Source organism: Beta vulgaris, chromosome 2 (genome assembly GCF_026745355.1).
Source record: "Beta vulgaris subsp. vulgaris cultivar EL10 chromosome 2, EL10.2, whole genome shotgun sequence".
Taxonomy (NCBI): domain Eukaryota; kingdom Viridiplantae; phylum Streptophyta; class Magnoliopsida; order Caryophyllales; family Amaranthaceae; genus Beta; species Beta vulgaris.
Window position 1 is genome coordinate 20,321,489 of NC_079203.1, and position 72,089 is coordinate 20,393,577.

Sequence of the window (72,089 nt, forward strand, 5' to 3'; positions counted from 1 at the left end):
CACTGAGTTTGTAGGCCAAAGAAAGCCATTTGAAATCAATATTAAAGGAAAGAACAGAGGACCACTAAACTGAAGCCAAGTGAAGTTTAAGCTAAAGAAAGCGATGAAATATGTATGAATGCTTGTTCCTCTCACTTGTCGGATTCATGAGCTCAGACCTATTAGGACAACCCACACCTGCAAATAATGACATTCAATAATTTGTATCAATGGTTAATGGAGATCATATATATACAGTTGTATCTATTCGACTAATAGCAGAGTTTGTCGTCTTTTTACAACCACTTCACCTAATTCAGTCGAGCTTTAATCAAAAGAAACCAGAGACTACTTTAAATGTCACGATAACGATGATAACAAAGAAGAGCATATGTTATTATTATTATCTTTCTAATTTTCATTACTGTTATTATTATCACCGTTCTGAAAAGGCAAAATGCAAAATTTCATAGAGATGGCATAAATCAGCTTACAAGTTACCAATCAAGTCACCAAGTCCCCATCATAAAGTTCACAAAAAGTGACCTGGACCCTGAAAACCCCTAACAAATAACAGCACTATGGAGCATGTTGACTGACTGATTTAAGTGGAAAGTGAAGGGCCATTACATATAGATTTGAACTTCTAGGTAAAACACAATAGACGCAGTTGCAAGCATTGTGATACATTCCAAACCCATCAGCATAGAAACATAATTGCAAACATTTGATACCCTCTAAAGTCACCCAGCTGCCCAGCATCACGCTGATATCAAAAAAATAAAAGAAAAAGAGCCACAGAATCTGCTGCGCTAGTCAGGTCACTGCTTGGTATGCCATGAATTGGTAAAAATGCATAAGATGTACGGACTATACTTGATCAACTTACTAATGCAGGAATTCAGACTTTAAAAACCCTACAGATAAGCACCCCATTAAGATCGGACCGAGATATCAATGAAACATGATCCGAAACTTTGTGACTGACAACTGTCTACACGTGAAGCTAAGAAACTAAGCCACTCATTAAGCCAAACTCTGAAATTTCAATTTCATGGGCACTCGAAGAATAGAATCTTAGTATAATTGACCCATTTTCTTAAATTCCTTGCAGCAAGTACAATAGCTAATATATGTAAAATACTTCCCTCAACCTCCTAGAAACCGATGAAAAGATACAGTCTATCTACTAGCAGCTGTTGAGCAAGGACCACTTATTGTACACAAAACAATCAATGAATTCAAAATTAAATTGAGCTCATGGCTGCCATCATCAGAAAACTTACTTATTATCTGTTAAATTATACTTCCTCTATTTTTAGTTGCAACAAATGACTTTTTGGTGAGCTATGTAGCATGGGTACTTCTTCTAGGTCACGTACTCGTACCCGCACCCGTACCCAATACGATACGTATCCTGTATGGGTACGCGTACCCTTTCCTAAAATTTCAAAATCTTGCCGTTTTCTGTCCCCGTACCCGAATCCGCACCCGTATCCGTACCCGTCTATGTGCAACCTAGTTGGTGAGTGTATTAAAATAATCAAATGTTGCAACTAAAAAGAACAGAGGTAGTATTTATAAGCAATTGTTCACATACTATCTAACTGTGTGCTTCAACAGCTGCGTATTCCAGTGTAGCACTTTATTATAAAACAGATAAAACTACCATTTAATTTAATTTAATTTAAGTGCAATCCAAAAGGCACTTACATACTGGCCTATAATCTTGCTTTAAGCTCTGCAGCGACAGCATCTATAAACTCTTCTGTGTTGAGATATTGGTCCCTTGTAAGCCTGCAATTCCCAGATTACATTAGACAAGAATTGCTCAATAGAAGCAACATTAAAACATTGACTAAGAAAGCCACCCACTTTGATCCATGGGTGATGAGAGCAAGATCCTTGGTCATTTTCCCAGATTCAACAGTGTCGACACAAGCTGCTTCCAATGTTTGTGTGAACCCCAAGAGTCTTTCATTATTGTCCAATTTAGCCCTGTTGACCAAGGAACGAAATCAATAAGACTTTTTTTAATGCCATATGGACCAAAACAAGGCAGAATTATGTAGTAAAAGCTTGTTGGGTTATACCTGTGAGCAAGTCCCCTAGTCCAAGCAAAGATTGAGGCAATGCTGTTGGTGCTGGTTTCACCACCCTTCTGGTGAACTCTGAAATGACGTGTTACTGTACCATGAGCGGCTTCAGCTTCAATAGTTTTTCCATCAGGGCATATCTGAAGAGAGTCCACGTTTTAGCATATACTCTAATCATCCTTCCTCTGTCTCCCCCCCCCCTTCTCTATTCCATTGATATTCATTAGTATGAACCACTCATGGTATAGCAGTGTAAAATTGGAAAATTTTAGATTATAGAGAACAAGGAGTTTATGGGTATCAATTAATAGTTTATTCAACCCAAGCAAAGAGAGCTGAGAATTCAGGGAGATGAAGCAATGGAAATGCTACCCACAAACCCTAATCGATGAGGTCACACATTTACACATGTAAAACTTCAAGAGTGTGCAAACTTAAGTAGGTGTGTGAATGGGCGTAGATCTGTGTCCTTTTGCATTAGTTAGAATAGAGACATTTCAAGTAAGTGGCAATTACATTACAATCTCGTGTAAGAATTTGGAAATCAAAGATAGAATGCATACCAATACAGAAGTCATCAATCCCAAAGATCCGAACCCTACAATAATTTGAAGAGTAACACTGGGTTAAAAAGATAGAAACTAGAGCAAAAAAACATCCATAAAAGTGGGAGCTATTTACTCAAAGAAAAAGAAGCATTTTCACGCATCAATGACACTAATTGTTAAACCCAAATGGCCAACACAAACCTTGAGCAAGGAAATCACTCTGTACATCTCCGTCATAGTTCTTGCATGCCCACACATAAGCTCCTTCACTCTTGAGAGCATAAGCAACCATATCATCAATGAGACGATGCTCATACCTAACAGATCGGTCATAAGTTATTAGCAAATATAAAAATTCAATTCGCTGCTGAAAAGACAGGGACAATGAAAAGAGAACAGATCCAATGCGCACCATATTCCAGCTTCTTCAAATTTTGACTTCCATTTGCTTTCATAAACTTCTTGAAATATGTCCTTGAATCTTTGCAAAATTCAATGAAAAGAAAAAATAAGGATAATGTTTATCAAAAGACAGGTACAAATAACCCAATGCGAAGTAGAAAAGAAAAACTTCTCTTACCTCCCATCATATTTCTTAAGTATAGTGTTCTTAGTGCTAAGATAGAGTGGCCACTTTTTCTCATAGGCCATGCTCATTGAAGCCTCCGCAAATGATGTGATGGACTGCAGTGCACGTAAGCAAGCAAAACACAAATTAAAAGGTGAACATAATAGCAAAGGATGCGTATGGAATTTAAGAACACATTGTAACAGCCAAACCTCATCAGTGTTGTACATGGACAAAGCTACACCTCCATCTCCAGTAAACTTGAAAACCTCCATTTCTGATTTTTCATCTTTTCCTTCAGGTACTGTAACAAATCTGAGAATCAGTATATAATCTAGTACAAGCAACTTGCACTGATCAGATGTTAAGGCAATGCCAAAAAAAATCTGATCCACATGTCAGCAGTCAATAACCACATAACTAGTGTACGATAGAGAAGCAGACAAAACCTAGACATCTCTTGCATTCAAGAGTTATAAAAGAAAGGTAACAAACACCTTCAGCAGACAGGACAATGATTTGCAGGAAAACAAGTAATCCGTAATCAAGAAGAAAGACATACCAAATACTAGCTTGAGTGTCCCAGCACCCTTAATGACAGTATCAGTTGCTCTGTACTGATCTCCAAATGCATGTCTTCCAATACATATAGGCTTTGTCCAACCTGGGACAAGCCTAGGAACATTTTTACAAAGGATGGGTTCTCTGAAGACAGTGCCTGCAAAATACCAGAAAAAAAATGACAAAAAAGGCAACCAAAAATGCTCCTAAAAAGCATTACAAGGACAATGTCTTTAAAATCAGGTGTTCAAATTCATATTAACTGACCATTCAGAATGTTTCTGATTGTCCCATTTGGGCTTCTCCACATACTTTTCAAGTTGAATTCTTTCACGCGTGCTTCATCTGTTAAGATAAAAAGAACCATTTTATTAACGGATGGTAGAATGGGGAGATGTGAAGTTTATACAAAAAAAGTAATAAAAACATAGGAACATCACAGAGACCTGGAGTAATAGTTGCACACTTGATTGCCACATTGTACCTGCAACGGCATGATTGTAGTTCTTTAATTCTCATTGACAAAGATTAAATATGCCAATAAAAAAAAGCTTTATTTCTTTTCCTCTCAGCTTACTCTTTGTACACCTAGCAATCAAGTATAGAAACAAGAGAAGCTAATATTCATGCTTCATAGCAGAATTCCTCTAAAAACCAAAGAAGCCTAAAAAAACTTACTTCAGAGTTGCTTCAGCACTTTCAACAGTAACTTTGTCATCAGTAGCATCACGGTGGGGAAGACCAAGATCAAAATATTTTATGTCCAACTCCAGAAATGGAAATATCAGCTGTAATAAATATCAAACACCACGGAAAAGCATAAGCACAACATATAATTCTGAAGTGACATAGATACATTGAGGAGCGGTATAACATTAAAGCACCTTGTCCTTTATCATCTGCCAGATAACACGAGTCATTTCATCACCTGCAAAACAGATATAAATACATTTAAGGAGCAAGCGAAAACAGTTCATATTGATCTCCAAATGATGTAAAATGCAGTCAAGCAAACCACACGAACACACAAAAGAGATAAAATAAAATAAAATGGAGCTAAACAGGTGAGCACTTTGGGGCAAGGAAAAGAAAAATTGGGGTGGATAAACAATGCAACAATTTTTTTTAAAAAAGGAGGTGCATTTGACAATCAATGTAAATCGACCTGCAGACAGTGACTAATGTGAATCTGCATCTGCGTGCTTGAGTACAGTAGTTCAATACTCTCACTAAATAACCTATATAACATGAAATGTGGCCTAGAATAATTCTTGTGTCTTAAATTTACACAGCATGATTAGTTAATTAATCTCAAATAACCACAATCATGAAAACTTGCACTTGTTCTTAGAAAGCATAGCAGGGAGTTTCTCCCTTCAGACAGCTTTTTATATGGTTCTTCTAATTTCAGCTTGTGAAACTACTTTCCAGCTTTTAGCTTTGTTCTGTCCAGCTCGTTTGTGTGCTACTTCAAATGGAGTTCTATGTATGATTAAGAAAATAAGAGTATCCAAGGACATACAAATATCACTCAACAAAACTTTTCTGAGCATTATGTTATAGATCTTTAATTAGATGTGATGACTTCGCAACCCTTCAATTTTGCTTAGCCAAAATGGTAGCGCCATCATCGTAGAGAAAATCAATCCTTAACCAAGCTAAGGTGGTGGCAACTATATCTTAAGAGTGATTGGTCATATCCTCTTTAATTTGTCTAGTTCAATTTGAATGGACTGTTAAACTTGTACTATTTAGGAAAGATAATATTTAAGAAAGTACTGTATTGAGCTAAAGAGTGTTTCTTTATCCTTACAAAGATGTACAAACTCCCTAACTTCGCAGCAAGATATTGGCATTTTTCACCGGATATGTTAAAAATCGAGGTGAGATACTCAAGATCACAGCAATCAAATAAAACAGCAGGTCTCATATACACCAAAATAAAATTACTTTTTGAGAATCAAGAAATAAAATAAAAAGCATTTAACAAAGGTCAGCAAGACAGCAACAATTAGTAGAATTGATTTAGCTTAGAGTTTAGTACAATTCACACTACTAAATACAATAAAATCCAATAAATGTAACGCAGACATATGAAGGTCATCTCGTACATTACCGAGATCTACGTGTCAATTAAATCCAGTACTACTTACTTCCTTCATCCCAAATTAGTTGCTACATTTTGATCGTAGGCACTATTCACGTCATAACTTTGACTATCTTTTACTCTATATACATAAGAAAAAACATAGTCATGTTGGATCTTGTTTGATTCGTCCCAATTTGTATTTTCCAAATATATAATTTTTATAATTTTTTCATATATGTAACTCAAGATATTGGTATTTGAAGTTGCATCTCATAAGCTGTGAAAGAACAAATGTAGCAACTAATTTGGCACGGAGGAACTACTAGAGGTCAAATAGAGGTCAAATATTTATTATTTAATCGACAATTTATTTACAAGAGTGCCCCTAATTGGAAAAATATGTAAATCTCCGATAGTATAGTGATCGTCGTAACCGATCACAGCACAAAAATGATCCAGATATTGATAGATCTATATCAACACAGTAAACAATAAATTTCACACAAACCTATAAAGCAAAATAGTATCCTGCTAACAGAGGAAAAGAAAAAAGAAAAAGAAAAGAGATCGTATCAGAAGACAGAAATTACCATCCATCTCAACAATGGGGTTGGTAACGTTGATCTTATCGAAAGCCATGGCAGATCAAGAGAAGCAAGGTGATGGGATGTGGATGGGTCAATGGGTTGGTGTAGTATTACAAATTTACAATACGCCGCTTCTTAATGAAGTGAGAAATATGTGAGAGCTTTATATATAGCAGAAGAATGGGGTGGTAAGTGGTTGGATTGGCTGATGGAAGTCGAAGAAAGTGAGCCCAAAACTATTGATTGAATTTGGGATCTTTTAAAAGTAGTGTACCACCTACTAAAATTGATGTGAAATGAGAGTTGATAAGTATAAAATTTAATTATTCAAAGCCTACCATTATTAAGTCTATGACTGCTATGATGATATTTTAAGTGGGGGACCAATTTTTATTTCTAATTTTCGAATGCCTATGAATATTTCTGATTGGCAACAAAAAGGAACAGATAATTCTGTAAATTCTTTTAAATTTTTTTAGAAAAAGATACTAATAAGACTTTGGTCCACTAATTAAGGGTGAGGTGCTTGAAGGTAACGGGGAAAGATAAGATGACCCTTATAACGAGAAATAAGTATTAATTTATATTCGGTAAATATAAAATTTGAATATCTCGGTGGAATTATTGTATATAATGAGTTTTTTTGCGGGTGGCAGAAATTGTATCAACTATCATCTTGACCTTTTGGTGTAAGAATGAAGGGATTGCACCAAACTCGTGAAGCAAAGACCGTCTTAAGGATAAGCTGAATGACGTCTTTAAGACAATCATTTGAAAGATTATACATCTTTCTAGTACCCCAATTGATTTTGAGCGACGTGGTCCCTAAAGATTGGTGATGAGAGTTTCATAGGCTTGAATACCTTCGAGAGAAGGCGTAAAGTTTTGATATTTAAGACCTATACGCCTTGTGGTGTGTAATGTACACACATTATTGATTGCGGATCCAATATCAACCAAAGTCATTAGGATATTCATGCTCATACATAGTACAATAAGACGCAATACCCTTATTATGTTTTCCCTCTTCAAACTGAAGGTCCTTATAGAAATAGGAAATGACTCTGTCTTGAGTTGGTTTATCAGTAATAAGAAAGTTAACCAAACCCTTAGGAGATATGTTAAATGACATGTTCAGCTTGGTAAGCACATCCACCATTGTCATGTGATGCTCATAAGAAGGTGTAATCAGTTGCCGAACATTTATTTGTTATTATTTCAGCTTTTGTATTCTTGAGTTACTTGATGTTGGCATTACTTCTTGAGGAGACATTGAAAGAGGCGCTTGTGGGCTTTGGCATGGCTCATAAACAGGATGAGCTATCCTCCCACTACGAGTGAGTACTTGTACATCTTCTTTTTAGAGTATCAATCTTCCCCCAATAACATGGGATCTACATACATGTTGACCATCTCATGGGCATACAACCAGAAGGAGGATGCAATTCCCCATAATTTTATGAATTTTATAAATATATTTTAATATATATTTATATATTATTTAAATATTTATTTCTTAGAAGGTTGACTACTTGGAAGTCAAAATAATTATTTAATGATTTTAAATAATCAAATATTTTATTTAGTCATACTTTGAAAATTATTTAAATAGTTTAAACATCTTTGAGTTGTAGTAAAAAGGATTTTAAAATACATTAGAGGAACTCATATATACTTAAGAACTCAATCATTAAATGATTATTGAAACCCAAATAGAATTCCCTAATCCCACAAGGATTAACTATATAAAACCCACAAAATCCAAAATCCCCACACTTTAAACACTCACCCTCAAATTTCTCTCCTGTCTTTTTTTCTCTCTTTTCTCCCCACGGTTCTCTCTTTCTCTCCTCCTCCTTCGGTCCTCCTTAGCGCCAGCAACAACCACCACCGGACAATCACCACCGTTCACCGGCAGTGCCGCCCCCTTTTCGTCTTATCGTGTCTTTCTTCCCTCCTATCTTCTTTTTGGTTTATTTCTTCCTCCTCTATTTCATTTAATGTTAAATTTATGTTTTTAAGGATTGATTTAATGTTTTCATGACTAAAGTTTATAGTTTAATGATTTAAATATAAATTTCAAATTATGTAATATGTATAGTGAAGTAATTATATTTCAGATTTAGTTATTAAGTTTAAACCAAGGTTTTAAGTATCAAAGTATGAATTTTTAGGGTTTTATGAGTTGGAAAATCATAGTACTCCCTCCGTCCCATATTATAGTGCCTGATTCCGTTTTTACACGGTTCTTAAGATGAATAGAATCTAAGTAATGAGTACTATAGTTAATTGCAACTGTATTAATGCATTTCTTCAAAAAAAAAAAAAGGAAAAAGATTGGATATTGCTGATTTACAATTTTCAGCCAAGAAGTTGAAGAGTTTTTCTTCTTTTTGTCAGCTGGTCTACATTAATACAGCTCAACCAATCCAAATAAACATAACTAAACAATGATATTGCTTCAAGTTTTTTTCAACCAATAGGATTACAAATAATGAGAGTACATGGATTAATCCTTTAATCCAAATAAACATAAACTGACCAATGGTATTGCTTTATTTTTTTTCTTCAACCAATAGAATAACAAGAATTGAGAGTACATGGATTACTCCCTTAATCCAAAAACAAGGCAGAAAAAAATTCGCAGAACTTCTTAGCATCGAAAAATTGAGAATTCTTCATACCTTACCCTAATTTAATTGATTGAAACAGATCTGAACAAGAAATGAAAAAATTTTGCACCGAAAACTAGAGCCAAATTTAAGACATGCGTGGATTTTTATAGAGAGAAAACACAAAAAAATATAGGGTTTTCATATGAACAGAGAGAATTTGGGGATGTTTTTAGTATGTGAACAAAGAAAATGAAGAGAGGAGAGAGGAAGTAACGGTAAAATGGGGTAAATGCAGTGGGGTATGGGTGTGTGAACATGGGTTTAGATGGGTAATATTGCCTGGGTAAGAGAGTTAATAGATTCCAAATCATTAATGTGTGGTTGATATGCCAAGGAATCAATGAGGATATAATGGGGAAAAAAAATTTGCCAATGAGGTTATTTTGGGCATAAATATTGTATTTAAGTAGAAACAAGCATTATATTTTGGGACACCCTATAAGGAAAGAGGCACTATAATATGGGACGGAGGGAGTATTATATTAGAGTTTATGAAATTGAATACTCTTATGATTATGATTATGTTTAAGCATGTTTTGAAGGGTTGTAAATACATAAGGGATTAATAATTATGTTGTTTGGATCATGAATCAGATCATGTTGTTCCCTCTGGATTATTTTATTTACTTTATGAGGAACGAGGGCCTTATTTGGTAAGTTGGTTATTCACCTATAAAAGGTTGGTTGATTATTGACTTGGATCAACAAATGAATAATGGTGATGGGATTAATGATGGAATTATTCTTGGACTGCTAAGTTGATGATCACCTTATCTAATTCTAAGATAAAAATGGAAGATTCTCTATCCTTGATGATCATATTATTTGTCTTACTTTTGTGAGTCATAACAAATAAATAATTTATTAATCACTTAAAGTGGAAAGTGAATAGCAATAAGTTTTAGACTTATACTGTAATATCCCGTATCTAAGTAAAACTAATTGTCGGATTAATTATAAATTAAATCTTTTGAAACTAACAAAAATAAGAATTATAGATATTAGAAAGTATAAAATGTTATTTCAAGTTCCTTTTGTTATAACCTAACTATTGGACTATAGAACAAGTGTATACTTAAGCAAAAATAGAAATCACAACAAGTGCCCCTATAAGTCTAGAACTCTAGCCCATCTTCTTCCTTCCTCCAATTTTCTTCTTCTTCGACACATTTTAATATTTCACCACTCCATTTTGACACCCATATCAGTAGCCATGTTCATATAGCCAATAAAGCTGTAACACCCTAAAACTTTGGTCAGGTATTTTAATGAAAAGTGAATGTTTTATAACCAAAGTTTTGGGGTGTTACAAATTGGTATTCAGAGCTTAGGTTATAATAAATTAATATAAATTAGGAGTGAATAAAATGTGTTAAATAATTACGAGTCCAAGGTTAAATAATATAGGTATTAATAAATTAAATAATAAACATTAAAATAAATGGTGAGAATGGGATCGAAAAGAGTTTATGTGCCTTAATGTGAAAGCACTTATTTCAAGTGCTTATCAATTTCTTCTTTTTGTTCTTATATGTTAAGATGCCGAGAAAAAAATGTAACTACAAGAAAATATTGCGCGAGGAAGATCGTTTCAGCATAGGATGTAGAAATTTATATTTATAGTAAGGTTTGTAGACTAAGTTCTTTAGTAGTATTGGAAATTCTCTAAGTTCCTATATGTGTTTTTTTAGAAAAAATATTAGGAATTTTATTACTTGACTATTTTATTTTGAGTTGAATAGAGTTTAAGTTCTTGTTATAATTGTTGTACTTGTCAAATTGATGTTATGTGGAAGCATGAAAAGATTGTCTTGCAATGTTATGATGAAATATATTTTGTTGAGGTATGTAGTTTTCTTATGATTAAAGTTAGTATTGAATAAATAAAACGATGTGCAAGACCATGTATGAGTGAATAGATGTAGTAATACCAATGCTAATGTGCAGGAATTGTATGCAAACCTATCAAGTATACACTAGATCTCGTAGGAGAACTTTTGAACAAATGGCTGAAACCCCTGAACAACTGCTCGAGAGACTGAGATCTCTTGAACAACTTTCGCAACGTATAGGTTTAGTGTTGCAAAACCAATTAGGGAATAGTGGTGGAGAGGACACACAAGCTGCTACAGCAAAGAAGTTAGCAACCCTTAAACCTCCAATTTTTGTAAAAAAAGGAAAGACCCATTACTCTTAGAGAACTGGCTAAGAGACTTTGATAAGTTATTGTTAGAGCTCAAAATGTAGACCAAGCTACATTTTATTTGAGGGAGGATGCAGACACTTGGTGGGAGAGTCAAGGACCTATTGTTAGAGCTCAGAAAAACTTTAATTGGGATGCTTTTAAGGTTTCTATTAAGGATAGATTTTTTTCCCAAACATATTAGGAGGCATAAATACAAAGAGTAACCAGGGAGATACTATGTCTGTGCAAGAGTATGCCCAAAAGCTCAATGAGTTGCCATATTTTGTCCGACTGTTGTGCCAGATGAGAGAGCCAAGGCTCAAAAGTTTGAGGATGGGTCGTTAGCATTTAGAATCCAGGCCAAACTTGGGGGAGTAACTTCTGCAACTTTTCAGGAGGCTTATGAGAAAGCTTCTAATATTGAGAGGATTTTGAGGCATGAAGAGGAAGTTATGGGGAGGAATGAGAGAAAAGACCCACCTAACAACCAAAATTACCATGGGAATGACAAGAAACCTCGATATGGGGGTAGCAATAATAATGGGGGCAATAATCACACTAATGGTTGTCGTAATTATCAAGGAAATTGTAGCAACTACCAAGGTTAGGGGAGATCAAACCAGCAGGGATCCCGTACCCATAACCCTACTTGTAGGAAGTGTAATAAAAGCCACCCAGGATTTACCTGTGAAAGAGACCCAAAAACATGTCATGCTTGTGGAGTGAAAGGACATAAGGCTAATCGGTGACCCAAGCGTCAGAATGACGGACAAAATCGGAACAATGGGGGGAATATGAATTGTCATGGGCCTAATTAGAACCAGAACAACAACAACCGCCCCTATAACAATAACAACTCCCAGGGTTAGGCTTCGAATGCTCAAGGAGGGAGAAATACTCAGCATAATGGTCAGAATAACAATTGAGCAAACGGAGGAAATAACAATCAAAATAACAATGGAAATGGCGCTCGAGGCAACAACGGAAGAATCTATGTTATGAACCAGAATGAAGCAGACATCAACGCCAATGTTGTGACAGGTACTTTCCTCGTAAACTCTAACCTTGCTTACTTGCCTTTTGATTCGGGGCATCTCATTCTTTCATAGCTAGTTCATTTGTTGAAATGTTAGGTCTAAAACCCTCCTTGTATCAAACTTTAATAACAATACCTTCAGGAGAAGTAGTTCCTTATCTCTATTATATAAGGGAAGGGGGGAGCAATGGTGTCCTCTTTTGAAATGCCTATTTTGCCCCCTTCCCTTTCTAAATTACAAAAGTATTGTCAAAATCAAATATGACACTAAAAGAAAACTACCGCATATTAATTTACAACACTCATTCACAAATCACTTAAAAGAAAAAACTTTACAAATCACTCAAACAATTGAGAAAATCACATTATAAAAATCACGCAAATCACTCAAATAATCAGGAAACTTTATTAAAAGTTAAAATTAACATATAAACTAAAACTAATAACCTAGAACGTGAATACATACAAAAACATTTACAAAAATTTACTTACAAATCACTATTCTCAAGAACCATTCACAATTAATGGTGGGCCATGATAAAAAATAGAGGTGTATTTATAGTGAAATCAGAATTTAGAAGTTAGACAAGGAAAAAAATTATTACTTTTTTTATAGTGTTTCCAATATATAATAAAACTTTACATATATTTGGACGTATCTTTTTCTATTATATAATAGCGATTAATTATCAAGGTAAAAAGGTTTATGTAAAATATCATTCAAGAATTAGAGTACAACATATCTCTATTATATAAGGGAAGGGGGAGAGCTTATGGTGTCCCCGAATGAAGAGACTATGTTACACCCATTCCATTCTAAATTACAAATTTACTTACAAATCAAAGGTGACTTCAAACAAAAATACCAAAAATATAATTATAACAATCATTCATAAACTACAACCTATGAAAAAATTGACTTGAAATCAAAGTGTCCACTTTCTTTACAATTTATGAAGTACTATACTTAATTCAAAAATCAACTAAAAAATTATAATATTAGAAATCATAAATAAATTCAAAAAAATGTCTATTTTGTCATAGAGTTTAACTTTGAAAAGTAAAAAAAAAAAAAAAAAAAAGAATGGTGAAAGACTTAAGTGACCGAAACTAAACCAATCAAATTTTACAACTAAAAACAATTATACTTCGTATGTCTAATTTTTAAATTTTTTTGACTCTTACGTCGAAAAAAATCGAGTTTCTGTTTCGAAAAAAAATTCAAGCACGCATCGCGTGCAAAAAATTCTAGTAGTTCCCTATACCAAGACATACCCCATTACCATATTAAGATCTGATTTGCCCGCTGATGATATTCAGTTTGACCTGTCCGACTTTGATGTAATGTTGGGGATAGATTGGCTTGCTAAGTATAGAGCTAGGATAAAGTGTCATACCCAAAAGGTGTCTCTTAGGGGGCCAAAGGGAAATAAAATAAATCAAGGAATTGTTTCTAAACCTGGAGTCAGCATTGTGTCAGCCATGTCATTTAAAACCTATATTAGGAAGGGCTACCCCATCCATTCATGTGATGATGTGAGTGTGGATGATGGAGAGATATCTCAAATACCTGTGGTGAGTGAGTTCCAAGATGTTTTTCTAGAAGAAATTCCAGGGATGTCACCAGTGAGAGAAATGGACTTTAAAATTAACCTAGTGCCTGGGACTGGAGCTATTTCTAAGGAACCATATAGGATGGCACCTGCAGAGATGCAAGAGTTGAAATTACAATTGGAGGAATTGTTGGAAGAAGGATAATTAGGCCAAGTGTTTCACCTTGGGGAGCACAAGTGTTATTTGTTCGAAAGAAGGATGGAACCTTGAGGTTGTGTATTGATTACAGTGAGTTGAATAATGTCATGATAAAGAATAAGTACTCATTGCCTAGGATTGAGGATTTATTTGATCAACTTAAGGGTGCTGGAATTTTCTCTAAGATTAATTTGAGGTCTGGGTGTAACACCCCCAAATTACTTGCTTTTAAATAAATAATTTAGTAAATAATATTTGAGTAATTTGGGAGTATTACCGCCACGTGACTATCACGCTTTCGGCAACCAACTACTAACTAACAAAATAACTTGCAGCGGAAGACTTTAACCAAAAATAATAATACTTCTTTATTAATAAAAGTAAATATTGTCTCAAAACTTAATATAAATGAAACACTCTAATCTAGGCTAAGATCCCCTTCCTAGTATGCTCCCATGCACATCCAAAATTCACCTGCAAAACTGCTTACCAAAAAGGTAAACAGGGCAAAGCCAAATAGGAAAAAGGAAATACGCGTCAGTATAAAACTGAGTACGAAATGTACTAGATAAGTAACACATTTGTTAGTTCGTAATAATTTTCATTTCGAAAACTCCATCACCAATAATTCAAGAATAGCTCTTTAAGAATAAACTATTTTCAAATACTTAATAATAATTCAAGAATAACCTTTTAAGAATAAACTCTTTCCAAACACTTGAATAATAATTGAAGAATGACCTTTTAAGAATAAATTCTTTCCAAACATTTGAATAATAATTCAAGAATAACCTTTTAAGAACAAACTCTTTCCAAAAACTTGAATAATAATTCAAGAATAACCTTTTAAGAACAAACTATTTCCAAATAACTTGGATTAAAAATAATCCTGAAAACAATTCCTCTTCTTATCACCCCTTCTATTTTGCTAAGTGTGCACACCCCCCAAGCTAGTCATCCCATCACGGAGCTATATCAAGGGTAACTATAATTGCCAACAAGTGGACTTCGAATCTCTTGATATTAATCAAGCGGAAATAATAATAATATGACTTGTAAGTCATGAATAAACCTCCTTTCCTCATAAACAACTTTTTGGAACATTCAAAGTTCATAAAAACCAATCAACCTTTTCTTGTAAAAATAATTTAATTTTCCAAAAAGGATAACAAAACTTCTATATAAAAATGATTGATGAAATCATTCCTTCTTTTCACTTCCAAGAGTGAATAATAAAATATTATAACCATTTCAAACCAAATTTCTAAACCAATCCAACTATTAAATCAATAAATAACTTTATCACATAAAATTATATTTCAAAAGATCTAGCTACATAACGTACCTTGATCTTGCACAAAAAGTATACAAGTATCTTCACTTATTCTTATACTTGAGTTTTCTCATAACCAACCAATAAATAATTTACCACATACATGAACTTAATCATGAATTTAAACATGAATGACCTATCATGAGCATAATATTTTTGAGTAAGAAATATGAAAATATTTTTCTTAAACCAAAGAAAATTTAAATTTGAATAAGAAATATAAGACTAGAATAGATAGGAAGAGAAAGAAGCACTTTGAAGTAAGAGATTATGGATTCTTCAAAGTTTTTGTGTGGAAAAGATGGCTTAAGGTATGGGGTATTTATAGGAGTAGAATAGGTAGTACTTAATTTCAAAAATTAAATAGTTTGTAACCTTCACCATAAATTAGGGGGGGGTATTTGTAACATCCATCATAAATTTGGAAGTTATAGGAAAACAAAACTCCCTCCAATCACCATAAATCCCGTAGGGATATATGGCCCCTATAATTTTATTTTTTTTTATTTTCTGAATTTTTTTGACTAGGATTTAATACCAAAAGCTTAACAAATCCAATTTTGGCGCCATATTCCCGCCAAAAGAATTTAAAACCAATAAAAATACTAAAATACCCTTTGCTTAAAATATTTATTTTGGAAAATAAATATTTAATTATTTAAATAAATACTAAAAATATGGGGTATTACAGTCTACCCCCTTAATAGAAGTTTCGACCTTGAAACTTGAGACAAAAAGTCGTAATCATTTTCCAAAAAGGAATAAAATCCGAAATTGCAGTTTCTGACTCAAAATGCTCATGTCTAAAATGCATATAATGACTCATAAATATCCTAAAATTCAATAAGTATAGTAAAGCGCAAAACTCTATCACATTCTACCCCCTTAAAAGGAGTTACGACCCCGTAACTCGACAACTAACCTCGGAAAACAACGCCGAATATTTCTTGCGCATATCCGCTTTAACTTCCCATGTTGCTTCCTCAATCTGATGGTTTGACCATAATACGTTGACTAATATTAAATCCTTAGTCCGAGTACTTCTAACTTTACTATCAAGGATCTTACAGGTCTTTCCTCGTAAGTTAAACTATTATCTAATTCAATGGTCTCGGTTGCAGCACATGAGACACATACATCCGGAATATACTTCCTTGACTGAGATATATGGATAACATCATGGACTCGACTTAAATCATTTGACAAATCTAACTTATATGCCACTTTCCCGATCTTCTTTAACACCTATATGCCGATCTCTAACACCTCATATGGCCTGATTACTTGGGCTTAACTTTCCCTTTTTTCCAAAATCGCATCACCCCTTTCATTGGAGATATTTTCAACAATGCATTCTTCCCAAACCGAAACTCTTCACCCCTTCGCTTCAAATCAGCATAACTCTTGTGCCGATCTTGAGCTGCTTGATCTTTTCTTGAATCACTTTCACCTCTTTCGCCGTCTCTTCGAAGAACTCGGGTCTAAGCACCACGATTCACTAATATCATTCCAGCATGGACTTCTACAATTTCAACCATATAAAGCCTCAAACAGAGTCATACCAACACTTACATGATGATTATTGTTGTAGGAAAATTCTATCAAATCCAAGAAATCCTCCCACGAACTTTGATACTCCATAACACAAGATCGCAATATATCTTCTAAAGTATGAATTGTTCGTTATGTTTTCCCATCTGTAGTCGGATGAAAAATTGTACTCATTAACAAATTAGTACCCAAAGCCTTCTACAAACTCTGCCAAAAGTTGGACAAGAACCGTGAATCACGATCGGACACAATGTTCTTAGGCACACCATGATATTTCACCACCCACTTCACATATGCTCTAACCAATTGATCCATCGACCAAGTATTCTTCATAGAATGAAAGTTGCAGATTTAGTTAAACGATCAACCACTACCCAAATTGTGTCATTTCCAGCCTTAGTTCTTGGTAATGAGACACAAAATCCATTGATATAGAATCTCATTTCCAACTCAGAATATCTAGAGACTGAACCTTCCCTTGCGGCCTCTTGTGCTCAAACTTGACCTTTTGGCATGTGAGACACTTAGCCACGAACTCTGCTACCTCTCGCTTCATGTTTGGCCACCAGAACATTTTCTTCATGTCCTTATACAACTTATCACCACCTGGTGTACTGAATAAGGTGAGCTATGAGCTTCTTCCATTAATTTCCGCTTCACCTCTTCTCTATTACTTGGTATACACCACCTCTCATTGAACCGAATACTTCCATCATTGGCTATCTGGAAATTTCACACCTAACTACCCTGGATATTCTCTCGAATCTTTTCTAACTTTTTATCCTTTGGTTGACCTTCCCTAATCTCATCAAAGATTGAGGGTTGAATCGACAAAGAACCCAATAGTTCTTCAACACCTCCTTCTTCTAGTACCTCCAATGACATTTTCTAGAAACTCGACACATAACTGACTTGGCAGACATTGCATTAACTGAATGATCGACTTTCACTCAATGCATCAGAACAAATTAGCTTTCCCTTCATGATACTGGATCTCCAATCATAATCCTTGATCAACTCCAATCACCTCCTCTGCCTCATGTTCAACTCCTTTTGAGTGAAAATATACTTTAAGCTCTTATGACCCGTGTACAACTTACACGTTGCCCCATACAAGTAGTGTCACTATATCTTCAAAGCAAATACTATTGCAGCTAATTTAAGATCATGGGTTGGATAATTCACCTCATATGATTTTAATTGCCTAGAAGCATAAGCGATGACCCTCTGGTTCTGCATCAATACACACCCTAACCCAAATTTCAAAGCATCACTATACACATCATACTGCTAACTTTCATCAGGTAGAGCCAAAACAGGTGGTGTAGTCAACCTTTCCTTCAACGTCGAAAAAACATCCTCGCACTCTAGAGTCGAGACAAAATTACATTCTTTCTTCATAAGGCTAGTCATTGGTTTCGATATCCTTGAGAAATCCTTTACAAATATTCGATAGTAACCAGCTAACCCAAGGAAACTCCTTATATCAGACACCGTCTTCGGAGTTGGCCACTCGCGCACTGCTTGAATCTTAGTAGGATCCACCGAAACTCCTTCCTTTGAGATAACATGTCCTAAAAATGCAACCTCATCTAAACAAAACTCACACTTAGAGAGCTTGGAGTATAACTTATGCTCTCTTGGGGTGGACAAAACTTCCCTCAAATGCAGCTCATGACTGCTCCTATCTTTCGAATATATCAAAATATCATCTATAAACACAATCACATATTTATCCAAGTATGGCTTGAAAATCCTATGCATCAAATCCATGAACACTACAGGTGTGTTAGTAAGACCTAACGGCATCACTGTGAACTCATAATGACCATAACGCGTCCTGAATGCAGTCTTCGGAACATCACCCTCAGCAATCCTTAATTGGTGATAACCTGACCTCAAATCAATCTTCGAGAAAATCTCCGCTCCTTTCAACTGATCAAATAAATCATCTATTCTTGGAAGCAGATACTTATTCTTGATCGTCACATTGTTCAACTCCCAGTAATCAATACACAACCTCAATTAAACTACCGTCTTTATTTTTCACGAACAATACAGGTGCACCTCAAGGAGACGAACTAGGTCTTATACACCCTTTTTCCAACAACTCCTCCAAATGAGCTTTTAACTCTTTCATCTTAACTGGAGCCATTATATACGGAGCCTTTGAAATAGGTCCGGTTCCTGGCATCAAGTCTACGGTTAACTCAAGATCCCTAACAGGTGGCACACCTGGTATCTCTTTAGGAAACACATTAGGAAGCTTGGATACGATCGACATCTCCCTATTCTCATCATCCTTTTCAATCCTTTGAATTCCACATAAGAATAACGGACACCACTTCTTCACTTAAGATTGAATTCTCATCACAGACACTATCTTCATTCTTTTCTCCTTCCCAAGCTTCGTATAAGTCACTCTTTCTTTCTTAGGACCGATTAAGGACACCTTCTGGCCCTCACAATCAATCTGAGCCTTGAATCTTCCCACCAATCCATCCCCAAGAGTATATCGAGGTCTGGTAAGTCAAAGTCAACTAAGTCAGATGGAAAGTTCACCCCAACTATCATTAAAGGTACTTGACTATGCAACCTAGTACAATTAAACATCTCCCCTGATGGCAATGCAATTTCTAATGAAATAAACATTGAACTGCTTAACTAGAGCTTTTCTACTATGTTATTTCACTATTTTGATATTAAAGTTTACGTATTGTTAGTTTATTAATTTATTTTTTAGTTTTCTTGTTAGAAGTAATTTATTTATGTCTTAGATCTATTTCTCCAGTTTATTTTGTTTCGTTTATTTTATTTTTCTAGTTTTAAAATTAGTGTAATTATCTTTTGGTTTCACAAATAAAATAATAAATACTTTATGAAGATTTGATTAGGTGTTTAATCAAGTTTAAAGTTATTTATAATTTATTTGTGTTATCCGATTAATATTATGGATGTAACAAATGAAATTTATTAAGATTCCATAATATTGTTTTTAGTTAAGTGTTTGTGCAGCATCTATGGTTACCTAAAATCTAGGAGCCGCAAAAACACTAACCTAAGGAGGCGCTAACAAGGTGAACGTTGAGGTAGTTCCTATAATGTAGGAACCGCAACAAACTAGCTATTTGTGAGGCGTGTGAACATGGAGAAGTGGCTGAGATCGTGGCAAAGATCGTGGAAGCCAAACTGAACAAATTATCAACGGTAAAACTGCAACGGAAAGATCATGGAGAAGTAGCTGAAGCTACGTGTGATCATGGAGAAGTTTTTGAAGAAAATCGTGGAGAAGTGCTTGAGAAATTAGTTCTCTACAAATAGGCATTTGTAACGGATCTTTTAGTAATACTTTCAGAATTTTTATGTAATATTCTTAGAGAAAGTACATTCGATTTTCTTCTTCTTAGAAATTGATGTATTATAGATTGGGTTGAGTGAATCAAAGTCTGTAATCAATTTGAGAGAAAAAGAGAAAGAGAAGAGAGAAAGAGAAAAGGCTTTGAGTGAAGTCAAGGGAGAAGTCAACTGTTCAGGGGGAACAGGCTGACAGGGAACCATTTCCTAGAGGAACAGAGTTGGTCCTAGTTTAGGTTGTACAAAAGAGAGTCTTTTGGCCTAAAAATTATTAAAGAGAATTGAGTCAAAATCCCTCGTGGTCAAGGTTTTTCTTCCTATTGGGCCTAGGAAGTTTTCCTTGTAAGTTCATGCAATTATTTCTTTCTTACTTATTCATTCTTCTATTTCCGCAAAAAGTTTAAAAATCTCTCCAACTACAATTCACCCCCCCTCTTGTAGTTGCTCAAGTGTTCGTCCAAGACTAACATACTAAAGTGCTAGAAACAAATGAATGAGATGCTCCGGAATCAAATAACAGTTTGACAAACAGGATATTAATGAAAAAGGTTCCAACTACTACCTCAGAAACATTATGCGCCTCACGACGGTTCATGATGAAAACTCTACCTTTAGACTAATTCCTCATCCCTGGTTTAACACCAGCATTGAAAGAAGCTAACTTTTGTTGATCATTCTGAGGGGCCTTACTACTCAGGTCAGGTTTGATTGCAGGTTCTCCACCAGCTTTTCTAAAGCACTCCTATTCACGGTGTCCCAATTTCTGACAATAATGGCATGTCACCAAGTTGCCTTAACAATCCTTTTCAGGGTATTTCATATCACACCTTTTGTAGACAAAAAAAGGTTCTCTTAGCTTTCTTCCCATTACTTGGTTCCCATTAGGCTTCTGACTAGGGTACCTATTGTCTTTCTCAGTTTAGTTAAATCTACCATTGGGCTTAGGCTTCTTATCTCCACTTTGTTGGTTCCCATTGTTGATTCCCATTGTTGATATACTTCGTTCCTCTTTTCCCCATAGGAGGTCCCTTCAAGCTCTCTTCCTTTAATCCCATATAAGTGAGCAGCTCTACCATAAATTTCATCAAGAGTCTCAAAAGTTACTCCTCCCAGCTTACTTTGGAGAGTTAAGGTTAACCCTTGCTCAAACCTTTGGGCCTTCAAAGTCTCAGATGATACTATCTCAAGTACGAACCTCATTAACTCCAAAAATTTGCTATAATACTCATTAACAGACATAATCCCCATCTTCAGATTGGTGAACTCCATAGCCTTTTGCTTCTTTAAGTACGGAGGATAAAACTTAGTCCTGGCCTCAAGGTATCTTTAAACTCGTTCCACCCAAAGTCCGGATCCTCTAAAAGATCATCTTTCCTTTGTTTCCACCATAAGCCTGCCTAAGGTTTTCAGGACACACTATGGCATCAAAAAGCATATCAAATTCTCAGATATAGTTCTCTAAGCTAGCTAGGTCCTCTTTTCCATGGTAAGTCGGAGGTTTGACAACTACTACCCTCTTGAGGACCTCACCAAAATTATCAGTCTCATTCTGCTTGGTTTCTTAATTAGCTATCACTTCAGTGATGTTTTCAGTTATCTTTGCTTGCCTTCTAACCATAGAACTCATACTCTTTCTCCTTTTTTTCTGCCATTCTGCTAGATATAAGGGTATTTGAGGATAAATATCAACTAACATTCATAGAATAGTTGTGTAACTACCAAACAATTCAATAACCATGTAAGTATAGCTAGTTCAGAACATAGCAATCACATACTTCATATATCATGGCCAAATATTACACCTTATGCATAACTACTAAAATATTTGAGTGTATCAAAATATTCTTAAGACAATTTGGTCGCTTCATGGCCAAAACAAAACTATATATGTCTAGTTTACTGAAGACTTCAAACTCTGGTATGTAGACTATCGTAATAACATTATCCAGCTCATCAATGGCCATATAATCAGACTGGCCTGAGTATTTTTGAGAAGTAAAAAAAATACACATAATACTACTATTTGCTTGCCAATGCAGCATGACTCCTTGCTTATCCCATACATAGGGAATAACGTAAACTTTTTCCTCAACTTCCAACAACAATCATATAAAAGCAAAAAGAATTGAAATATTACAAGAACAACATCACAAAATTAATATTAATATATGTTAACAAAAAAAAAATATGGTCCAAGATTTGTACTATATGCGCCGATATGGCTTAAAATATCTATTTTAAAAATTTTAAAGTGTACTTGATTTCAAGATATAGAATAGCCAAGGTGATTATAGCTACCAGGTAAGGAAGTTACCTATAGCGTCGGGGAGAGCCTTCCTAATCCTAGACAGAGCTTGTCACCCCAACATATCTACACCCTTCATTTTTCCAAAAATATATATATATAAATATATATATACCTTTTTGTGGCACTTAGCAAGATGCATCTGTACAAATCGTCAAAAAGAATAAAAAAAATTAAACTTAACAAAAACAATTTAGAATGCAAGTGCGAAACTCTATATGTCCATCTTATGTCTATCCATCAATTTTAATATTCAACTTTTATCTTTTCAAGACCTGAAAAACTGATACCACTTTGTAACACCCCCAAATTACTTGCTTTTAAATAAATAATTTAGTAAATAATATTTGAGTAATTTGGGAGTATTACCTCCACCTGACTAACACGCTTTCGGCAACCAACTACTAACTACCAAAATAACTTGCAGCGGAAGACTTTAACCAAAAATAATAATACTTCTTTATTAATAAAAGTAAATATTGTCTCAAAACTCAATATAAATGAAACACTCTAATCTAAGTGAAGATCCCCTTCCTAGTATGCTCCCATGCACATCCAAAATTCACCTGCAAAACTGCTTACCAAAAAGGTAAACAGGGCACACAACAAGAATACGCCTTTTTAGTGTCTGAATTTAACGTCCGACAATATAAGCGGACGGTAAATTTAATATTAGCGTCCGATAAACGACAAATGCTAATTAGCGTCCGCTTTCTGAAATTTAGCGTCCGTTCATTAAAGCTGACGCTAATTAGCGTCCGTTTACTTAATATACCATTCGAATGGCGGACGCTAAATAAGAGGTATAAATTAAAAAAAAATACCTCCAGTCGACCAAAACCCACGCCTCTCTCTTCCTCACTCTCATCTCACGTTTCTCTCTCTTCCTCACTCTCATCTCACATTTTGGTGCCTCTCTTTCTTTCAGATCTCACGAAATCAGGTATTTCTACTCAGATTTAACTAATAAATTTGTTTTTTTTAGTTTTGATTGTTGATTATGTAGTGTATTTTCTCGATTTTCTTTGTTTTTTAATTTGTTTTGCGTTTTCTTGTTCTTGGTTTTTCGGTTTTTCCTAGATCTGAATTCCCTAAGATTTTTTAATTTTTTTGTTTTTCGATTTTTCTTTATATTTTTGAGTCTTCGGTTTTGAGATTTTGATTTTGTGTGTTTTTATTTTCGATTTGGTTATTTAATTTTTCAATTTCGCGATTTTGGGTTTTTTGTCTTTGTTTTTTCGGTTTTCATCTTTTGATTTTTCTGAGATTTTGAGTTGTTTCTTATTTTATGAATGTTGTTTCCAGATCTGGTTTTTGGGCATGAATTTTCTTTTTTTTGGGCATGAATTTTCGTCTTTTTTGGAATTTTCGTTTTTTGGGATGCTCTTCAAGATGAACACTCTTCTCTCCTCAATCGCATCAACCACGTCAAATCAAGTCTTAAGCATGAAGCTTCTCTCGATTCTTCTCGCTTCTCACCTTCGGCGCCTATTCGGTGATGATCACTGATTTCTCATTTCTCTTCAATTTTATGAGAATCTGATTTTGCAATGTTAGGGTTTAGGTTTTATATGATGGTATATGATTGTGCTACCTCTTAGCTTAGATTTATAACACATATTGATTATTGACCTCCTCTTATGAAAGCACATGGCTACCTCTTAGCTTAGATTTATTATTATTATTAACAACTCTTTTCTCTCTCTTTCCTACTTAGATTGGACTTAGTACTACTACATTTTTCTGGGTATTTTTTAAATCTTCTTAATTAATTAAAATTAATTAACTTAATATAATTGTTTCTCTTAAATGGAAATTGAAGTTCCTATTAATTGTGCTGTCACCGAGTCATGCTTTGGACTTTGCTCAACCTTGTAAGCGACATGATTTTACATGTCTTAACCTTTTATTTCCTTTGAAACTTTATATTCTGAATGTCTTAACCTTTTGCCACTGAAAATTGTCAACTGTAACCACTGGCCCTATTTTTATCAGTGCGCAGGGTGTCTCCAGCATCACAAACTTGTTGACAACTTGGGGTTGGTGGTTGAATATGACTTCTGGAATGATGCTGACGAAGATTAGGATGAATATGATGAGTAGTTATGCCCCTGTTTGATAACTTGGATGTTTCTTTACTTCTCAAACTACTATCAATAGGCAGATAAACTCTTTTGGTGAGTGTGTTTCTATGTCTTTCAATCATACAGTAAAAATCTTATATCTTGTAATACTAATGTATTTCTGAGGTTGAGATTGTTAAATGGAAATTGAAGTTCCTATTAATTGTGCTGTCATGGAAATTGATGACAATTTCAATTTCTCATTTCTCTTCTCTTCCTCTTTAAGTTCCTATTGAAATTGAAGTTCTTATTTCGCAGTTATAACGTTAGGGTTATATAAAACATTTTTTAAGATGATATAATGTCGTGTATGTTGTATTTTGTGCAATCAATTGAACCTTTGATTGACTGATTGTGTATGTTTTGCGCTAATTGCTAATGGAGCTATGTAATTATTGTTCTTCATAGTGATGTTATGTGTTGGCGTGTTGCATTTGTTTTTCTTGTTGAGATGAGCTGAATTTGTCTCTCATTGTCGAAAATTTGTGGCCGATAATTTTATTGTCAATTAATAGTACAGGAAAAATTGGGGAACAATGAAATAGGACTCATAAGTTTGGGGTGATATGGATGGCAAATGTTTCCTTCTTTTCATCAGAAAAACTCTTTATCTGAACATATCTGAATATAAGGCACTTACAAAATTTTATCTGAACTTATTGGCCAGTTTTGATCTTTGTTAGAACTTACTAGTATCTATTATTCTGTACATGAACTTCCTTGTAGTTGTGAATTGGATTTTGTAGCCCTTAACCAAACATAATTTTTCAGAAACAAAGTTTCTTAAGGTGATATTATGAACAAGGGAATTAAGAAAACCCGACATCTCATCAGTCCAAGTTAGAAATTCAAGCAAAAAACTCCACCCCAAAGTTTATATCCTGTAATATTTCAAAGATACTGTGTAGTAATGGATAAAAGAGGCATTGAATCCAGTACATAAGAATCGTTAATGATCATTGTCCCTAAAAAGGATTGTACTGTGCATATAATCAGTTTCATTAAATAGAGTCTTAGAGCAAGTGGAAACATTGTCAGGGGCATATGATACCTATCTGCTTAATCATGTTTTTAATATAGCCCCTAATAAGGATTGTACTGTGCATATAATCAGTTTCATTAAGTGGTGCATAGATTATGTTAACATCATTCATGTGGATTGTACTATGCAGGGAAGATATTGGAATGAGCCTTAGACTTGTGGTCAACTACAGTGGCATGAAAATTAATACAGTTAAAGGGTAAGATTCATCAATCGTTTTTCTTATCTACTAAAGCATGTCTTCCCATTTTTATTGTTAGTATGGAAATCACAATTCTCTTTTAATATAGTTTTGTATTTTGATTGTGGTTTAGGTACCTTTAGTTTAGTGGGAATATAGAGATTTCAATGTGTATAGAGTAATATTTATCAATTCTCATTGTTGTCTTTTGGGGAGTGTATGTCAAATATGTCTTTATAAATTTGTTAGATTGGACATTTTAGGGCTTGATACGTGGGGCAATTTGACGCTTAAGTAAATTTGCATCAAATGTATGTATCAACTATATTATAGAAGACAACTTTATTGAAATGATCGACATCAAAGTAGCTTGAATTAGTTAAGAAATTGTTACACAATTATTTCCCGTATGAGCTATATATATAAGTGGATGTGGATCTCTCTATTTTATCCAATGAAGCTAGGCCTGCTATGCTCCCGTATCTCTTACTTGTGATGTGTGGTAACATCACTTTTAAAGTTTGTGAAAACACAATCACACCTCTGTCTAAATTTTGGCTGGGTGATGGGGGGCTGGGTGGTGGGTTAGGCTGGCTCGGGTTGGGGTTGGGGAAAATTAGGTTCTAGATTTATTTAGTTATTCATTTAATTCTTGTTAATAATTGTTTTTTTCTGGTTAATTTCATTAATTTCTTTGTTTTTGTTGATTTGTAGAGTTATCAGATTTGCGTTTGAGTTCCAAATTTTTGTTGTGGAGTTTAAAGTGTACATGTAATTATATGAGATTTGTATTAGATTTTGTTCTAAGTGTACTAGAATTTAGTTCTAGAATTATTTTTTTACTTGTATCAACATTTATTATTAATAATAATTGAATTGATTAATTTGTTTGCCTTAATAAAAGAAGTATGGTATTTGCATCATTTCATATCTTATTACATTTAATATCAATTAATTAAAATCAAAAAGCTATTACATTTAATACTAGTTAACCAAAAGCAAAAACAGAAGTGCAACGATGTTAACCAACAGCAGACACTAATTGGCGACTGCCAAGGCTAATTAGCGACTGCTTTTGGCGGTCGCCAATTAGCGACTGCTTCTAGCGGTCGCTAATTAGTGTCTGCTGTTGGCGGTCGCTAATTTCGCGGAATCGGACGCTAAATATTTAGCGTCCGCTAGACGGACGCTATTTGGAGAATTAGCGACCAGGGCTTTTGCATCAGCCCTTTATCGTCCGTTGGCGGACGCTAATCTATTTAGCGTCCGATTCCGCGTTTTTAGCGTTTGATTTTGGCGGACGAAAAGAAGTGACATTCTTGTTGTGGCAAAGCCAAATAGGAAAAAGGAAATACGCGTCAGTATAAAACTGAGTACGAAATGTACTAGATAAGTAACACATTTGTTAGTTCGTAATAATTTTTCATTTCGAAAACTCCATCACCAATAATTTAAGAATAACTCTTTAAGAATAAACTATTTTCAAACACTTAAAAAATAATGCAAGAATAACATTTTAAGAACAAACTCTTTCCAAACACTTGAATAATAATTCAAGAATAACCTTTTAAGAACAAATTCTTTCCAAACACTTGAATAATAATTCAAGAATAACCTTTTAAGAACAAACTCTTTCCAAAAACTTGAATAATAATTCAAGAATAACCTTTTAAGAATAAACTATTTCCAAACAACTTGGATTAAAAATAATCATGAAAACAATTCCTCTTCTTATCACCCCTTCTATTTTGCTAAGTGTGCACACCCCCCAAGCTAGTCATCCCATCACGGAGCTATATCAAGGGGTAACTATAATTGCCAACAAGTGGACTTTGAATCTCTTGATATTAATCAAGCGGAAATAATAATAATATGACTTGTAAGTCATGAATAAACCTCCTTTCCTCATAAACAACTTTTTGAACATTCAAAGTTCATAAAAACCAATCAACCTTTTCTTGTAAAAATAATTTAATTTTCCAAAAAGGATAATAAAACTTCTATATAAAAATGATTGATGAAATCATTCCTTCTTTTCACTTCCAAGAGTGAATAATAAAATATTGTAACCATTTCAAACCAAATTTCTAAACCAATCCAACAATTAAATCAATAAATAACTTTATCACATAAAATCATATTTCAAAAGATCTAGCTACATAACATACCTTGATCTTGCACAAAAAGTATATTAGTATCTTCACTTATTCTTATACTTGAGTTTTCTCATAACCAACCAATAAATAATTTACCACATACATGAACTTAATCATGAATTTAAACATGAATGACCTATCATGAGCATAATATTTTTGAGTAAGAATATTTTTGGAGATACTTCTAGAGAAAAAGTTGTATGCTAAGTTATCAAAATGTGAGTTTTGGCTTGAGAAAGTTGCATTTTTGGGTCATGTGATTTCGAAATAAAGGTGTTGCTGTAGATCCATCAAAGATACAAGCGGTAACATAATGGCCGAGACCTAGTAATGTGACTGAGATTAGAAGTTTCTTAGGACTTGCTGGCTACTATAGGAGGTTTGTGCGAGATTTCTCAAAAGTAGCCCAACCTTTGACAAATTTGATGAAGAAAATAACTCGATTTCAGTGACATGAGAAGTGTGAGAAAGCTTTCCATGAATTAAAGCAAAGACTTACTTCAGCACCAGTTTTGACATTACCATCTGGATTAGAAGGTTTTGAGGTGTATAGTGACACTTCTAAGAATGGGTTAGGATGTGTATTGATGCAATATGGTAAGGTGGTAGCATATGCTTCGAGACAACTTAAGCCTTATGAGCAGAATTACCCTACTCATGATTTAGAGTTAGTTGTTGTAGTATTCGCATTGAAGATTTGGGGGCATTATTTGTATGGTGTGTCATGTAAGATTTTCACTAATCATAAAAGTCTGAAGTATATATTTACTCAGAAGGAGTTGAACATGAGACAGAGGAGATGGCTTGAACTCATTGAGGATTATGATTTGGAGATATTGTATCATGAGGGTAAAGCTAATAAAGTTGCTGATGTTTTGAGTAGGAAAACTAGTCACTAGGATGAACATGATGGTGTTATCTGAGAGATTGTGTGAAGAATTCAGGAGAATAAGTTTAGAAGTCATGGAGCAAGGGCAAGTAGAAGCTCAATTGAATGCACTATGTGTGCAACCCACCTTATTCGATGAGATTCAAGTGAAGCAAGGTAGTGATGAGTGGATGGTGAGGACCAAGAAAATGAAGGAAGATAGAGTTACCATCGAGTTTAACATCGATGAGAATGGTGTTGTGAAGTACAAGGGAATAGGATGTGTGCCTAAGGATGAGGAGTTTAAAAGAAAGATTTTGGAAGAAGCTCATAATACGCCATATTCGGTGCATCCTGGAGGAGATAAGCTCTATAAGGATTTGAAGCAGCATTTTTGGTGGAAAAACATGAAACGTGAAGTGGCAGAGTTTGTTGCAAAGTGTTTGAGATGTCATAAAGTAAAGATTCAGCATATGAGAACTGGTGGAATGATGAAACCTTTATAAGTGCCAAGTTGGAAATTGGAGTCTATTTTAATGGATTTTGTGATAGCATTACCACTTACTAAGTCAGCTAAGAATGTCATATGGGTTATAGTGGATCGTTTGACAAAGTCGGCCAGGTTTATAGCAATGAAGGATACTTGGAGTATGCAACAGTTGGCTAGTGCATATGTGCGAGAGGTTGTGGGACTGCATGGAGTACCAAAAGATATCGTTTTAGATAGAGACTCGAGATTTTTGTCGAAGTTCTGGGAGAGGTTACAACAAGCATTTGGGACATTTCTCAAGTTTAGTACAACTTTTCACCCTGCAACAGATGGACAGACAGAGAAAACAATTCAAACTTTGGAGGATATGTTGGGAGCATGCGTGATAGACTTTGGAGGATCTTGAGATGATTATTAGCCAACTATAGAGTTTTCGTATGACAACAATTATCATTCAAGCACAAAGATGGCACCTTATGAAGCATTGTATGGGTGGAAATGTAGGAGTCCTTTGTGTTGGAGTGAATAAGTGAGACGATGACTTTAGGCCTGAGATGATTGAAGAAACAACGAGACAAGTTAGGCTTATTTAGGAGCACATGAGGGCAACTCAAGATAGACAAATAGCTTATGTAGATCAGAATAGGAGAGAGATGGAATTTGAGGTTGGGGAGAAGGCTTTGCTAAAAGTGTCACCAACAAAGGGGGGTCATGAGATTTGGTAGGAAATGAAAGTTGAGTTCGCGTCACATTGGACCATATGAGATCTTGGAGCAAATTGGGGAAGTCTCCTATAGATTAGCCTTACTAATGGAGTTAGCCAATGTCCATAACGTCTTTCATGTGTCTCAACTTCGAAAATATGTCCATGATCCTACCCATATCATTCAACCTGAAACCATTGAACTAGATGAGACCTTATCCTTTGAACAACGCCCAGTTAGGATCTTTGATACCAAAACGAGAAGTACCCGGAACAAGGTGGTAAAATTAGTCAAGGTGTTATGGTCAAGTCAAACTTCTGAAGAGGCTACATGGGAAGCCGAAGATAATATGAAAAACCGATATCCCGAACTTTTTCAGCAAGTACGCTTGAGTTTCAGGGACGAAACTTTTTTTTTTTGGCAATTCAAAATAGTTATTGATAACTAAAAAAACAGATACATGTAGTCCACTAAGGCAACATGCTGCCTTATACAATACCCAACCAAGCCCAAACTGACTACACCTTACTTAATCAAATACACTCTATCATGCATATTACACCTATAGGCCACCTTATATATGATGTCCTTTACAACTTTGTTAGGATGCTCTAGCTTATGGTTAAACACTTGATTGTTCCTCTGCAGCCATATAGCATAAAGACATTCAATGTATAACATAACATACAGCCTGTCTTTAGCTTTTTTGCTCCTAGTTTTCTGCATAGCTCTCTCTAACTCAGCCTGGCCATCCCTTTTGCTTTACCAGCTGATGTAGCTCAATACACAGCTCCAAATCTCTTGGCTATAACCACAACTGAAGAATAGATGCTGATTAGTCTTAGGATCATGACCACATATCCTGCATAGGGGACTGATGTTGTTGTCCCACTGTGCATTCTAGTTGTAATAGACAATCTGTTAAGAAGACTAAGCCATAGTATGAAAATACTCCTTGGAGTAGCTTTGTTGTTGCATACTATCCTTCTCCAATCGACTTTCTCACTCACTCCCAAAAGTTGCTGATAAACTTTTTTAATACTGAAGTGCATAGGGGTGCTAACAACATTCCATCCTCCAATACTTACCAATAACTCCCTAGTAGCAATAATCTTCCTTAAAATCCATGTGATGTTGCCAGTGATGGCAACATTATATATATTATTTCTCTTGATATAGTAGGCATTAATCCATCTCACCCAAAGCTTGTCTTGTTTGAATTCAATAGCCCACAACAATTTCAGAAGAGCAGATTTGTTCCACATGACCATATTCACCATATTAAGCCCCCCTAATGTTTTAGGAAGCTGGAGAGAAGCCCAAGCCACAGGAGCCTTCCTTGAAAACTCCACAGCACCTGTCCATAAGAATCTTCTACACACTGTTTCAACAACCTTTATTAATTTTTTAGGCAAAGGGAAGATTTGAGCCCAATAGTTTTGCATGCTCTGAAGAATGACTTTGATAAGCTGTAGTCTACCATCATATGAGAGACATTGGGTCATCCACCCTTGAGCTCTAGCTGTAATTCTATCAATCAAAGGCTTACATTGAGAGTAAGTAAGCTTTTTGGTTGCAAGAGGTACTCCAAGATACCTAAAGGGAAAAGTTCCAATAGGCATCTGGATACTATTAGCAATCTGCAAAGCATCCTCATTAGTCACCCCACAAAGATATATACAGCTCTTCTAATTGTTAGCCTCTAATCCTAAAGCTTTAGAGAAGATTTGAAAGGCATTCATCATCCTCTTCACTGAATCATGATCAGCTCTTACAAACATAAGTAAGTCATCAGCAAACATTAAATGAGTCAAGTTAATTCTCTTACATTTAGGGTGGTATTTGAACCCAGGTTGAGTTCTCATATACCCCAGAGTTCTGCTTAAGTACTCCATGCTAATGGCAAAAAGGAAAGGAGACAAGGGATCACCTTGTCTTAATCCTTTCTTAGCAAGAAAAGGAACAGTAGGGATGCCATTGATAAGTATTGAGTAGGAAACTGACTTAACACAAGCCATAACCCACTGGATATATAACGTTGGAAAGCCCAATTCCTTCATTAGCAACTCTAGATAGAACCACTCCACTGAGTCATAAGCTTTCTTGATATCGACTTTGATAACACATACACCTAGGAGACATGTGACTCCTAGAGTACCATTTAATCAATTCAGTAGCCAAAAGATTGTTATCAATGATCTGCCTCCCAGGAATAAAACCAGCTTGAGCATATTCCACCACTTCTGTAATGACTTGTTGAAGCCTGTTAGTAAGAATCTTAGAAATCAGTTTGTATACCACAGTACAGCAGGCAATGGGCCTAAAGTCCTTGGCAGTATTGGCTTGAGTAACTTTAGGCACCAGAGTAACAGATGTACAATTGATAGGCTTGTAGCAGATAGCTCTATCAAAGAAATCCAAGATACCAGCATACACATCAGCCTTAATGGTATGCCATGTTTTTTTAAAAAATACAGCATTAAATCCATCAAGCCCAGGGGCTTTACTATCCTCAATATCAGCTAAGGCACCATCAATTTCAGCACAACTAACTTGTTTTGTTAATGTGTCACAAGCTTGTTGGGATAATCTTGGACCACACCTAACAATATTCAAGTCAATGCCTTCTAGGGACTCAGCATGAGAGCCAAGCAACTTCTTGTAAAATGCCATGATTTCACTTTCTATATCAAGAGGGTCAGTTAAAGTCTCACCTGCTGTATTATGCCACAGAGAAATCTTGCTTTTTGCAATTCTCACCTTTGTGGCAGTGTAAAAGAATTTAGAATTAGAGTCTCCCATTGCCAACCAGTTTATTCTAGATTTTTGTCTTAGTATACTCTCATCAATGTTAGCCCATTTCCTCAGCAACTTCAAAGTGATTTTTTCTTCATGCTGGACAGTAGTATCAGAGCTTAACTCAGTACTATTTTGAATCTCACTCAGTTTCTGTCTAAGTTCATCCACTCTCAAATGAGCTTTGGAGAAATGGTTGCTATGAAATTCTTTTAGGGTCTTCTTCACAGCTTTCAGCTTATCCCACAAGTTCTTCATTTTATTATTGCTAAAAGTAGACCCCCAAGCTTGTTGCACCACTTTCATGAACCCTTCTTGCTCAGCCAAAAAATTTAGGAATCTGAATGGCCTCCCCCCCTCCTGAGTCTGCCTTGTAAAGGAGAAAAGCAAAGGAGAGTGATCAGACACTCCAGCTAGAAGATACTTCACAATAACATCAGAATATGCCTCTAACCATGCACTATTGACTATAGCCTTGTCAATTCTACTCATAATCCTACTTTCACCCTCTCCTTTATTATTCCAGGAGTAATATAACCCAGTAGATGGAGCCTCAACCAGCTGGTTCTCCTCCATAAAAGAGCTAAAGTTAATTGTTTCTGCCTGATTTACCTCAGTCCCCTGAAATCTATCATTTGCATATCTCACATCATTATAATCCCCCATCATTATGCAAGGCTCTTGAGTAACTTCTACAAAATTACCCAACTCCAACCATAAAGGTCTCCTATCCTGAATTGTATGAAGCCCATACACAGCTGTAAAGTAAAATATAGCTCCCCCAGCCCTAGTTATCTTCACAATAATTATTTGTTCTGACATGAACTCCACACTCACAGTAGTTTCATTCTTCAGCCATCCAACCCAAATTCTGCCTCTAGGAGATGAATTGTAGTTGCACACCCAATCCCACCTATCACCAAACTTCTTTTGAACTTTAACTTTATTATGACTTCTCACCCTAGTTTCCAAAAGAGCACACACAGTCACCTTGTGATAGTGAAGAAAATGCTTAATTTCCTTCACTTTAAAGGGGTCATTCATGCCCCTTACATTCCAGCTAACAACAATCATTATGAGAGATAGGGGTTAGGTCCCCTAGCACCCCCAGACAATCCTGAGCCAAACTGCAGATGAACTCAACTTTGAATTCCTTTACCCTTATCTTTTGTCTTCCTTGTCACTATTTTCCAAGCTCCACCATCTTCATCAACTTGACCTTGAAACCCAGCAGGGGTAGCCACTGGTGTAATCACCTCATTCTCAAGATGTCCACTTGTGATCTCCATGCCTTCCACATCCCCTCCAGCAACAGGGCCTGCTTCTTCTGTAGGCAGATCACTAACAACAGCATCTACTTCCTGCCCTTCCCCCTAATCTTTCCTTACCACTTCTACACCTCTTTTAGGAACCCATTTCTGAGTAATCTTTGGACCCACCATGGTAGCCTTGTTGCAGTTATGCCCCACCATTTGGCATTTTTTGCAAAAGGGTGGTAACCAATCAAACAACACTTTCTGCTGAAACCTCTTTCCATTAGGATCCTCCACTGCCACTTCCCTAGGAATCTCCTGAGTGACATCTATTTCAATTAACACCCTATCATATGACACACGTAGCCCTTTACTTGTACATTCATCATCATATAATGGCACCCCAAGCAAACTAGCAATTCTACTTAAGGAGTCCTCCCCCCAGCAGCTTAAAGGCAAGTTAGGAAACTTAGTCCATATAGGCACCACTTTTAGTATCTCATCATGAAAGTTGAAATTCGCACTCCAATGCTTAATAATAATTGGTTTTCCATAAAATAAGTGAGGTCTAGTGTAAAGCACCTTATCCCTCTCCTCCCTAGATTTATGCCTCACTATGAAGAATCCTTCATCATGCTTGAAAATAACTGGCTCATCTGAACATACCCAGTGAGCATTGATATATTGAGTAATGGAGTTTAGAGTAGGGTTTTGTCCTACCACATACACCACTAAAGCATTCATCCAACATTCGCTCTGCTTCTCAATCTCCACTTTATCAAGTTTTGCTATTCTATCACCATTAACAATAGAAGGAGCTACAAATTTTAACCCCATACCTTTGCCTGAGATCCATTCCTGAGCTGTAAAACTCTTTCACTTCAGTTGAGAAACCTCCATATGACCATTCTTTCCGCTTTCCTCCTCTACTTGCACTGGATTTTGAACCTCACGTTCTACCATAACCGGGTTTACTGTTCCATTCATTTCAGCGTCATTACCTTCCAAAAGTTGCTCTTTTCCACCATGATCCTCCTTATTTGAACTTTCCGGTGTCAACGAGCTACTCGCCTGACCCAGATTCTTCTTTTTCCGTCCCATAATCGGCCGTCAGCGCAGGATAGCAAAGCCCCTTATCGTGCGCCAGCAGAGAGGGTTTAGAGAGAAGTAATTGGGAAGAAACTCTTTAAAGGGGGTAGAATAACTTTTGTTTGCATATTAGTTAGCAAGAGCTCACGTTAAAGTTCGAGGACGAACTTTCTTTTAAGGGGGAGTAGATATAATATCCCAAATTTTTATCACAATTTTATGAAATTTATTTGCTATAATAAGATTTTATAAATATAAAATTTTAAAACATAGATTATATCTATAATAAATCAGATTTTTGGTATGGAAACTCATTTTAATTAAACGAGATTTTTATCCTTTAAAAAATAAAGTTTTCAAAATCAGAATTTTTTTAGTAAATCAGATTTTCGTCCAAAAAGAAAAATAGAGAGAAAAAGATTCAGAAAATATAACTTGAGTTGGTTTTGAGAAAGGATTAGATTTTTTAAATACTTATCTTTTAGTGAAAACCGTAGATTTACATATATATATATATATATATATATATATATATATCTATATATAGAGGCAAGATCAAGTGAGAAAACATTTTATATGAGAAATGAGAAAGAACCACAACCCTTTGATTTTAATAAATCAACGTGCGATATTATATCTCACCTCCACACACTCCCCCCTCTTCTTTTCAACAACTTTTACACAAAAAAATTTCCATCACCGTACTATCAATGGCGCTACAATCAGCACCGAAACTTCTCACCTCTTCTTCGGTTTTCTCCCAGCAACGAACGTCTCGTCTTCACAGGTTTCGTCGACCTCTCTAAGAATGCTCTCGTCATCAGAGAATCGCATATCACGACTGGGATTAACATTGACCGCTCACATCGCAATGAATCTGCAGTTATATATTGTATTGTGTTATATTATAATTTTTTACTTTTCGGAAACTTTATTTTCATCCTGTTACACACTTGTACTTGTATATCATTTTCATTAAGAACATAAACTGAATCAGTTTTTCCTTATGTTGACATAGTAATCGAAGGCAGTTCAATTGAGTAGTATGAACACTGAGTGGCTTTGAGTTGAAACTTGAGATTGAAAAAGAGTACTATGAACTTTGTTCATTTTTGTCTGCTTCAACTTCTCTGTTTATGTCAAAAAAAAAAAACATCTCTGTTTATCAGATGCGAATTTGCTTAGTTTGGATTCTTCAAGTTAGACTGTGATGTTGAATAATTTTAATTTGATCATTTTTTTTACATGTTTCAGTGTGTGTTGTATTCAGGTGATGTTGGCTCATTTGGACTATGAAAACTAATTAGAGTTATGGCAACATGTGTATAGAGTTATAGGAAAAAATAATTAGAGCTGTAACAATATTTTTTAGAGTTATAGGAAGAACGAATTAGAGTTATAGGAAGAACGAATTAGAGTTGTAGCAATACTCCTATAGAGTTATAGGAATGCTTGTTTAGAGTTTATAGGAACTTGTCACAAGAGTTATACCAATACGTCTTTAGAGTGGTAGAAGTAGTAGTTAGAATTTTAGCGACATTTGTTTAGAGTCAAAGGAAGCAATAATTAGAGTTATGTCCACACTTATTTAGAGTTGTAAGAAGTAATAATTACTTAGTCATACCACTGCTTGTCTGGAGTTATAGAAAGTACTAATTAGAGTTACACCTACATGTGTTTAGAATTACAAGAACTACTAATTAGAGTTATAACAATACTTCTTTAGAGTATAACAATGCTTGTTTAAATAATCTTTTTTAGAATTTATAGGAAGGTACTAAAGTTATACATATACTTCTTTAGAGCTGTAGAAGTAGTATTTAGAGTTTTAGCATCATTTGTTTAGAGTTATAGAAAGTAGTGATTAGAATTATGTCCACACTTGTTTAGAGTTATCGAAACTAATGATTAGAGTAATGTCAAGACTTGTTTAAAGTTGTAGGAAGTAGTATTTAAGAGTTACATACATGTTTTTGTTTAGAGTTATATGAAGTACTAATTAGAATTACAGCAACATTTGTTTAGAGTTGTAGGAAGAACTAATTAGAGTTATAGCATACACGGGATCCGATAATGTCATTTAGGTATTATAATCTTATAGGCTACTCATCTCTTTCATAAAAAGCTTGTTGTCTTACTTTTGTTAGAAATGTGCCATATCCTTGTTTTGCTATATCAGCTACATGGATGCTTCATTTTATGTTGAGTTGAGAATTATCTCTATTGAGTTCCTTTAGTTCTGTTACCCATTTGGTAGAGTATTATGTGTGCAATATACACAAAAATGCGGGTTCAACTCCCACACATGTTATTATTATTTGATAAGCTTCGAGTACTTCCTAGTTACATGGTCTTGTTACACTATTACAATGTAAATATGCTCTTTTACACTAGTTTTAGTCAAAATCGAATTGAGGACAACCCTCAATTTTAGTTTTAGTGTACATGAGTGTTATAATACTGAATTCTTTTCCTTTATGTTTAGGGTTCTAACTAGCAGAGTCATTTCATAACCTATGTGGGAATCGAACCCACATCTTGTGCATAGCACAATGCTCTTCCATTTGAGCTAATAGGTTTTAGGGTGTTCGAACATGATGTGCCCAAAAATATTTCTGTTTCTAAGAATGAGTATATTATTTTAGTTACCATTTCTTTCATGTGTACTAGAGAGATGTGTGATTTAGGGAAAAGAGCATTGACCGCCATTTGTGGATTTTGCTAGAACTATCTTTTCTTTCCTCTTTCCGTTATCTCTATGTTTCTTCTTCAATCTATGACTTATGAATTTCTATATATCATGGTCTTCATGAAAGTCACAAGTTAAAAGACATTATTACTCATAGACTAAAGAAAATTTCTCTCTCTCATGTGAGTACCTGAATTCAGCACATTGTATACACATAAGATCTAAAAAGAAGAAAAAACTTGGATGTGTATGCATTATAACTCATAAGAAACTTGGATACAACAAAGTTTATACCCAAAACCCTGTAGAGATAAACCAAAACACTGACTACATAAATAGAGACATGTTTCACTTGCCTAAGCACAAATAGAGACATGTTTGTAATGTGTTGGCGATGCTAAATGACATTCAATGCCTAGTACCAAAACAGGTTTAAAAGTATCACATTTTCAACACTATAAAAAATAGAGGTAGACAATTTTATATTAAGTGAAGCATATAACCATAGAGATAAAGAAGTAAACACAGTTAACCATACAAAATTTTCCTTTAAAACTACAAACATCAGTAACTTGTTCTCTACTTTGTTTAACTCCATTTTGAGATTACTATATAAAAAGAGCCTATATCTTCTGCATATATAAAGCATTGGAGTTATAAGAATCCACATAAACAAGTCTGCACCAATAATATGTTCATCTGCATATAAAAGAACCACTATGTTATTAGGAACCCTGATGAACGAACAATAAGGAGTGTCCAATAGATTCAGATATGAAGTCCTCTAAGATATTTCCAGAAATTTTGTCGTAACTCCAAGTACAAGTTCTATAACTCTAACTATTAGTCTGTTTAACTCTAATCAAATATTGGCATAACTCTAACTAATACTTCCTATAACTCTTATGAAGAGTTTATATAACTCTAATCAAACATTGGCATAACTCCAAGTTCAAGTACTTATAACTCTAATTAACTGTTTCCCTAACTCTAACTATTAGTTGATATAACTCTAATCAAATATTGACATAACTCTTAGTACTACTTCCTATATGGAGTGCTTTTGTAACTCTTGCTAATCTATATAACTCTAATCACACGTTTATGTAGCTCCAAGTAAAAGAAAATAACACATCTTTCTATAGAGTGTTGGAGTTCTTTAAACTGATTAGAAGAAATCATAAGCAAAATTCAGTACACTTTAGATGCATTGAAAAGAAAACTAATGGAGTTATCAAAATGTTGAAGTAATTGTCCAGAGTTATACCAATGTTAATTGAGTAGAATTACAGGCAACAACCAAAATTGAATCGGATTAGACTGAAAAACCGTTTCAGAATGAAAATTAAATACAATCACAACAATTTCGAATTCGATTTTCGTTGTTCATGAAAAATATAATCCAACGAAAAAATATTCAAATATTACATGAAAAATCTATGATTCGACTATTAATTAAATATAATCACAATAATCTCGTATCCAATCTATTTCTTAATGAAATTCAAACATAAACTTGAATCATAATTTTTAAAAAATTCAAAAAAATTCCCAAATACTAACCTTCTTCTACCATATTGCATGAGTGTCTCGAACTAATCTTAAGTGTTGAAGAACACTGAATTTCAATGTCGAAATTCAAATATTATGACGCCCCCAAAAAAAAAATTGAAGAAGAAGATTATGCGTATAACCAAATGGAAGGAGATAAAGGAGAAGTAATGTGAGGAGAGAGGATGGTTAAGCGTGATGGGAGATTCTTTGGGAATTTAGGTTGTTTTACTTTTAATCTGGGTCATTAAATGAACCATGATCTAATGGTTGTTATTTTTTCTCACTTCTCATATAAAACACCATTCTCACCTGAACTCAATTCTATATATATATATATATATATATATATATACACACACACACACATACCCGAAACACTCAAAAATCCCCACGTAATTCACTTTCTTCATCTCTTTGGTAAGTTCTAAATTCCAAATCTAGAATCCACCATTGTTGTTTCGAAGGTTTTAACCAAAAAAAATAAAATAAAATAAAAATATTTTGAAACCCGACACCGTGACTCCGGCGTATTGGCCAGAGTACGGCGCCAGTCTTCTTCTTTTTTCTTCTTTCTTTCCTTCTTCTTTCTGGTTCGCGTACTACTAGGATGCCCAAGTTTTGATTTTTTGTAAAACAAACAAAAAAAAAAAAAACAAGAAGGGTGTAATGTGGTGTGCAATAAAAGTCACGTGAAAGTGTGACTTTGCTGTCATACACTCACACATCAATCTACAAATTTTTTTGTTTTGTTTTTGTTCCTTGCAAGAGTGACGCTGTCACCTTTTCTTTAAGTAGAAAATTAATAAATTTTTTTCTTTTGTTTTTCAACTTTGGTTAATTATTTTTCGGGTTATTATATTAAGTGACTAACTTTAGGTAATATTATTTATTGTAGACGGAAACTTTGTAGGAGGCGAATTTTAGTTGATATTGCTATACTTGGGACGCATTCGGGGTAATGCACAATGTCCATCAACAACTAGAATCCCGTTAGGAATCGTATGTGCTATGTGTAATACATGTAGTTATGTGTACTATGTCTATGTTAGATGTATATTATGGGACAAGAATAATATTAGTACTTGTTATGACTCAAATTATTATTATTAATTATTTTAGTACTACTATCCCCGCGTATAATACATATGCATCTACTAGTATTTTGTAATTACCTTCGGATTTATAATGTACATATGTAACCATCATATTAAAAATTATACTAATATTGGTAATGTAACTTAATGGGTACAACTAGTGAGTTAATGATGTTATGAACGATATTATAAGTTGATATTGTGACTCTATGAGGCTCTAATGATGGATGTATTGGTTACTATAAATTATGGACGTTGATTATTATAATTCTATAAAGTGGTTAAGTTGTGAAAAATATTTATTAAACTAAAAACGTTCCTGTTAATGTTAATGTGATGTTTGATGTGTCATAACTTTTAAAATCCATTAATTATGTAAATTGGAAACATTATTGAGGGAATTATCCTGTGGACTTGGATCCTCCATAGGTGATGAAGATTACTTGATTTTATTCTGTTACAACTCTTTATTGTCTTCCTCCTAATACTATTGGTGCGCGTTGCGGATACCCATTAGATTAGTGAGGGGTGTGCACACTAGTGACGTTATGCAAAATGATATTGGCCATTACTCGTAATTTATTTGGATGACGACCCATGATGAAGTAGGTGGTTAGTGGGATTAGTCCCGGCCTACTGACGTTCAATTCCCTTCTAATAATTTAATTTGTTGTTGTAAGAATCATATAAACTTGAAGTATCTAAATTGGTTATATATATTATATACTTGTTTGTACTACGTTATACTTCACTGTATTATGTTATACTTGTCTGTATTATGTTATACTTGTCTGTATTATGCTATAAAAGTTATATTCAAAATATAACTATTATTATTATTATTTTACGGGATGGAGTTGTAATTACTTAGCTTTCGCTAATTTTTGTGTTTTAGTTTTTCTTTGCTCTTTTTCCTTTAGGGACTACGTTGCAGGAATGAACTAATCTATAGTTTTTAAGGCCACCTAGTTTAATAGATATTATAGTAATGTTAATTAATTGGGATTGTTTAGTTTTGCATTGGTTTAAATTAGACAACTTAGTTTGATTTATTTTGATACTTTGGTTTGTGAGTTAAATTTTATTTTTAATAAATAGTCTTGCATTTATTTTTAACAATAGATGCGGCGGTAACACCCTAAAGGTTTTGTCAGATATTTTAATGAAAAGTGAATGTGTTATAAAGTTTTAAAACCAAAGTTTAGTTTTGCTATACAATATTTCACAAAATCTGGAAGAAGCCCCAAACATTGAATTCTCAATCTTCCTTCATTAATGTAACTTGACCAAAGTTCATATATTTTGAATTATAAACTAAGCAACAGAGCAATGGTAGCCTCCAAGAAGTTCTATAAATACCGAATAATCGATCATCAGCCACAAACAATGAAATCAGAACAAGTTTAACAAATAGCTATGTAATAGTCTTGTTTTTAAGAGCGTTTATTTAAAAGCTAATTATAATTATTAAGTTAATTATGTTCCGAAAATCTTATTTTATTTGAGTTGTGGAGTATGATTTTTATTTGTCGTGTTTGTGGTATATCCATTTATTTAATTTTATGAAGTTATTAATAATTTAATATTAGCTACTAGGTGAGTGTTCTAAATTATATTAGTGTTTTATGTTTTATGTTTTAATGAAATAAGTCCACTTGCGTTTAGAGTGGTAGTCCAAAAGAAAAAGAGACAACAAACCCATCTCCCTCATTTTCTCTCTCCTCTCTTGTCTTCTGTTCAAGAAACCACTGCTTCCTCCTTTCTGTGTCTTCCTTTAATAGTGCCACTAAGCTACTTCATGTGATTCATCATTTCACACTCAAATTCTTCACTTAATTGAAAAGAAAACCCCCATAATTCTCAAAATCCTTTCACTCTCCCGTGAAACCTCAAACCCTCTCGTGCGAAATCCCAACTCCATTCGTGTCTCTCTCCTCTATTCGTCGGCGTCTTAAGTTCGCCGGAACCCCGCCGTTTCCTCGCCGCTGATGCGCGATGTTGCCTCGTTGCAGTTACTATCAGAGTTGTTGTTGGTGTTGTGGTGGTTCCCTCCCCTGTCCCGTGTTTCTCTCTCCTCTGGTATGCATTTGTTGATGCCGTCGTCGCTGTCGCCGTGTTGCTGCTGCTCTATTCTATCTCTCCCTCCTCGGCTCGGTTTTTATTGTTGTTGTGTCGTGTTGTTGTTGCCGCCACAAATGGTGGTTGACAGAGGTACTAAACCTCCTTTATGCTCTGTTTTGGATTTTTGTTATGTTCTTTCCAAATTTAAATATGAATTAAGAATTGATTTATGAACTATTGACTGTGGATTGTGATTACTAGTTGTGTGATATTGATGCTGTTGAATTATTATCATTTCTGAATTTATATATTAAAATTGGATTGTGTTTATATTGATTGATTTTATAAATAGAGTACCATTGTATTGTTGTAAATTGTTAGTGGGAAATGCATATTGGATATGCACTCAAACTTGGTTGATAAATTAGATTGATGTAATGTTAGTTCTGCAGAAGATTAGTAAATATAAGTTGTTGTGGATAATTGTGATTGTTTTTGTTGAGTAAGTTACATAGTTAGAATTAAATTAATAAAGGTAGTGAATTTGAGAATTGGAATGATATGAGTTAGTAAGAAGTAATTCAAGTATCTTTAGTTTAATATAGATAGAAAATTACCAATAAATGTGGTAGTAATCCAAGTTTATGGTTGAAGTATAAGTTAAAAGAGTAGTAATTAAGAAGTGTATGATGCTTATATGTTTAATTAGTTAATAACTATTGATCTAGTCTTTGAGAAAGAGTAGATTATGCTATCTTACTTAATTAAAGGGAGGAAAAGGACTTTAATGAGTTAGAGTATCATATGAATTGGACTTTTGATAAGTCATTTTTATATATAGTTTTTAGGTGCATTTAAGTTGCATTTTAGAGCATTTAGTTTCATATTTAGGTTCATTATTGCATTATATTCTTAGTTATGTTTTTCTATTTCTATTCGGTATGTTTTCTTGTTTTTGATGAATTTCAGGCATCGAAGACGTATTTGGAGTATGATTAGCTAAACTTGAGGATTAGGAGCACTTGGAAAGGAGTTAAAATGAATAAGGATCGTATGGATATGTTATAGTACTAGTTTAAGCAAAAACGAAGTGAAAAATCATTAGAAGAAATGTGAAAAAAGAGTCACGTCTACTCTTCTGATCATATCTTTTGACGTGATCCTTAAAATCGAGTAATTCCCGCAGATTTGGAAACTAGACTTGAACAGCTTTCCAACGATAGGTGGCACGCCCCGAGGAGACTTTCAGTCAAGGAGTTATGCCTTTCGAAAGATTGCACTGTTTCTGCTGGAATCTACCACGCGTACGCGCGGATCACTAATCCGCCTATTAATGATTTATTTAAGACTTTCCTTATCTTGTAAATTACTTTCCTAGTCATATTAGGTTAAAAGATATTATTTAGATGAGTTTTTCATTCTTTCTCTCTCCGCCCCCCTTTCACGTTATTTTCTTATTTCCTAGGTTTAGTATAGTTTTCTCTCCTCTCTTTCTCTCTAGTTTTTAGTTGTAAACCCTAGTTTTTATTTTTCTTCATTAATTCATGATTTCTTTTAGTTTCTTTCCTTGATTTCTTTGATGATGTTTTTCTTTGTAGATTTAGATTTCATTATTTATTTCATGATAGAGTAGTTTTTATTTCTAGGGTTTTGGGAATCCATGTTTATATAATATGATTTGATTGATATTTATTCATGGTTTGATTAGTTATTGATTTCTCTAATTGAATAGTGTTTTTCTTGTTAATTTTGCAATCTGATCAATTGTTTGATTAAATATTGCTAATATCGAGTCATAGATCGAGAGATAGTACTCTTTAGAGGCTTACCTACAATTAGCAAATCTGATTATGTTGAGCGACCGTACTAGCATATGTTGATTTGAGAGTGTTAGTGCCTGACCAAGGATTAACCTGTGCTCTAGATATATGATTAATTGAATTGTGATAATATTTTGATAGTTTATAAGTATAAACATGGTGAACCATTGCCCTAGATTTTTTTAGTTTGATTAGTTTAGAACTTTAATTCAGATATTTGTGACAACCTATCAAATTTTAAAGTTCTAAACTAATTAAACTAAAAAAATCTTGGGCAATGGTTCACCATGTTTATACTTATAAACTATCAAAATATTATCACAGTTCAATTAATCATATATCTAGAGCACAGGTTAATCCTTGGTCAGGCACTAACGCTCTCAAATCAACATATGCTAGTACGGTCGCTCAACATAATCAGATTTGCTAATTGTAGGTAAGCCTCTAAAGAGTACTATCTCTCGATCTATGACTCGATATTAGCAATATTTAATCAAACAATTGATCAACATATGCTAGTACGGTCGCTCAACATAATCAGATTTGCTAATTGTAGGTAAGCCTCTAAAGAGTACTATCTCTCGATCTATGACTCGATATTAGCAATATTTAATCAAACAATTGATCAGATTGCAAAATTAACAAGAAAAACACTAATCAATTAGAGAAATCAATAACTAATCAAACCATGAATAAATATCAATCAAATCATATTATATAAACATGGATTCCCAAAACCCTAGAAATAAAAACTACTCTATCATGAAATAAATAATGAAATCTAAATCTACAAAGAAAAACATCATCAAAGAAATCAAGGAAAGAAACTAAAAGAAATCATGAATTAATGAAGAAGAATAAAAACTAGGGTTTACAACTAAAAACTAGAGAGAAAGAGAGAGAGAAAACTATACTAAACCTAGGAAATAAGAAAATAACGTGAAAGGGGGGCGGAGAGAGAAAGAATGAAAAACTCATCTAAATAATATCTTTTAACCTAATATGAGTAGAGATGGCAATGGGTAGGATCTGGACAGGGTCCTCTAGGATCCAGATCCAGATCCGTTTTTTAGGCAAAGATCCATATCCTACCCGGATCCGCTGGGTAATAAGAATGAGGATCCAGATCCAGATCCGTATGGATCCTACGGATCCGGGTGCTAAATGGATCCAAAACGGATCCTTGCTTATTGTCTTCAAACTATCATAATTTTCACAATAATTAAAGATTTTAAACAATAAAGTCATCTAATATAAACCAAAAAATACATTTTATTTTTAGAAAATAACCATTGTAACTACTTATAACTATTCAATTATCAAAATGTAGATTAGTTATCAACCCAATTTTCGAACTTAACTATCCAGTGAAATCGCACATTAATTGGAACAAATCCAAAATTCAAGCGAAATCCGTTTTAAATGTAATAACTAATTTTATCAAAATATAATATTAAATTATAATAATATTATAAAAACGGGTAAACGGATCTGGATCTGGGTAATTATTTAGGACCCGGTCCAGATCCATATTTTTCAAGGAGGATCCAGATCCTACCCGGATCCATAGGGTCCAAAATTTGAGGATCCAGATCCGTCAAAAATGGATCTGGATCCACGGATCCGGGTAGGGTCCATTACCCACTGCCATCTCTGAATATGACTAGGAAAGTAATTTTACAAGATAAGGAAAGTCTTAAATAAATCATTAATTGGCGGATTAGTGATCCGCGCGTACGCGTGGCAGATTCCAGCAGAAACAGTGCAATCTTTCGAAAGGCATAACTCCTTGACTAAAAGTCTCCTCGGGGCGTGCCACCTATCATTGGAAAGCTCTTCAAGTCTAGTTTCCAAATCTGCTGAAATTACTCAATTTTAAGGAGTACGTCAAAAGGTATGATAGAAAGAGCGTGACTCTTTTTCACATTTCTTCTAATGATTTTTCGCTTCGTTTTTGCTAAAATAGTATACATACAGATCCTTATTCATTTAACTCCTTTCCAAGTGCTCCTAATCCTCAAGTTTAGCTAATCATACTCCAAATACGTCTTCATGCCTGAAATTCATCAAAAACAAGAAAACATACCGAATAGAAATAGAAAACATAACTTAACAATATAATGCAATAATGAACCTAAATATGAAACTAAATGCTCGAAAATGCACCTAAAACTATATATAAAATGACTTATCAAATCCCCAAGCTAAACCATTGCTTGTCCTCAAGCAATAAGACATAGACTACGGAAAAGTTAGACAACCTACAATATGGCTACAACAGGGCTAAAACTCAATTGAAAACACAAGAGATATAATCACTACATAAACCAAGCATCGAAACAATCTCGAACAAAGCTGCATAGCAGTCATGTATCGCAATCGACTCTCCAATCATACCACAAACCATCTCTCTCCAAACTGGATTTAACAAACCTGACAGACCTCACTATAGTTGTGTGCACTCAAATCTTCATGTGTTTAAGGGTTAAATAATGACTCTCAACCTAAACAAGTCGACTCAGATGAAGCAAATACTCTTTAACTTTGACTTTTTGACTCACTTAATACTCAACAATACAATACATAATGATCAAGAGGACTTTTAAGGGGTAATGGGGCTGAGGTTAAAGGTATGGAAATAATTTGGGAATTGTGGTGGAAAAACCAGAAGGGGAGCATCATATAACTGAAAACATGACTAAAAAAAGGTCACAACAACTCCGTGCAACAACCAACAATCTCCAAATATAATCAACAATTTTTCACTCAAGAAATTCAATCATAACCCTTTTTATTTCACTTTATTCACAACTCTTTTTCACATCTTTTTCATTTTATTTTTCAACTTTGTTTTTCATTTTCACACTTTCAATTCAATTTCAAAGCTCACTGAACATATTTTTCCATCCTTCTAAACCACAAATAGAGCACTTCAATTTAATACAAACCAAACCAAAACTAATACTCGCTCCCCCAAGCTAGGCTTGGGACAAGAATCAAATGAGGCAAGGTTTATAATGTAGGTAACAATCAAACAAAGTCAGAAAAGGCTCAGCGGGGTAAAGGAAGGATAATATGATAAGAATAACTCTGGAGCTAAGATCATCAAATGAAACGCCTCAATCATATCAAAATGATGCACTATCAAATATCAAGGAGTACCAAGTCAAAGTCAAGATCAATGCAACAACGAGGAACTAATCACACATGAAAGAATGAACTGACACAGATACGTCAGTTTATAGGCACAAAAGCTCACTTAGGTTAAGGTGTCTGCATAGTAATGTTAAATCGAGTCAGAGAGAGATCAATCAATCTTACCACAAACAATCAGTTGCGAAACAATCATGCTATGAAGTATCATGAACAAGATGAGTGACACTTAACAAATGTAGTAATATATCAACAAAGTTCTCAAAAAGTCTTAGCAGTAGTCCCATAGATGCAACTAAAATGAGATGAAATATGCTAATGCAACTAAAAGCAGTACAATTTTTTTGGTTCACGTAAACTCCCACTCCTAATAAGCAGTACAAACCGTGCAACATCCTACGAAAGCAATGAAATCTACACTAGAAAGCAATAAAGGATAGAATATTCCTCCCCCAAGCTAGAATTTGTAGTGTCCTCACTGCAAAAACCAGATTAGAGAAGGAACAAAGTTAAACACCAACAATCATCCAACACCAAAGTCACCCAGCTATCACCACAAGTCACCAATCACCACTAATGCCACACATGAATATGAAACCAACAATCAATGCATCATCAAAGTTGTCACAAGAATTCAACAAGTATGTCATCTCAAACAAAAATCCAAGCAAAAATTTAAAAGTCATACCAAGAGTGTTAACAATAGAAAATAGAGAGACTTACAACCCAATGAAGAGTCGAATAAGCTTTAATCACATAACATTACTCTTGGAAGACCAACTTGAACTATTTGGTTGCTAACTTGCATAAGTCCTATAACACTTCATCAAAATGCAAAGATGTGTTAAGAGAATGGGAAGACTAATTAAAAAGAAAAAACAAAAAAACAAAAAAAAGAATTCAAAAGAAAAAAGGAATAAAAAAACAGAAAAAACAAAATAAAAAGAAAAGAAAGAGAAACGAGAAGAGAGAATAAGAAATCAGGGGGGGTGGGGATTTCGCGGGGATGCGGGACACCGCAGTAAGGTGGTGGTGCGCTGGTTAAAGTGGTCGGCTGCAGCAAGGCGGAAGCGCGAGGGATTTTGTGGTGGTGGTGCTTTGGTTCTGCGCCGGAGAAGAAGAAGGCGCGAAGAGGAGGAGAAGGGGCGGTTGTGCGATAGCGGTCGCCGGCGATAACTCCGGTGGTAGCGCGCGGGTTGTGCGAAGATGATGAACGGCGGTGGTTAATGGTGGGTGGAGAGTGAAACAGGGGAAGGGGGGGTCTTGTATGGTGTGAAGGCTGGGGGAGGGTGCTGCTGGAGTCTGGAGGAGTAGAGGTGGCGAGGTTTCGGCAGGTGGTGCGCCGGATGGGTAGCGGTCAACAGTTTCTGTCAAGACTTCGACAACTTTTTTTTTTTTTTCGGTCCACCTATAACAAACACACAAAAAGTACACCAAAGTGAGTAAACTTACTAAAAAAACAAAGACAAAAATCATAAAAATAATAATAAAAATAAATAAAAAAAAACAAGAAGAGAGAAAATAGGTTAATGTTCGAGTTGCCTCCCGAGAAGCGCAAATTTAAGGTCTTGCATGACCGTTTAAGACTAGTAGATCGCTCATAATAGTTCAATGCTCTAAGAAGCTTATCATATGTTCCTGCAGACATCTCAGAGCATATTATATAAGAGTGAAAAGGAAAAATGAAAAAACTTAGTACTAAGAAATTACTAAAACTACAAAAAGAAAAATCAAAGGAAAAATTATATTTACAAGAAGTAAATGAAAAATTGTTAGTCTTTTTACATGACTCAAAAGGAATAAAAGAAACTAAGTTTACATTAGTTACATGATCATGAGAGCCATTCAAAGGGGGACAAAGAAGGGACGATAGAGGATATAATATAGGAGATGAAGGAATAATGTCAAGTTTTTCAGAGAATGAAACATGAGACTCAAAAACAGTATCAGATAGAACCGACAAAGACTCATGCACTATTTCACTCTCAATTTAGACTCATATGTAGATGAAAAGTTTATCGAAAAAGTGTCAGACACTTCACTCTCAACTATGGATTCGTCAACATAGAGACACAAACTACCAACTCCACCAATTACACCCTTACCTTCTACCAAATTATCGTGAGTCAAATCAATGCCTTTCTCTTCTGAATTATAATTCTCAACACTAATATCAGTATCATCAAGTATCACCTGTGGTTAGTAGATTGCTGACAACAAGAAATTCAATAGATTTCGCTATGTTTTGGTAATCATGAGCTAATTCATTTAAATCTTCATGTTGTTTAACAATATACTCTTTCATCATATTAAAAAGTTCCTGACGCTCTGATGTTTCAGGTTGAAAATAATTATTTCTTCGTTGATAACATTGGTATAATCAGGCACATAAGACTCATTAGGGTAATGAAATATTCATAAGAATTCATGCACAGATTTTGTAAATTTTGACAATCATATGATGCATCATAAACATAATCATTCGCATTATAATACCCAGAATAATCATATTGCCCTTGATAATTAGAAAAAACATTCCCATCTGAACTATAATTATACAACTCCATAACAACACACTAAAACAAAGAGGAAAACAACAAAAAAAAATTTAAAAAAATAAAAATATATATACACAATTTAATTTCACCAACAAAAAAAATAAATAAAACTATACCGTCTCCCCGGCAACGGCGCCAAAATTTGATAGGTTGTCGTACACCCGTCAAAAATAATTCCTGCAAAACCTTCTAACAATGTAGTAGGGTAAGTAGGGTCGAATCCACAGAGAGATGGTCGTTTTAATCTAGTTTATAAGTATAGAGAAACTAAACAAGATCAAATATTGAATTAAAGTTCTAAATAATTCAAACTAAAAAGATCTAGGGAATGGTTCACCATGTTTATAACTATAACTATCAAAATATCATCAATGTTCAATAATCATATATCTAGAGCACAGTTAATCCTTGGTCAGCATTAACGCTCTCAAATCAACATATGCTAGTACGGTCGCTCAACATAATCAGATTTGCTAATTGTAGGTAAGCCTCTAAAGAGTACTATCTCTCGATCTATGACTCGATATTAGCAATATTTAATCAAACAATTGATCAGATTGCAAGATTAACAAGAAAAATACTAATCAATTAGAGAAATCAATAACTAATCAAACCACGAATAAATATCAATCAAATCATATCATATAAACATGGATTCCCAAATACTAGAAAATAACTACTATATAATGAAATAAATAATGAAATCTAAATCTACAAAGAAAAACATAATCAAAGAAATAAGAAGAAAGAAACTAAAAGAAATCATGAATTAATGAAGAGAATAAAAACTAGGGTTTACAACTAAAAACTAGAGAGAAAGAGAGGAGAGAAAACAACTAAAACCTAGAATAAGAAATAACGTGAAAGGGGGGGAGAGAGAAAGAATGAAAAACTATCTAAATAATATCTCTTTAACCTAATATGACTAGGAAAGTAATTTACAAGATAAGGAAAGTCTTAAATAAATCATAATAGGGATTAGTGATCCGCGCGTACGCGTGGTAGATTCCAGCAGAAACAGTGCAATCTTTCGAAAGGCATAACTCCTTGACTAAAAGTCTCCTCGGGGCGTGCCACCTATCGTTGGAAAGCTCTTCAAGTCTAGTTTCCAAATCTGCTGGAATTACTCGATTTTAAGGAGCACGTCAAAAGGTATGATCAGAAGAATAGACGTGACTCTTTTTTCACATTTCTTCTAATGATTTTTCGCTTCGTTTTTGCTTAAACTAGTACTATAACATATCCATACGATCCTTATCATTGTACTCTTTCCAAGTGCTCCTAATCCTCAAGTTTAGCTAATCACTCCAAATACGTCTTCGATGCCTGAAATTCATCAAAAACAAGAAAACATACCGAATAGAAGTAGAAAAACATAACTTAAGAATATAATGCAATAATGAACCTAAATATGAAACTAAATGCTGTAAAATGCAACTTAAATGCACCTAAAAACTATATATAAAAATGACTTATCAACTTTAAATGTGGTTTTGACTTAATTAGTAGTCTCACATGAAGTCGAAGAACGAATTAACTAATTACTACTAATAATAAGAAGAGTATGGGAGATAGTTACTTTAACTATGGATTAGATTAGTGAAGATATGGTTAATAAAGTATTTTAGTTCGATGACTATAAACGAAATAAGATAATAAAGTCGGCTTATTTGACTAGTGATTCACTAAAGTAAAAGTATGTGTGTGTTTAACTACATAAATCAATGTAAGTTATGAATTACTTTGAAGAAGTCCCCACTTAGATAATGGAATTGTTTTAATGAGATAAACTCGCCCTATATGACGATAAGTATGGTCTGTACTTGGTTTTATTACTAATTATGTTAATAAGAACTCAGCTAATGGTATAAATTGGATCATATTTAGTTACTATAATCAACTTGTGATCGATGAAGCTTGAGTTGTGTGTTTTAAGTTAACTCTCCTTAGTTAATTCTAAGAGAGATACCTCTATATGGTGATTGTTGAGGGGACTTGATAACTAGTATTATTATCTAGATGAATATAGATTGATAAGTATGAAAAGAGAAGTAGTATGAACTATTTATATGCAAAAGCAGGTGTTGTGTGGAATTGGCTTGATAACTCTCGTTAGTTAATTCTAACTAAGAGACCTAGTGATATTGTTGTGGATATTTTATCGACATGATTACTTACTACCAGTTGTGGCTCACAAGCTTAATGATTGGATTTGGAATTGAAAAGCATAGATGTATCGATTTGAAATACATATTTATAAGAGTTATATGTTAAATGATTATGGTTATCTACGAGGGAAATCACTTGGTTTGGTTCGTTATTCAAAGATCGTTATTAAGGATTACTAAATTATTGGATGAGTTATATGAATAATCTGATTGAATTATGAACAATAATCGAAAGGAAGTTGAAAGGGGAGAGTAGCCTCGTCTGAGTCGACGGATGAGGTGACATGAACAGTGCCCCATGGACTATGAACCTTGGGGGCCCCACAGGGAAACCTCCCCATTGCTCTGTGGGGCGATAATCGGGCGTTATATCAGGTAATGTGAAACCTGTGGATGGCTGATGAAATCAGCGAAAAAATATACTCCGGACTAGTCGCGGTTATTGGCCAAAAGTAAAGCGAATGGTTGGGTAACGACCCCCACTGTCGGAGTGTAAGCTTTGTCTCCTCCGCCGCGTTCTCTTTCCCCCTGGTTAAAAGGAATGTTATTTCAAAGTATGAAAGTTATATCGATAATGGATTCCCGATAAGGAATCGTATTGTGGTAAGTTGTTTCGATATTAGATTCCCGATAAGGAATCATATCAGGTAAGTAATGAATGTTTATTCAGTATATGAATATGAATATCGATATTGGTTTCCTGATAAGGAGGCATATTATGGTAAGTGATACTAACGTCAGATTCCTGATAAGGAATCGTATCTTGTTATATGGATTCCCGATAAGGAATCGTATCTCGTTATTGGATTCCCGATAAGGAATCGTTATGATGAAAGTTGTTATGTTATTTATTGCCTCATAAGGGTTTGTGTAGGACAATATAAGAGAATGATTGATAGAGTATCAAAGCGTAAGTTTCGATTTCTGATAAGAAATCAATTAAATGTAGTAAAAGCCACCAAAGCATGCGTTAAGCTTATTTACGGGTTAGTACTCAACTTTGTTGATGTGTGCATGTTGTTTTATCATTTCTGTGGCCTGCCACTTGGTGGGTGACAGTATCTTAAATGTTTCAGGTTGAAGCCGTGAGTTAATGTTCTGCAAGTTGAAGCTGATACAAGATGATGTAGTATCGAAGTGAGGACGCTTGACTTTGTAATAATTAGTTGTTTATTATTTATAATCTATCTTTCTATTTAAGAATCGCTAGTTAGTGCTCTTGATTCTCTGTAGGTTGTTGCTCCGCAAAAGCATTGCGATTGTTGGGATATGGAAATATTCTATAAATTGAATCTGTAAACAGGTTTAAATTATTTCTCGCTTTAGCGTTGTCCTATTTTCAATGGAAAATCTGCCGAATTTTCTATAAGATTTATTGGTACAAGAGTATGAGAATCAGGGCGTAGTTGTAGTAGTTAATTAATTTAAATAGAATTGGGAAATGAGTTCTACACTCTCCGATGTAGTTCGGTGAGTGTGATAGTAATAATTTAGGTTATCTTGACCAGAGTCTCTTTCGCTGTGCTTAATCCTCTGTAAGCTGGTCGGGAGAATTCAGACTGTTACACAAAAACTTCCACTTTCTCTCGCCTCCATTTTGCTACTTCATCCTCTGTTTAGGCAAGCTGCCTGCACAACCACGACGCCACCACCACCTGCTGCTTCTTCGTGTACCACGACAGTCACGCAGTAGCTTGCCTCCCAGCCACCGAACACTTCCGCCGACCACCAACGACCCACCCTCGCCCACACACACTCCCTTCTTTCTTTCGCTACATCCACTCACATCACCCTTCTCTCTCCACGATCCAATTGCATGAATGTCCACCTGAAAGAACCACCATTGAACCACCACATCGACGCTACCCAGCCAACCACCGAACACTCACCGGACCTCCACCTGCCCAGCCACCTTTCCAACCTCGCACTTCCTTTTTTTCGCACACCCTCTCGCAACACATTTCTCTTCTCGACCCACCTGTGCCGATGCGCCTCCATCGGAACTAACCCCTTCGTCACTCTGACGAAATCCGACGAACCACCGGAGGCCCAAGTGCTGTGCGGCAGCCCGTCTCAAACAACACGTTTTCTCCCTCTGTTCCCAAGTTGTATCCTTATAGGTATGATGATACTGACTTGAGTAACTTCCTTTTTTATTTCATTTGGCCCTAAAGACATGATTTACTGATTTAATGTTTGGGCTGAAATAATATACTACCTCCGTTTCATATTAATAGTTACACTTTCACTTTTGACACTATTCACAAATTTCCCTTTGACTATCATTTGTGAGTTATGGTTAAGAGAAAATATAGTCATGTGGGGTCTTGTTTGATTTGTCTCGATATGTAGTTTTAGAATATCGACATTTTTATATTTTTTACAAATTCAAAGTTAGAGATACAAAGGCTCAAAGTAGTGTATCGACATACGTAAAAAGTGTAAGTGTAACTATTAGTATGAAACAGAGGTGGTACAAGTTATAACTTTATTATTGTTATTTAGACTAATGAGATTGGAAGTATGACTTATTTATTATAACTATCTACTATGTTAAATGTATGTATACTATATTCTTTCCAAGTAATATGACTTAAAGTTTAGCAAATAATTTAATACTAAGTAGTCCTACCCTAAATTTTATTAAGTCAATATTATTAACTTCAATTTATTAATATTTACATGTGACAAGTTTTAATTTTATAAAAGTTAATGTAATAACGATAATTATTTAAGTAATAAGAGGGTGTAACGCCCTGTAATTTATATAATTCTAATAAAAGAAAAATAAATGCCAGTACCAGGATCGAACCAAATATTACATCTTTATTTATTGTAGGATAATAAAGAGTTTACAGGACATTACTGCCGTATTCCTAATAATAAAAATACAACGAGAAAACAACCTAAAACATGATACTAATATTACAAAACATAAGTTAACAACATATAGTATATTTATCCTAAGTTTTTTTCCCTCACTCTTGCCCATTTCTAATACTGGTACCTGAAAACAAAACATTTTATAACAGTCAACCTAAAAGGGTCTAGTACATTCTCAATATCATGTAAAAACACCTTGTAGATAATTATATAAAATAATCAGTTATAATTGTATAAAATCATTTGGTTTAGGTTCTTAGACAAGTCTCGTGTGCACACCACTACAATGACGTACGTCACTCCGGACAATTTTTTTCAGGCCTTTAGCCTCTCCTGATACTTCCGTGTGCACACCCCTACAATGACGTATGTCACTCGGTATATAATTTATTTCTCTAACACAAACCACGAACCTCCATTTTATTTTAACATATTTCCTCCACCACGAACCTCCATTTTATAATATATCTTTTTCCTCCACCACGAACCTCCATTTAATAGTAACATCTTTATATAACGTCATTATTACCACATATGATAATATTTTTAGAATCACCTTGTATATAAATCATAATGTGAAAAATACAATTTGCATTATAACGACATTATTTGCAAATCATAATGTACCATTATTATTAAGTAAAACTATTTTTTTACTAAAAATATTAATATAACAACACATTGTAGCAAAACAACATTAAAAAGGGGTATTCAAGAATGTACCTGATAATATTGATGGTACCCAATTTTCATTCTCACACTCTCTTTCTCTTTCTTTTCTTTTTGATTCTTACAGACCTCAACTCATATTATTTTGAAAAATTACTGAATAGCTTCATGCTATTTAGAGTTTATGAATTGCGGCTTACGCAAAGAATTTTACTAGTGTCTCACTTTTTTTTTTTTTTTCGTTGGCTGACTACATATGCTACAATTCAGCAACCCTATTTAGTCTATGTATAATTAGGTATTTGTTGGCAAGATTATCTAAACTTGACACTTTACATAAAGGATTGGCATGTTGCTTTTACTAAAACCCATTAGTAAAGAACAAGTGTCACAAAGTTACTCAATTCGAAACACATCAATATTGTATTTTACGTATTGTCTGAAAATGGGTAGTGATTCTTAGTCCTTAGGTAAACTTATTAGTGACGATTCTAAAGACTAAATAACGTTAGTCATTAGGTTACCCATTTATAAGTTTGGAGCATTCTAGGTTTATGTGGTACATACTAAAAATCCTACTAGATATATTTATAAGCTCATAAACTAGTAATTAATAACTTTATTAATCTTTGACCCTTAAAGTACTTTAAAAACTATAGTGTTAATATAAATGATATATGTATGCACATATAACTTTCCCTCAACAAATGTACAAAACCAAGGAAACACATAAATTCACCTAAAATAATCATATAAACGACAAAATAACGTATATAAGATCTTTTTTTTTTTTTGACCGAACGTATATAAGATCTTAGGGACTAGTTTATCTTGTAATAATACTTTAACCTTTAATCCCTTACTAATATATATATATATATATAATATAATATATATTATATATAATATATATATATATATATATCATTATTTTTTTCCTGCAGGTTATTACATTTATCCCCTTTTTAGAAGAAGTTTTGTCCTCGAAACTTAAAGTTAAATTACCTTAAAATAATTGTGGGTACTTGTCTCGCATATCCCATTCGACTTCCCATGTAGATTTTGTTTGAACATGATTAGACCATAACACTTTTACCAACGGAATTACTTTGTTGTGTTGACTATACCTGCATTGAAATAGCAGATGGTGTTGGCCTTCATCACTATAATCACATATGAGACAAGTAGGAGACTCACTGATACCATACTTGAACAATCTTGCTGATGTCTGGAGCCTATCATGCATTACAAGCCACATAAAAAATATCTGTGTTTAGGAGTAGCAAGATCTCCAATCAATACTCCTCTGGTAGGAGAAACTTTTAGAAAATACATCATACTGAAAATTCTCTGCATTTCTTTGAAGGTCAGCATAACTTTCTGCGACTCTGTGCAGTTTCATTTTCTCCTGAATGATTGAACCTTGTAGATGTTTATTGTATCATTTAGGTCCCGATTATTTCGATTCATCTATATCGCTCCAACATAAAGGGGTTCTACATTTCCGTCCATATAGAGTTTCATTAGGTGCCATATTAATGCTAGCATGGTAACTATTGTTATAGGAAATTTGTATCAATTAGAAAATGCTCTTCCCATGAACCTTTGAATACTAAAACACAAGCTCGTAATAAGTCTTCTAGAGTTTGAATTGTTCTTTCAGTCTGGCCATCTGTAGCTGGGTCACAGGCTGTGCTAATGTTCAGTTGTGTACCCAATGCTTTTTGTAACTTTTGCCAAAACTTAGGCACATATTGAGAATCTCGATCAGACACAATAGACCTAGGTTCTCCATGAAGTCTAATGATCTCTTCAACGTACTTTCTTGCTAATCTCTCAAGATCTCAAGTATTATGGATTGCTAAGAAATGAGCACTTTTTGTAAGCCTATCCACTATAACTCATATAAAACTCATCCCTTGAGGAGTTGTTGGTAACCCCATAACAAAATCCATTGCAATTGACTCTCATTTCCATGTGGGTATATCTAAAGGCTGTAGAAGTCCTCAAGGGCGCTGATGTTCTATTTTTACTTGTTGACAAGTCAGACATTTGGTAACAAACTCTGCAATTTTTGTTTCATATTACTTCCACCAAAAGCCACAAAGATCTTTATACATCTTATTTCCACCTGGATGTACAGAGTAAAGGGTATTATGTGCTTCATTTACGATTTTCTTTTTCGAATCTGTCCTATTCGATACACACAATCGTCCTTAAAAACGAAGTGATCCATCATCTTGTATCACAAAACCAGTCTCTTTCCCCATCAACACTCTTTCATGAATCTTCTCTAATTGCAGATATGTTTTCTGCAACTCCTTAATTTCTTCACTCAAGGTTGGTTTGATTTCTAAGGCTGCTAAATATCCTTCCAATTCACCAACGATCAACTCAATTTCTAACTTTCGAAGTTCTTTTTAAGTAACGGGCTGAATTGTAAGTAAGTTAAGGGTAGTGTAGTTTTTCCGACTAAGAGCATCAGCTACCACATTGGCCTTTCCAGGGTGATATTGAATATCCAGTTCATAATCCTTTATAAATTCTAACCACCTTTGTTTCGTCATGTTTATATCTTTCTGGGTGAAGATGTATTTAAGGCTTTTATGATCTGTGTAAATTTTACAGTTAACCCCATATAGATAATATCTCTAAATTTTCAATGCAAAAATAATGGCAGCAAGTTCAAGGTCATGGGTAGGGTAATTCTGCTCGTTAGGTTTTAACTGACGAGATGCATAAGCTATCACTTTTCGATGTTGCATCAACACACATCCCAACCCTTGTCTGGAGGCATCACTATATATTTCTAAACCTTCGGTACCGCTAGGAAGAGTAAGAATTGGAGCTGTGGTAAGACAAAATTTCAGTTTTTGGAATGCTACTTCACACTTGTCACTCCACTCAAACTTCGTTGTTTTTCTTACTAGGTTTGTGATAGGTTGAGCAATTCGGGAAAAGTTTTCCACAAATCGACGGCAATATCCTGCTAACCCTAGGATACTTCGCACTTTTAACACATTGGTGGGTCGAGGCCAGTCAATGATTGCTTCTACTTTCTGGGAATCTACTTGCACACCTTCTCTAGACACAACATGTCCTAGAAATGCTATTTTATCTAACCAAAATTCACACTTTTTAAACTTTGCAAATAACTGGTTCTTTCTCAAAGATTCTAGAACTATTCCAGATGTTCCTCGTGCTTCCTCTTATCTTTTGTATATACTAAAATATCATCAATAAAAACAATAACAAAATGATCTAGATAAGGTCTAAAAATTCTATTCATAAGATCCATAAATACAGTTGGGGCATTGGTAAGACCAAAAGGCATAACAAGAAACTCATAATGCCCGTACCTCGTTCTAAAAGCAATTTTTGGAATGTCTAAAGGTCTGATTCTTAATTGATGATATCCAGATCATAAGTCTATCTTTGATAATACAGACGCACCTTGTAATTGGTCAAAAAGGTCATCAATACGAGGCAAAGGATATTTATTTTTAATGGTTATCTTGTTAAGTTCTCTATAGTCTATACATCACCTTAGGGTTCCATCTTTTTTCATTATAAATAAAATGAGTGCTCCCCATGGTGACGTACTTGGTCTAATATATCCTTTTTCCAATAACTCATCAAGTTGTATCTTCAATTCCTCTAATTCTGCAGGTGCCATCCTATATGGTGCTTTTGAGATAGGTGCTACCGCAGGTACTAACTCAATAGCGAAATCAATTTCTCTTTGCGGAGGCATATTTACAATTTCTTCAGGAAAGACATCTTGGAATTTTCTAACAACAGGGATGTCAGAAATTTTAGGTTCAGATTTTTTAGCACTAATAACATCACAAAGGTATCCCTCACAACCTTGTCTCAACATCTTTTGTTCTTGAAGAAAAGAGATGATTCTATATTCTGGTTTTGTCTTATTATTCTGAAATATGACTATCTTTTCTTCAGAATTTACTAAGGTTATAGATTGCTTTTGACAGTCTACTATGGCACTGTAATAGCCTATATTTTAAGCAGGTTTAATAACGACTTTATAAATGAGATTTGATAAGTATAATAGCTTATATTTTCAGACACGTTTTAGTCAAAGTTAGCTATGTTCATATTAGTAAAGAAATTACTTTGAGAATTATTATTTATCGTCTAACGTAAGTTCTAAGCACAAATAAGTTAGTATGGATTTTATAAAATAGAGATATTGAGTTAACGATTTTAAGCTTTGAAATAAAGATAAACCCAATTTTAATTACAATTTATTTCTCCTCACTCATGTCATCTACTCTAGATGCTAGAGCATCACTCTCTCTTTTTTTTATGACTTCTCAATCAAGTGCCAAAGTGTATTTTTTTTCCTATAGATCAATTATTCTCTTCAAGATTTCAGTTTAATAACTCAAGTGGTTGAGAATTGGGAGAAACCCCAAACAATAATTTTCTCTCTCCTCTGATTTTATACCCCGTACTGTGCATGTACCATTTCTGCATTTTGAGTCGGAATTTTCCCAAACTTATTGAATCAAAGTTGTAGATCTCGAAAAGTTATTGAACTTAGACCCAAAAATCACTTGATTTGGAGTTCGGAACTATGAGTTATGGTCTTTGCAAATTTGGTGCTGCTACCTCCATTTCTCTCTCCTCTGTTTTATTTCGACAATCTGTTGCCCCAATTATCTACAACATGCAATCCAATTTTGCTCTTTGTTGCTGAATCAAAGTTGTAGATCACTTCGAGCTAATGAATTTGGGCACAAAAATCACTTGATTTGGAGTTCAGAGCTATGAGTTATGGTCTTTGTAAGTTTGTTGTTCCTATCTTCATTTCTCTCTCCTCTGTTTTTATTCCCACAATCTGTTTCCTCAATTATCTATAACATGCCATCCAATTTTGCTCTTTGTTTCTGAATCAAAGTTGTAGATCACTTCGAGCTAATGAATTTGAGCACAAAAATCGCTCAATTTGGAGTTCGGATTAGCAAATATAATTATGATAAGAATTGTTAAACTTAAAGATTGAATATTTTATCTTTCTTATTGGATTTAAGCTTCTAATATGAAGTAAGCCTCTTAAGTAAGTTTATAAAAACTGATTTTTTATTATAAATTATGTCATTTGATAATACTCTCTGAAATCAGAATGATGTTAATTAGAGATGGAATTGATGTTGTGAGTTGGATTAGTAGAATGGGTTGTATATAAGAGTTGTGGTGGTTAGTTCATGGAAGAGCTTAGACAGTATGAGTAATTCAATTTGTTTATCTAAATTGTTGTGAGGATAGTTAATGATTGTTGTTATTGTTTTGAGGTAGTTGTTGGAGTATGTATATGGAGATAATCTATGAAGTTCAAGCTATAATTGGTTATCCAAAATGTCGAATTATTGGGAATCGTTTAAAGGTACACACATGTCCTTCCACCTTTGAATCTATATTCGTGTTTTATGTGATTTCATGTGCTGAGCTTAATAAGCCTTTTATATAAATTCAAAATTATTCAAAGTGTTATTCGTGTGTTTACAAGAGTTGTTAACTACATATTTGGTTTTAAGCTATGAGCGAAAGCTATATATGTGATGAGTTTTACTGAGTGATATTTCTATGAAGAACTGATTGGAGGTAGTTGAATCCTTCAATAATATAGATGTGTGATATTATTAAACCTACTTGTTTCCACATCAAATATAATAATTTATGCTTAGTAAGTTGATGTTTTATATGAAAGTGTACCTATGAGAATTAAAGCAATGATCTTTAGTATATCTAACTATATAAGTGATTTTATAACAAGTACTTCGATTTACGAACTAAGTCGGGACTCGACTCGATAGTTTATGAACTCGCTTTCGATTTAAACTGTAGTTATATTTGAAAGTTTCAGAGAAAAAGAAAGGAATTTTGATCAAGGATGTTGAGTTAAATTTCAGGTTAAGCAATTATGAAAATATTTGTGATATAAGTTTTATATGGAATTCTGAAAGTATGAAAAACTCTTTATTATGGTTTGAGATTTTGATTATATATGATCATGAACTTTGAAAATTATGACTTGGAGTTATGAACAAATATGGGCTCGTGAAATTATGAATCAGAATTTTCTAGTTCTATTAATGATGGGGAGGATCTTTACTCCTACTTAAATTTTATGAAGAAGTTCTCATAGGAAAAAGTCTCTCAAATTTAGGTCAATTAAAGAACATTTATTTCGGATTTAAGTTTGGAAACACGTAGCTAGATCTAGTGAAACAAGGTATATCTTTACAGAATATCATGGATGAATTATGTTATATGGGGTTTGGAATTTAAGTTAGAATGAGTTTGATGTGAGATGGGTACTTTTGAATTCTTTAAGAAATACAATTGTCGCTTTGAGGATATTATTAGAAGTAGTCAATATCCCAAGATTTACTTATGGCGTATAAACAAGGCTGAATGGTATCACCCGAAGATTCTCCGAAAATAATATGGAGCTTGGTATATAAGAATGAAGATTGTGATGTCAATTGAAGGATGAAATAATTGTTGGGAGGTTCTAACTAAGAATGAAGATGTTATGTGGTGGACGTAGATTAGATAGTTAGGGAATAGTAAATTTGGATGTGAATTTCAAAGGTCAAATATTAATTTATGAGTTAATGAAGTTGTTACAAGAGGTTTGTGAGTTCAGAGGATGTGTAGGATTTGAGATATGAATGTCGTATCAGTGAAATAAAGGATCCAATCTTGGTGGTGGTTTAGATGAGTATCTATTAGAGAGATATAATTTACAATACTTATGTAATAAAAGATCTATCCGCAAAGGGGTCAAGTAAAAGAGTTTGGAGCATCATTTCGTCTATTGGATGAGTAAGATTATATAAATGGATGTTGGAAAAGAAAAATATAAATCTAGATAATGGAGAGCATGGTAATTAAAGTTATATAATGACAATACTAAGCGTATGGTGTTAAGGCTAATATGAGCTTTCAATACAAATACATGGGGACGTATGGTTGTTGAATTATAAATTTGAGAAGGATGAGGACAACGAGTGGAGTATTAGGACATATGGAGTGAGATATTTTGACTTGCCATAGTAATTGTAGGTGATTTATGATACTGTAATAAGATTATATTCTAGCAATGAAAGTTCATGTATTGGGAATAAGAAAACCTTTAAGGGGAAAATTCATATCTTCAGAATTTTGGAATGCTATAGTTTAGATGTTATAAGTTAAAGACGGAAGTCCAAGTACAAAAGAAACTATTATGTTGAAGGGAATTGCCAAGACATGTTAGAGGATACCTTATAGTCTACAAGTAAAACATTACAGGTTAATCGCACGAGCTTAGAATTGGGTATCCATAATAGTTATCTTATAAGTCTTTGAGAAACATATTTTACACTTTGATTATGTTATGGGTTCGACTGCGGAGAGACATTTGATTCGAATACGTTTTATGTATATTACTTCCTTTAAAAGAATATTTGAGGTAAGTGAGGTTATTTGAGATTCGAGTTTGTGTTATAATAAGATTATTGAGGTTCAGGTATTTTGGATATGTTAGTTACATTTCAACTTTGTTTTATTTTATATTAATTTAAGGACGAGAGTTTAAGTCGTTGATACACTGTGGAATTGAGTATGCGATACGAATTAAGAACAAGAGTATAAGTTTTGAAAGATATAAGTTTGTGTTATTGAGAAATTAGCATTATGATTTAGTTATTGTTTTATGGGAAAAGTAAACAACATTTATGGAGCGAGATGCTCAATATGTCTTTATGGAGCGGGTATTGTTCCTTTGAGTAGTCATGATCCAAAAGTTATTGAGGTTAAGTTTTGGAAATTCCTAATTCGAAGTACCGAGCAGAAAATTATGTTCATTTTAAGTTCAGTATTTTTGCTGTAATTATTTTAACAAAAGTTCCAAATGTTCTTGTTAACTCAACCCTTTTGGTAAAGTTTAAATGAGCACACTAAGTGCCTATACGACTTTTACAAGCAGTAAAGAATTGATTATTTCCTTATATCTTTACACGTAACTAATATGTGAAATTGTTGACGTAAAACAAAAGATTTCAAAAGAAGATCCAAGTCTTGCAATGATTAGCAACACCATAGTAGTGGTGATTATTTTTCCTCTTCATGGATAAATATGTGTTCTTTGAAACACGTGTGGTATTGATAAACTGTGCATTTAAACTATTTATGTAAATAAACTATGGATACAAGTGGGTAAAGGCCGATACCAAATAAGGTACGGTATGAACAACAACCCTTGGAGGATGGGTGATCTCCTTTCGAACCCTCGCTGGGTGGGTGAAGTCCAGCAGATAATAAAAATGGGACATGTCCTGGTTAAGGCTTGCAAGCATAAATATTTAAACGGTGGGTGACGACCTCCATTAGCTTAGAGACAGTCGGCTCCTTGTGTAAGGAGCCCCTCTCTATTCGTGTTCGCTTTACCCAATGAAATTAAATGCTATCGACCCAAAGGGTTTTTGAATGATCTAAGTGGTGATCTTCATGATAAAAATTCTTACTTTAATACGTTTGAGCAAGGATAGTTATCCTGAAATTTTTAAACAAGTACCTTACTTGTGAAGCATACTGAATTCTAGCATGAATTGTATACGAATGGACTTAAGCCACCAAAATGAGGTTTTGGGATGAGCTTATGTATTTCAACTATTGTTGGACATTGTCCTTATGGCAAGGAACTTATTATTTGTAGTATATGTATGAGTACTCTTTATTGGACTTTCTAGTTAAGGGTTGCTGGAGTCGTGATAGAAACATTTCTAACTATTTGATTTTAAGTATTTTGAAGTCTGGGATTGTTCCACTTGTTGAGTAATAAACCGCACAACTATATTTTAAGCCACTAAAATGAATTTCTGGTTGGACAGTGTGTGTACTCAGTTTTTCTGATTTTGTTCTTCGAACCTGTCCTGGTGGAGGCAGGGTTCATTGTTAGTGATTTTGCAGGGTTGATGTCGAGGTCGTGGAATATGATTATTGATCAAGAAGAAGAGTTTTACATTATGAAATGGTGGGCTGAGGTTAAAGTTAGATGTTTTGTTTCAAAGTATTCGTAATCTGTTATTAGATTTTCAAGTTGTTATATTGTGGGCCCCTGACCCACAGATCCAGGATCGTTTTTATAGGTTTAGTTTCCGCTGTAAATAAATGCAAATTCGAGGTTTGTTAAGTGTTGATTGTGTTTTTGTATCTTAAGTGTGATTAGTTAGCAGCTCGAAAGTGCGGGCTGTTACAGGTGTGAATAAATGTAAATTCGAGGTTTGTTAAGTGTTGATTGTGTTTTGTGTATCTTAATTGTGATTAGTTAGCAGCTCGGAAGTGCGCGCTGTTACAGGCACGATGTCTATCATCCAATCCGTCCCTAAAATAACATCAAATCCCTTAAGGTCAAATTAAATTAGGTTAGCATGAAATATATTTCCCTCTATGCTTAAAGGACAATTTTTATATATTGTTTGACACGGGATAATATTTCCTGTAGGGAGGCTAATGCAAAATTCTAAATTTAGCTCACTAGGATCCAAATGTATATTTTAAGACATGGTAATGGATATAAACGAATAGGATGCCTTGGTATCAAATAAAGCATGTATCAGGAAAGAGTGTATAGAAATGTTACCCGTAACTACTTCACTTGAGTTCTCGACCTCTTGTGGGTTTATCATAAACACACGACCAGAAATTGGATTTTGGCGTTGGATAGCTCCATCTTGATGTTTAGAGGTAGGTTTTGAGGTGTAGGGATTAGGTGTACTTACGTTTGCATTTGGCATTCTACCTCTCTCTAAAGGGCAATCCTTTCTTAAGTGACTTGTACTCCTACAAGTATAGCAACGATTATTTGTAAACCTACACTTTTCAGTTGAATGGTTGAAATAACCACATTTGGCACAAGGGGGTTTTTGATAGTGGAATGGAGGTACAAAGGGTTTTGCATTCCCGATATTAGGCCTTTTTTTGAAAATTTCTATTTGTAGTACGTGTTCCTTCCTACTTCCTTTTATACACTACATCTTCTGCCTCTCTTTCTCTAATTATTCTCTCAGCATTTGATGCCTTATCATACATCTCTTGGTAGCTATAACAATTATGGGTGGAAAGTCGGTCACGAAGTTCCCAATTAAGACCTCTCTCAAATTTATTCATTCTTAACTCCTTAGTTGCTACCAAGTGTGGTGCAAATCGGGACAATTCTATAAACTTTGCTGCATAATCCATAACAGACCTATTGCCTTTTTCTAATTGATTAAATTCTTCCTCTTTTTGTCTTTTCATCGCTGATGGGTAAAATTTTGCTCTCATAAGATCTTTCAACTAAGTCCATCCAAAATCTTCCTTATTTCTCGTTTCCTTCATAGTTTCCTACCAGCGATCTGCCTGCCCAACTAGATAATAAATAGGAAATCCTACTTTCCATTTTTCAAGATAATTTATAGCATCAAACAATTTATCCATACTTCTTACCCAATCCTCAAACTCTATAGGGTTAGGTTTTCCATCATAGGTTTTAAGATTATAACTAGCCATTTTTCTGAAATACCTTGCACTTTCTTCTTCTTCATGATTTCTGTTATTTTTAAGCATTTCAAATAAAAGTGATGTGACTTCCTTAACATTCCCCTCTCCGTTATCATGGTCTGAAACTGGTTGGTTTTCTTGTGTAAAGTGGTTAATTGCAGATTCCATTATCCTAAATACATAAAATATATTGAAGTTCAAATCGTATTGTAGTTAGGTTAGTATAGCATTTGTGAAATGAATTACAAACACACCTATATATATGTATATATATACATGAAATAATACATAGCACGGTTAGTACATTAACCAAACCTATTTCTATTCAACCATCCGATAGGGTGAAAACAACAAAATATGCACCCTACATCACCTTAAGCCGAGCGTCAACATATTATACATAGAAAAATGGTTAACACCTAATATATAAAAGATTTTCTTCAGATTGATATCTTCCTTACTCGTCGCCATCATTTCCTGGTGTATCATGGTCCTTATTGAGATCAATACTTCCACATGATTCTGTATCATCGTCGGAGACAGATACCATGTGGTCCCTTTCATAAGCTAGCGGTTCTCCCGATAATTCTTTAAAAGTTGGGGTCCATCTTGGTTTTCCTAATCCAAACCTTAAGTATTTTTCCCAATTTGGAAACCCATTAACTATGAGGTCACTATACTTGTTCTTAAAGGAGTCCCACGGAGCATTCATCAGAAGGGTTTCAACTAGAGCAAAAGTAAAGTAACACTAGGGAAAAAAAAAGGAGAGGCTGCGCAGGAAGGGCTGCGCTTTCTTCAAAACGCAACCCTTCTTTATTGTAGGGCTGCGTTTTTAAAAAAGCACAGCCCTACATAACAGAAGGGCTGCGCTTTTTGAAGAAAAGCGCAGCCCTACTAAGTGAAGGGTTGCGCTTGTAAAAAAAGCACAACCCTTCTAACTTAGTAGGGCTGCGATTGTAAAAAAAGCGCAGCCCTTCGTTGAATTTTTTTTTGATTGAATTAGTGCGCGCATGTACAATATCCCAAGAGCAATTGTATTTTCCTCTTTCCCTCCCTTAGAGAATTACGAGCGAGAAATTTGCGCGACAAGTGCACCACCACCACCACTGCTCCAACACTACGACCACGGCCACATTGCTCCACTACCCCTGCTGCCCACCATAATTCGAGTAACTCGACTGGGTTTGCGCGACCTAACTCGACTGCTTCACCACCACCTTGCGCACCAACAATGCTCCACCACCACCTTGCGCGCCACCCACCACGTGCAGCCGCGACCTCCACCATCACCACTGCCCTTCTCTTCTCTTCTCCACCATTTGAGTGGTTAATTAGGTATGAATTAATTTTGTTTTTAAGTTACTTTTATTTTTCTCAATTGAATTAAATGATTAATATGCAATGTGAGTTTTGTTAATTGTAGGAAAAGAGGCTAAGGAAGGCAGATAAAGTCCAATACTCTTCTCTCTTCATTGCTCGTCGTTGGTGTTAAGAGGTAACTAGTTTAACATGTAGACAAAGTTGTATGTGTAATTGATAAGTTATGATAATTTATGATTATATGTATTTTTATAATGTATATATATTTTTTTGATATGAGATTGTATGAAAACGCAATGTGATTTAGCTATATATGAAAATTACAAGTTGTTTGAATCATCATCATATGCCTAGATACCCGTTCAAGACTTACTCATTAGGAGTAAGTCTTGAATAGTCCCCGGTTTGGGACTGTTCTTGGACGTTTGATCTCACTTAGGTGGTGAATGTGTGTCTTCTTTTCAATTCTGAGGAAAATCTTGGCTTATCGTTTCTCTACATTGTTCTCTGGGTACATATGTAGATAAGCAATTATCTACATTGTGTACTTGGAGAACTGTAGGGAAATGCTGCCGGATTTTCCTTAGAATTGAAAAGTTGGCATATATTCACTAGTGAGATTAGACGTCCAAGGATGGGTTAGGTTGGAGTGATAAGGACCTTTGACTGCATGCATACAATTGAACATGTACTATCTTAGCTTGTATACGTGTGTGATTTGAATATGTGAGTGTAGTGTACTTTAATAATGATTGATGCATTATAATGAATGTTGTGTTTAATTATTAGAGGTGGTCTTCTTGAATGAGATGGATCGTACTTGGATGTATGGTAGTCGTGAATCGATTGAGTTTGTGAATGGGGTCTGGAATTCTGTAGAAGTGCATTAGAATATCAAACATCCTCTGGAGCAGTCGACTTTTATTGTCCTTGTTTGGATTGTAGAAATGTGAGCAAGGTTAGTAGTATACATGTGGTTAGGGAGCATGTCTTCGCCGTGGGTTTAGGCCTCAATACCACGTATGGATTTGGCATGGTGAGCAGGGGAGGTATATGGGAAGCTCTGGATGATAAGAATGATGTATGTGAAGAAGAAAAGAAGGATGATGATGAGTTAGGGGATGAGAATTTGATGATAATTTGGAGATGATGATAGGGATCGGGTAGACGAGATGATACACGAGGTTGAAGATCAGTCGTGTAGACGACCTCGTATTTTTGAGTCTATGTCTAGGCTGCTGAAAAGCCGTTGTATCCAGGTTGTACAAAGTACACCAAACTTTCTAACATGTTAATCATTAAGACAACGCTGGTTGGACGGACTCTAGTTTCACATCGTTGTTGGAAGTTTTAGCTGAGATGCTCCCTGATGGAAATGAACTGCCAAAGTCGTACTATTATGCGAAGAAGTGATGTGTCCTTTGGGTTTAGAGTACGAGCGGATACATGCTTGTCCTAACGATTGTGTGCTTTATCGTAATGAGTATGAGCATTTACATGAGTGTCCACTTGTGGATTGTCGAGGTACAAGCGTGAAGGAGCTGGAGGTAGTGAAGGACCACCAGCCAAGGTGTTGTGGTATCTACCCATAATACCTAGATTTAAGCGCATGTTCTCAATTAAAGGAGATGCGAAGAATTTGAGGTGGCATGCAGATCGTAGGAAGAAAGACGGTCTGCTCAAGCATCCGGCTGATTCGCCTGAGTGGAAAACTATCGACAGGGTGCATAAGTCATTTGGTAATGAGGATAGGAATCTGAGGCTTGGATTATGTACGGATGGCATGAACCCTTTTGGCAATCTCAGCTCGCAGCATAGTACATGGCCAGTAGTTTTAGTGGTTTATAAACTTGCCTCCTTGGTTGTGCATGAAACGAAGTACATGATGTTGTCGCTTCTTATATCGGGGCCCAAACAACCTGGAAATGACATAGATGTATACCTTCAGCCGCTTGTTGAAGATTTACAGAAGATGTGGAACGAAGGAGTGTTAGTATTTGATGCGTATGCTAATGAGATGTTCACTCTGCGTGCCATGCTTTTTTGTACTATGAACGATTATCCAGCTTATGGGAACTTATCTGGGTATAAGACTAAAGGAAAACAACCTTGCCCGATTTGTTTAGATGACATGAAATCTACACACCTTAAGGGCTGCAAACATGTGTATATGCGCACACGAAGGCTCCTCAGCCGCGACCATCCCTATCGGTTTAAGAAGAAGGCATTCGATGGGACGGTTGAAGAAGTTGCTCATAGACCATTAACTGGTACTGAAGTTTATAATCAGGTGAAGGGCATTGAAACAGTCTTTGGTAAACCTGCTAGTGAGTTGATGACCTACAGGATTATGGAAAAAACAGTCCATTTTTTGGAAACTCCCATATTGGAAAGATCTAAAGGTCAGACATTGTTTGGATGTCATGCACATAGAGAAGAATGTTTGTGAAGCTATTATCGCGACACTTATGAATATTCCGGGCAAGACAAAAGATGTTAAGGCGTCACGACTTTACTTGGAAAAAGAGGGGATTCGACCAGAGTTGTGGGCTCAGAAAAGGGAGGAAGGAAGAAGAAAAGAGGGGAGGAAAGGGTTGATGATGAAACTCAGAAAAGAAAAAGGTGGAGGATTCGAGAAGAATTATTTGCCACCAGCTTGCTACACGATGTCGCGTGCAGAGAAACGGATTTTTTGCGAGTCATTGTATGGCATTAAGGTCCCTACTGGCTACTCATCGAATATGAAGCGCTTTGTTACCTTAAATGGTGAGTTGAAGTTATCGAGTATGAAATCGCACGATTGTCATGTCATGATGCAAGTATTCTTACCGATTGCAATTCGTGGGATACTTCCAAAGCATGTGAGGCACACCATTACAGAACTGTGTTCATTTTTTCATTCAATCTGCAGCAAAGTCCTAGACCCGTCGACCCTCGATTCCTTGCGCAGAGTAGTTGAAACTCTATGCAAATTTGAGATGTATTCCCTCCCCCCGCATTCTTTGACATTATGGTCCATCTCATTGTCCATCTAGTTCGAGAAATTAAGCTGTGTGGTCCAGTGTTTTTGAGGTGGTGCTATCCTTTTGAGAGATATATGGGAACTTTGAAGATAAAGTTGAATCCTGCACAACCAGAAGGTAGTATAATTCAAGGGATTGTGGGTGAAGAGATCAGTAATTTTGTGGCTGAGTATTTTGCTAGTGTTGATCCTGTTGGACTTCCGACATCCCGACACGAGGGCAGACTTGAGGGCAAGGGTACAATTGGTTCAAAATTGATCACACCTTCCGTAGAAAAGCGTAAACAAGCTCACTTATTTGTATTGCATCACGTACCAGATGTCCATCCTTATTTAAGTGAACATATGGAGGAATTACGTGTTAGCAATCCTGGAAAAGGAGTGAGGGCATTGACGCAAATGCATAACAAGACTTTCATTGATTGGTTTCATAAACGAGTACTCAATGATTTGGATGAAAGTGTTCCTGAAACAGTCAAGTGGTTAGCATTTGGTCCTCGTGAAGCTGTACGCTCTTATGAGGGTTATGATATTAATGGGTATACGTTTTGGACTGAACGTCAAGATCTAAAGTCAAGATCGCAACAAAATAGTGGTGTTTCACTTGTGGCGTCGTCTACACAATATGCAAGCTCGAAAGATAAGTCGCCTGTACATGCTGAAAGCAACTATTATGGGCGAATACAAGAAATATGGGAGCTGGACTACTGTACTTTTAATATTTGCCTCTTGTGTTAGTGGGTTGACATAATCGACGTTGTGTAAGAAACGATGATCCTTGCGGTTTCACTTTGTTGACCTTAGTCGTCTACGTGAAACTGAGGAGCCATTTGTAATTGCATCACAAGTCGAAGCAAGTATTTTTTGTAACTGATCCTGCTGATCATAAGTGGTCAATTGTTGTACCTGGTAAAAGGAGTATCCTCGGTATTGGTGATGTTGATAATGAGGAAGAATATGATGCATTTGAGGACCTCCCCCCTTTACCTATCCTGAAATTGTGTGGAAGATGATGTAAATATGTCGGAGAATATATGCGTGTAGATCACACGGAAGGGATACATGTACTTGAGGATCCTAAGAAACGACGGAAGTCAATAAATCATGAGAATAAACTCAGGTCTGTGTAATTTCTCCAATTTGTAACTATTGTGTTAGAATGCTTCATTTGTTGTTTTGCATATCGGGAACGAAAAGGTCAATTTGGCCTATTTTCGCCTTTTCTG

General features: G+C 34.8%; 2 protein-coding genes and 2 long non-coding RNA genes across 5 annotated transcripts in view; 2 read left to right on the plus strand and 2 right to left on the minus strand.

Annotated features, from left to right (window-relative positions):
- The window catches only part of LOC104887067 (isocitrate dehydrogenase [NADP]), a 6,701-nt gene extending 33 nt beyond the window's left edge, over nt 1-6,668 (minus strand). Inside the window, exons 1-15 of one of the 2 annotated variants that reach the window (XM_010671652.4) lie at nt 6,432-6,668; nt 4,637-4,680; nt 4,431-4,540; nt 4,199-4,236; nt 4,020-4,097; nt 3,754-3,909; nt 3,404-3,495; nt 3,204-3,307; nt 3,036-3,104; nt 2,825-2,940; nt 2,639-2,673; nt 2,073-2,215; nt 1,855-1,977; nt 1,697-1,776; nt 1-177 (exon numbers count right to left, since the gene is read on the minus strand). The exon at nt 1-177 is cut by the window's left edge and continues 33 nt beyond it. In XM_010671652.4, the coding sequence (XP_010669954.2) occupies nt 1,701-1,776; nt 1,855-1,977; nt 2,073-2,215; nt 2,639-2,673; nt 2,825-2,940; nt 3,036-3,104; nt 3,204-3,307; nt 3,404-3,495; nt 3,754-3,909; nt 4,020-4,097; nt 4,199-4,236; nt 4,431-4,540; nt 4,637-4,680; nt 6,432-6,480 (1,233 nt within the window). In that variant the 5' untranslated portion in view covers nt 6,481-6,668 and the 3' untranslated portion in view covers nt 1-177; nt 1,697-1,700. Of the gene's footprint in view, nt 178-1,692; nt 1,777-1,854; nt 1,978-2,072; nt 2,216-2,638; nt 2,674-2,824; nt 2,941-3,035; nt 3,105-3,203; nt 3,308-3,403; nt 3,496-3,753; nt 3,910-4,019; nt 4,098-4,198; nt 4,237-4,430; nt 4,541-4,636; nt 4,681-6,431 lie in introns of both variants that reach the window. The other variant, XM_010671651.3, reaches the window with a different exon arrangement.
- Nucleotides 6,669-25,849: 19,181 nt separating this feature from the next.
- LOC130590580 (uncharacterized) lies at nt 25,850-26,849 on the plus strand. Its single transcript, XR_008968429.1, has 2 exons — nt 25,850-25,983; nt 26,680-26,849. It is a non-coding gene; the product is annotated as an uncharacterized LOC130590580 (long non-coding RNA).
- Nucleotides 26,850-34,118: 7,269 nt separating this feature from the next.
- LOC125494741 (uncharacterized) lies at nt 34,119-35,069 on the minus strand. The gene is made up of 2 exons (XM_048638504.1): nt 34,379-35,069; nt 34,119-34,306 (listed from the first exon to the last, which is right to left on the minus strand). Exons 1-2 carry the CDS (start codon nt 35,067-35,069, stop codon nt 34,119-34,121), a joined length of 879 nt encoding a protein of 292 aa, XP_048494461.1.
- Nucleotides 35,070-60,987: 25,918 nt separating this feature from the next.
- LOC125495156 (uncharacterized) lies at nt 60,988-65,172 on the plus strand. The gene is made up of 2 exons (XR_007271838.2): nt 60,988-61,377; nt 64,926-65,172. It is a non-coding gene; the product is annotated as an uncharacterized LOC125495156 (long non-coding RNA).
- The last annotated feature ends 6,917 nt before the right edge of the window (nt 65,173-72,089 follow it).

Bases quoted from the DNA above. Each gene is read 5' to 3' on its own strand.
- LOC125494741 (XM_048638504.1), bottom strand. From the start codon at position 35,069: ATGGGGTTAAAATTTGTAGCTCCTTCTATTGTTAATGGTGATAGAATA. The intron at 34,307-34,378 runs GTGTAGAAGTGG...ATCTGCCTACAG, and splicing joins GAAATGGGTTCCTAAAAGAG to AAGAAGCAGGCCCTGTTGCT.